Genomic DNA, 68,025 nt, shown 5'->3' with positions numbered 1-68,025 from the left:
AAAGTCCCTCACAGAGTATTTAAGCCATCCTCAGAGACCAAGGTCACAGCCAGAGACAAAAATCACAGTGGGGCAGTGCTTACCTTGGCTGTCACATTATGGGGTCCAAGTGAGGCAATCCCTCAGCCATCAGCTGCCAGGTGTGACCCCACCCATGGTGGAACAGAGCACCTCAAGCTCTGGGCTGTGCACAGGGCTGAGCAGGCTGGATGTGGCTCAAAGAAACATCACCTTGTCTGGGAAGGCTATCTACCATCTCCTGGGAAGGAAAAGATAAGGGAGGAGAAGCAGTGTGGGGTTATTTAGCACCACACTCACCCCTGCAACCTCCTGACTCATGTGGATTTCATTTTGGTGCACAGGTGGGCCATGGTCTGGAGCAAAGCCTTGGCATGGGCTGAACATGATGAGCAGAAAAGCTCACAGGTTTCAAAGATGCCCTTGGCTACTGCTCAGTATGTGTGAAATGTTCTGGTTGTGCAGCGCATGGAGAGGAAAAGAGGAGGGCTGGGGGAGAAATGGGATCAGCTGGAGTGGTGTTTGCAATGACCTGCACAGGACCATCAGTGGGAGCTGCAGCTCACAGTGTCACTGCCTTCACCCACATTGTTGGCTCCAGAGCATCCCCCAGGCAGGAGGGAGGTGACCCCCTCACTTCTGATGGGTGTCTGAACATCATTCCTCTGGAACAGGCTGAACAGGAGGAAATTAGGGGTTTCACAAGGATGGGAACAGCCCAGCTCCCTGCCTTCCCACCAGAGGATTGTGAGAATGGTTTGGCTGTAGAGGTGGCTCTGAGTGCAGGCAGGGCCTTGGAGCAGGAGCATCTCACCCACCTTTGGTCCTTTGGGTTGTCCTCCTCCCTGCAGGACCTGATCAGCTTGCAGGTTGTGCAGCTCCTGGCTCCTTCCCTGCTGTGGGTACCTAACAGAGAAGCTTCAAGGAGTCCTTTCTCTCCTTTTTATTTATCCACTGAGCATACTTCGCAAGGGCTAATTTATATTTGAGCAGCAGTGTGTATGAAGATCCACACAAGGCAGCTCAGCCACCAGAAAAGTTAATGTGTGCTTTGCATTTGCTGTCTCTAATTACAGAAGGGAAGCAGTGGAGGTAGATCCATGGCTCTGCACGAGCCCCTTTGCCTATTTGAGAGCTAATTAAATATGTCTCCTGTATATAAAATATATCATCTCCAGATAACAGCATACTGTTAAATTCTTCATCTTATTAAAAGCTTGCATTAATGCTTTTCCAACATAAATTTTAACTGTGGACAGGTACTATTTGAGGAGCCTGACAATAGGACTGACCTAGATTAGGCTGACAGTGCCAAAAGATATATCACCTCTAGCTGTCTGGGGGAGAAGAAGGATGAGGAATACATTCCCCATTATTGCCTAATGCTGATGTGCCAGCATTATCTCCAGAAACTCAGTGCTGCTTCTCCTTCTGCTCCCTTGGTGGGGTAGGTGGCTATACCATGCTGAGGAACAATATTCTCTGCCTGCTGTCTCTTATTTCCCATCTTATAACTCAGCTGAAGGGAAATTTAATGGGGCATTGGGTAATGATTTTAAAGGCACTGATAAGTCCCTCTATAGTTTACAGAATTACAGGAGGAGTCAGATAATTCCAGGTGGTTGGGTTTGTGCAGTGAGTTCTGGCAGGCATTTGGGTCAGGGCTGTCTGTGGAGGGGCAGAAAGAAGCCTTTCTATACCAACACTCAAGCCTTCACCAAAAAATTCTTCTCTAAGGTTGCTTGGACTCTAGTCAAGGGCAGTGATGGCAAGTTTAGAGACCTCAGGGTGTTTCACCACATAGGGAACATTTTTTTTCTTTTAGCATATGTGCACAGAGCTGAGCAGAGATCTTTTCAAGGCATCCTTGTAAAAAAAGGAGACAGCAAGTGGGCTTATAAAAAACCCTTTACTGTCACACAACTTCTAATGCAGAAAACAAGACTGCTGAAGAGCAGCAATATTTCTCACATGCATTACTGAATATTCAAGAGATATGAAAATAGCTTTAAGAGTCTAAGAAAATAGAAATTCCAAATATTAATAGGAACTCTGCCATTGATTTTAGCACAGAGCTTGCACTGACACTGTGAGATTGCTCTGTGTTAGACACTTGATTGACATAGTGATGGCTCATTCAAAGTGTATGCAAAGTCAGTGCAACTGTATTAGGCTTTTCTCTTGACTTTGGATTTTTTAACTTTTACCACTGACATCCCAAGGGCCATTGTATTGACAGAATAATACTTCTTTTGCAAAGCTGCTGTATGAGACACTTTCCATTTTGGGAAGGGGGAAGGGAGGATTTTCACTGCTGTCCTCCTGTATGAAGAGCTCAAGATACAGTGAATGAGGTGCAGCTGCAGAATCTTCAGCCAATTTAATTCTTTTTGGACTTATGCATACAAAAATTCAGTGAAACCCACTGTCAGCTCTCTCTACAAGCCAGCACCTCTGAACATGGGAGTTTATACATCCTGTGCTATGGACAATAAGGACAAGAATCAGTTTGGAGCTACATCTCTGGGCTGTTTCCCAGAGCTGGCTCAAACCTCCTCAGCAGGAGAGAAGGAAACCAGCATTGTCCCTTTGCAAAAGAGGACAAAACTGCTTTCCAGGACTAGAAAGCCATTTGGCATGCCCCTTCCCCATGTACCCAGCCTGTTACCTGCTGAGAGGGACCTGTCCCATCCCCAGGTAGTGAACACAGGGTCCCTTAGTCATTGACCATGATACCAGTGCAGGCAAAAGCTACCTACCCAGAGGGGAAAAAAAAAATCCCATTTCCATCTGCTTGTGCTGTACAAATGAGTGAAATCTAAAAGAAAGGAAGAAAAAATGATGGAGGAAAGGCCTCTCTGGGGGAAAAGTTATTCCTTGAGCACAAGAATAATAAAGTAAAATTTATTGTATCTATAGACTCTGTCTGATAAAAAGAAAATTCAGTGCAAAGGGAAACTGAGGACTGGAAACTCAAGAAGTGGTGGGTCTTGGGATCACTTTCTCAGCAGTAGTAAATGGCTATAAATGCACTGGATTTGATACCAAACAAGAATATTTCAGGGATCTATCAAAAATTTCCTACAGAAACAGATGTTTCCACCTACTCAGAGATATGGACAAAAGTCTCAGTTACCCGAAATCCCTCTCATGCTCTTCTAAATATACACCCATCATATGCCCCTTAAAGTGTGAGAATGATGCAAGACCGACTTCACGTGTATGAAAATTTTATCCTGGATTTTTACAGGGAAAAGCATAATTTATCATTACACTTTTTCCTAACAGTTACAGTGGCTGTGGAAATTCACCTCCTCATTTTGGAAGGTGCATACAAAAAATCTGTCTAACTCAAGGCAGAAAAATGAAAAGTAACAATGAACCATTATAATCTGCTTGATCAGCTGGAGCACAGAAATAAAAAATGCCACCTCTTAAAAGAGTAGTTGGAATTATCTTGATTTTTACATAGAAATAAGTGACAACAACCTCCAGATAGCACCACTTCCCACCCGCATATTTAACTTGAAAGTCAAGGTTGAGTGAAAAAATATTGCTGCCTTGAAAGATAAATATATTACTTATATTAGCTATATCAGGAATATGTGCTAGAGTATAAATATTTAAATTCAGATTTGGAAACCATATATTTTGAAGAAACCTAGGCCAATAAATATTGGATTACAAATTCATATCCACAATTTTCTTAAAAAAAAAACCTTATGATTTCTGTTTCAGTAAAATGGGGTGATAATAATTTATCTGTGTTGTACAAATGCTTTATTTGCACTCTGTTCTCCAAGCTAACATTTCCTAATGCCTTTTAACTACCAGAAAAAGTGAAAACATTGCCCTAAAATATTTCCATTCAAATTTCCTAGATTAAATCATATGCTTTTAAAGCTCACTCTGTGATCAGGACTGTTCCTGCAGCACTCCAACCCAGCTAGTTGAGCAGCATGAAAAGCAATAGAGTTGTTTTAATAGTGCAGTGCTAGTTTGGAATAGATAAGACAGGAAGGTTTCACAGTCAGCAGCTTACAAAGCCCATTGCCAACAGAAAAATCCTCTTGGAAGTAGGATCTCTGCAAATTTTTAAAAATAAAGAGGTGGGAGGAAGAGACCATTGTACATAATTAGAGCAGAAAGGGCTTGAAATGTCTTAAAATATAAGACATGTGCCAGCCTGCAAAGAACACGAGCAAGGAGGAGGCATTTCCTTTGGCCTGCTCTTTCATTCTGACCTACTGTAAAGATTACTGCATTTAGCTCCAGGGCAGCTCTTATGGGTCATTTTTACCTACAAAATTATGCCTCCATAGCCTGGGGTCTCATATGATCTGATGGTTCCTGCATTAATTACTGAAGAGCAGGTTCTTCCCTACTCGCTCCGATAAGCGGCTGTCGGTCTCTGATGGTGCAGGCTTTGCATCAGAGGATTTGGAGCTGTGTCATGGCAGGAGCTGGGAAATGATAAACCAAGAGAAAGAAAGAAAAGACTGAAAATTAACTTTTCTAAGAGCACTAGAAGTTTAAAATACTCAAAGGATGTTTTTATAAAGTTTAGGAAGAATATAGACTGCAGTCACATGGATTGCACGGAATGAAATCCTGGAGTGGTGCTAACAGTAAAAGAGTGAAGGAAGAAAATTATCTGATTGCCCCATCCTGCAAGTCAACAACTGCAATTGTTCATGTTGGGTGAGATCCCAGGGGCTAAAACATCATGTCATTGAGCTTAGACTCCTATTCCCTGGTGCTGGACCCCCATTTCAGCTCAGGGGGGAGGACAGCACCTCCAGGCAGGCATCTGAGGAGTGCTGAAATCCTCCCCAGCACAGCTGATGGTACAAAAAACAGCACATCACTCTGGATTTCAGAAGGAGATTGCTGGGTTTAGTTGCTCTTTTTGGGTGGCTGCCCAAGAGAATTGATTGCCAGAGAGCAAAAGCTTGGGCTGACTGTGAATCAGGAGCTAATAAAACGTCCCAAGGGACAGGTGAAGGCATGCCAATTGTTTTTGAAAGTGTAGGCTTTTAAACATGACATGACTACCAAAAAAAAACCCAAAAGACCAACCCAAGAAAAAAGAGAAAAAAGAAACTAGAGTTTATTATAACTAGAACATTAAAGCATCTGATTTCAAGAGGAAAAAAGAAAACAAGGGGTTTTTTTCTGAAAAATCTGACTAGAAAACCATCCAGGATTTGAGCATCCACAATGCTGACTCAAATAGATGACTTTTTTTTCCTCTGAGAAAACATCATTATCTTTTACATTCCCCTCCTTTTCTTTGTAGAACTGATTGCTGTGACAATGCAGTGTAACTCTTGCCCATTACTGGACCCGTGACTGTACCAAAGCAAATGCTGTGTACAGTTAGTGCCTTGATCCAAAGGGAAACATTGATGACAAAGGAGTTTAAAGAAGCTTTGGGATAAATTCTGTTCCACTAAGTTACATTACCATTCTTTCCACCAAGTTTACCTCAGCACTGATCACTCACACCATTCATAATGAGTGTGGCCATCATGTAAAATGGATTTTGACAATTCATCTCTCTCTCTGGGACACAGCAGGCTGTGTTTCCAAATCCTCCCTTTTTTGGGAAGTTTTAACACTTATTCATTAATACTTGACTTAAAGGGCAATTTGCTGCCCACTACTCTGTAGCCAGCATTTTAATAAATAATGCATACTGTGTAATGGGGACAATAAAGGCCAAGGTAAAAAATGTAAAACATTTTAATGGGATATCTTGACGAAATCTTCCCATCACCTTCTCTGAACACTTTACTAATGATCTTCTAGCTTGGGGAGATTTTTTTTCATTAGGAAGAAGTTCATCATGTACTAAGAATACGCTGTTAATTGTTGAAGTGGCAAAGTTTAGATGTGTTATTCCAGCTTTTCTCACTGAGTAAATGTGTTTGTGTCACACCCCAAAGGTTCAGGTGGGTGTAGAAGTTACATGCCTGGAATCCTCTGCAGCTCTGCCCTGTCTGGGACAACTTCAGCCTCTCAGCACCGGGGTGGATTCCAGTTTTCTGCAGTGGAATATGGAATAATGAAGTGAAATAATAGCATTAACCAATACCTAATTAACACACAATCTATTTAATTTCTAGCTCCACCATTAGGTTACTATTAAAGTATATTTAGTTGGCCCGTGCAAAATCACATTATGGCAGCTTCTCAGAGTCAGGCTATTCACAGGCCATTTGCAATGTTCATTTCTCTTCTCTTTAATGTCATAGATTTAACTTCATGAAGGTCTAGTGCAGGTTAGTTCAGAAGATGGACGATTACAGCCTAATAGGTTTTTTTCTTGGCCCTTCCAGAGGATGGATTAGAAATTTGCACAGATTCAGAGCAGACGTGTCTGTCTCCTCCTGGCCTTCCAAGCTGAGGTGGAGCTGCATTTTTAGGTAAGAGGAACTGGGATTTTGGACAGAGCTGTGTGTTTCTCTGCTGGGCACCAAAGCATTTCATATTTTTGCATACTCAGGCAGGTAAAAACGGCTAGTGCCTGAAAGAAGACTCTATATCCAATGAAGGACACAATACGTAAGATTGTAAGATTCACAATTAAACTATTCCATCTGCCCCAAGCCTGGCTTGGTCACAGGTATTATAGTCAGCATTTGAGACCTTGGGGAGTCACAGCCCCCTGTTCTTGCCTGCCAAGACACCCTGCAGTGATGGACCATATCCTCAGTTGGTAACTTTAGTAAATCATTCAAAATACTGCCAAGCCCACAACATAAAGGACAGCTGTGATTTAGTAAGGCTGCAGAGCAGAGCTGTCTGTGTTACCTCAACCTAGAAAAGGATGAGTTTTCAACAGACCTCCTCAGGATATTTTAATTTGTGTAAGTGCATTCAAAGCATGAAAGCAGACGGACAATATGTGAATTATGAACTAATTGGGGGAAGATGGAAATGAGAAGGTAAATTTCATTTACATTATCTCCCTTTTTATGCTTGCTAAGGTCTAAGGTAAAGGCTCGGTCTCTTTCTGGTCCATAAAATATGGATTGCTATTTTCAAACTACATCAACACTGCTAATAGCCATTCCCATTAGTCAGCCGTATAATAGCATTATGATGCTATGAAATATTGACATGATAAAACAGTGTAGCCAGAGGTTACTGACAGTGCACACTCTGGTATTGACAAATAAATGCTGATTTTTAATGCACTCCTTTTGCCACCTTTCTACCTGGCTGACAGTGTATAAAAAACATTTTTCCAGATCCTTCACTCACTACTGTTAATAACACCAGCTGATGGCAGAGGACCACTGAAATTAATGAGGCTATTCTCACTGATGTTTTCCAGGGTGGGTAGAAGATTCAGGAATTTGGTTAAATTGGGGCCAGCACAGCAGATTTTATATCTCAGCTAATGTAGTGAGAAAAAAATCCTGTTTGTGGAAGTAAAATGGTTGTGGGAGGTTCAAGGAACCAACAAAGAGTTGAAAACTTGGTGGACAACATCCAGCTTTTGGGAAACGTAAACACAGAGAAACAATGAAGGGAGGACAAAGTGACAGACCTGGTTGCTCCAGCGCCTCTTTCTTGCACCCACATGTCTTCTCTGGGAGGCAGCTGCCCTGTACTCTGTCTTCTTCAGCTACTCCTTGGGTATCTCCTTCAGCTACCTGCAAAGTCATCTTTGTGCAAAACAAATGGATTTAAACACACATCCAGCTACCCAAAGGGAGTCTTCTGTTGAGCATTTTTAAATATCAAAATCAATTCTATCATCCATTCAGTGCCTAATTTTATAGCCTAAACCATATCTGCAGTAGTATTTATTTTGTTGGGTTTAGGCAAATTTCATGTAATATTTGACAATACAGCATAGATGAGAGGGAGAAGCCTAGTTTCCAGGAATAATGATTACTAGTCACATACCAGAATATATTCACAAAACATTGAGCCTGAAATTATATATTTGATTTAAAACATATCCTCTGTACCAGAAGCTCTGTATCATTCATTAGTGTTCTCTCCACCTCTTGTTTTTAATTATACCCACTTTCACTGTGTTGACTCTTCATTTGTAAGCAAAACATGTCCACATAAAATTTCAGATGTGGCCATCTTTCTCGTTCAGTCACTTAAGCATTTTCTCTTCATTTGCAGCTTTGTGTCCCACCAGAATTTGGAATAAAGACTCTTGCTAGGCAGAAGTGCTTCACTCACTGATGTTTGCAGAGCATCTGGATGTACCCAAGATATAAGGTCCAGAGGACCCCTCCTGCATATATTCCTGCTTTCTTTATAGCCAAGAGGAGCCCAGAACAGTTTTTTTGTGTCTCCTGGAGGATGTGTCTGCTGGACTCACTCCCTTCCTCCCAGGGCTCCACCCTTTCATTCCTCCAACCCATCTGGTTTAATGATGACAGATTTCCACTGCACATAAATCACCAGCTCCCCCTTGTTTTCCTTATTCTGTGGTACATACCTCCTTATCTGTTCCTCTAACCAGCTGTCCTTCCTTTGATGGTTTCTTCCAGAGCTGCTGCACAAATCCCCAGACCATATAAATCCCATCCTGTGGAAATGTGGTGGTTTTGCCACCGGGGTGTCCAGCCCACTCCTGAGATGACAGGACTCGAGGAAGGGTCTGTAACAAGCCCTGGCTTTGATGTTGTCTTCCCACACACTCTGTCGCCTCGTGTCTGAGGCTGTTTGTCCCACAGGAGGGTACAGCAAGGGCAGCCTGAGGAGAGCTTGTCTGGTGGGGCTCATTCCAGGAAGATTCGTGTTTCTGGTCTCCATTATCTGCAGGAGTCAAACAGAGGACATGTCAGAGCAAGCTGCTGGGGAGTGCTGAGCTGGGGAGAACACAGCTGCCTCTGAACAAACACAGCTCCTGTGTGCCTTTAACAGCTTACACTTCACAGGCAAGGTCTGGCTAAGACAGGAGATTTCCCCAGCAGAGGCTGCAGCCCCTACCTGCACCACAGGCCACACAGGGGATCAGAGCAGCTCTGGGTGAAGAACAGAGGGAGGCAAGGATGGGGTCACAGCTCCCCTTCTGCCTCCTGGCACTGCTGGGACAGTGACACCTCCTCTTCCTTCCCACCAAAGTGTGACACATCCTCTTGCTTAAGGTACAAAGAGGTACAGAAGCACAAGGATGCTCTGAACTGCTGTACAATAAAAACAAGGATGAACGAGAGAAATAGGAGCAATTAAGAGTTTGCCTCTGTGACTACTGTAGTGCCACAGGGCTGACAGAAATCCTGGAGGAAGCTTACATCCCTGCTAATCCCAACTGCTTTCTCTGGTCTTACTCAGGAGACAGCTTGTGAGAACAGGCACTCAAAACCAGAATTTCCTGCAAGATTTAACATTTCCAGATTTTAGCACAGGTTTGAAACCTTGCTTAAACTAGGACAGGATGCCTGGAATATGCTCTCCTGAGCTGGCACATTCTGTGCTGCTCTGGTTCCTTACCTGAGCACTGCTTAATAGCTGTGAAGTAGCAGAGAGCATCCCAAGTTTTGTGCTACACTGCTGAACTGGTGAGTGAAGCGTGAGCAATTAAAAATGCAGTCAGAAATAAGTTTTCAGTCACAATAGATAAGATAAATGATATGCAAAGCAGCCGCTTGTCCTTAATATTTACCTTGGTTTAGAAGCTGATGGCAACCCTCCAAAGAAATAAGTTTAAACTGAATACTGAACTCAGTTTAATTAGTTTTAAGGTATTGACACCACAGCAAGAACCATCAGACAAAACTTCAGTGCTGGATCAAACATATGGCTTTATCTGTGTCCAATGTGAGGCTTTTGCTGCCTAAATCTGAAAACTTCTTATCACTTAATGGCTTGGCTCAAAAGAAAGCTGATTTGGGATGGTAAGTGGATTGACTGACCAGTTTGTGTTTTAAGACTAATCCACATGTGCTGTACTTCACAGTGCTCCTTGGTGAACTACTCACCTTGTTCTGAAGCTTTCAGTATAAGCTATCTTCTGTGACAAGTGCAGGGAGATGCAGTGAAGAGTTAAAAGTGAATCTCCTGCCTCTTTGAACTGTTTTCTCAGTACTTCATGTACACAGATACACTTTTGATGTGTTAACTAGAAAATCTGACTGAAAAAGAACAAAGCAGCTGTCACTGAAAGGAAGACACTGACGAAGAACCACACAGCCTTTTATTGAAGAACTGTCAAGATTGATCCTACAGCACTCAGTTTGTCTGTAGTATTTATCAAAGACCTAGATCAGATGAAGGAAATTAAAAAAATAATAAAATTCTATCCACTGGACATTTATAAATGGTATCTGAAAATGCATCACATTTAAAACACCTATGAGAATAGTTTTTTTAACAGTTCAGGGACTGGAATGTAAGTACACTGGCATTTTTCACTAGTCTCAGAAAACAATAATTTGCCATTGTTGAACAAACCCCCTTAACTGCTTGCAAAGTTTTAAGCAGCAAACTTGATTAAAAATCATTCTGTGCTAAGAAATAAATTAACTCATAGAAAGTTCAAAATCTCTTGAAAAGAGAAGCAAAGCAAGCAACGCACTCTACTGAGTACTGATATTCACATCACAGTTGCACTGCAAGAGCTGAAAACAAGATCAAGGCACAAGAGTGCAAGAACCTCCCCAAACATCTGGGCAGGGGGCAGATGGCCACATGAGCAGAGGGGTTAAGGTGTTTGCCCAAGGTCACACAGGGAGCCCTTTGGACAGCCAAACCTGCATCCCTGAGGGTTTCAATCCAATATTCCACCACAAGGCCAGCTGCTAATTGAACCCCTTGCTGGCCTAGGGATGAAGCATGCGATGCATTTCTCACAGGACTGTCAATGATTGGCATTGAAAGGATATTGAAAGCCAAAAGCCTCGCTGGATCAATATCACAGTCCTGATCCTGAGCTCCTGGAGAAGCTGGCACTCCATGGTGGGTAGCACAGCAAAACCTGTGGTTACTGCGTGGTGTCTTTTGGCAAATGCTGACAGTTTAATGGTGTCAGCTCTGGAGTTATCTTCAGCACAGAGAAAGACCTCTACTTAACAAAAATACCTTCTTTTCTTTCAAAAAACAGCAGTTGCTACACGAGATGCTCTGAAGTAGTATTCAAATGTTAATTAACACTCAGATTCTACTCATCTACACACACACACACTTCAGGAGAGCAGGACAGATTAGGGTTTCTGTCAGCCATGGACAGAAATTGCACTAAATGAAAGTTGCACTGAGACATGGAAACATACATTAAAAGAAAAAGTGCTTTGTGCCCTTGCCTTCTGTGAATATGTATTCCTGGGAATTCTGGTGCAGAATTCTGCTTTCTGGGCTTTCTCTGGCACTGTTTCTCATGGACTACAAGAGGAGTTGCTGGCCTTTCTTTAGCTAAGACTCACCTGAAGAAGTCAGAACAAATCTGCACTTCATTGAGTCCAGGTCCCTACACCACCCTCACAGATTTTCACTCATGATGGTTAACACCTCCTAGCTGCCAAGGCTGCCAAAATTCCCACCTCTCCTCCAGAACAGTAAACCCACATCCCCAAGCAGGGTAGGGCATATGGCCAAGAGAGGCAGATATAAGGTACATTTGAGAGCTGCCCACAGAGGGGTCAGGCACTCTCCTTGCACTGCCAGGAGGGATGTTTGCTAACAAGGAAGTCAGGCCTTCATCATTAATTCATGTGCCTATGGATGAGCACAACTCTGGCCTGCCTCTCCCATGAGAAAGGGCCCTGGGAGATGTGGCAGTGGGTTAGGCAAAGCAGGGGTTAAGGAGTTGGATTGGGAAGAGACGTGTGTCTCAGTTTGACAGTCATACGCTAACTGGGGATGGGTGAACAGATGCTCTCCGAATGCTAATGTCACTCATGGTGTTCTACTTTGGGCAGACTTTCTCCACCAGCACAAGTCATTTGGGAAGCAGCTGAGCTTGGAGGAGCTGGTGGCCATCCTCCTGGGGCACTGGGGCTCTGCCCAGCCAGAGCTCAGCCCAGCACTTGTGGCCAGACTAAAACATTTTGCTCAAACATTGCTTAAGTGCCTTAAGCCAGCATTGCCCCTTTTTGCCAGCCCTTGGCAAGGCGGGGTAATTTCTCTAAATCACCTGGGAATGCGGCCTAAGCCATTCAGATACTCTTGGAGGAATTAAAAAATACATTGGACTTGCCATGTACCTTGTAAAAGACATTTACAAGTCCTTAGCCAGCGTATCTTCATCGATTTAGACACCAGTTCTGTATTCAGACCAGCTCCTACTCAGACTCCACTTCTGAAGCACCTTTTGAAGCTGAAGTGTCTGTGCTATCAAAGCCAGTGCACGGTCAAGACCTCAAATAAGAGGCTGCTTAGATCCAGGACGTGCCACAGCGACCTGTGACATTGGATAGTGATCATTAACGAGGCTGGCTTAAACTGCACTGGGAGAAAATAGATATTTATATACACTTTGAGCAGAAGACCCCAAAATTTTAAGATCACATTGGAGCTGTCCATAATAAACAAAACAGCAGAGCTCTTCCCTAGCTCTACCCATGTAAGAAGCAGGCAGAGGCTTTCTCACATATGATGCTGTCAGTGCAGTAACACTGATTTACACCACTGAGAATCTGTCCCAGAGATTTGACTTTTTCTGAAAAACACTTCCCGCTGTGGCAGACATAACGCCATATCAAAGGCATGTGCTGTAATACACAATAAAGATATAGCTTTCATAATTTTCAATTACACTTCCTCTGCAATGATGTTAGTGAATCTCACCCAAAAGTAAATTATTCAGTGCAGATGATATAGAAATCGTTTGATGAGTGTCACTTTTCCATTTAAAGTTTTACCAAGATCTTCTTGGATAAAGGGTCTCTTTTTTTTTTTTTTTCACATGACACATTTTATATTTTGTTTCTCTCCCTTACCTTCATTCAGCAGGCTTTTTCAACTTTTTAATATACTTTTCTTACAAAACATTGAGTAGCCATTCAAATAGGTCTATTCAGGAGAAGTACTCTTTCATTCTCCCAGAAATACTAATATATATGTTTTATTTAGTTTTAAGAATACTATTTTTTTCATTTTGAGAACTTTGAAAGCTGGAGCCAAATATGAAAAGGCAACCTTCTTTCAAGGCAGGCTTGGAGGGAGAAGTATTGTGAGCTGCACTGGAAATCCTTTTCTTTCATGTAAATAAATAGTTCATTTACAAGAGCTTTTTAAATGGAAAAAACATATCCAACACACCAATACATTTAAACTCAATCATATGGTAAAATATAGCAAACTGAAAAGCTGAATTCCATAATGTTTTTATCTTTCCTTTCATGAAGTTACAGATACACGGAAATCTAATTCCAAAAAAATTCAATGTCCCTTCAACTTCACAGGGTTTTTTCCTAGTTGCAGTGCTTCAGAGATGTACAATTAATCATTGTACATTAATTTTTCAATCATTCCATTTTTCAATGTGGTCTTTCTCTTCTACAAAGCTATTGAGAATCCTGCCTATGTGACATGGCCAGTAAAGGATATCCAAGTAAACTTTTTATATGATACTTTTATGTCTAGATGACTAAAACATTCCATATTGCCTCAGTTATCTGGGTCAAGAAACAGGTACCGGTCCTGTAAGGATTCTGTCAATTATTCCTGTTTGGAAATGGGTGGCTAACTCTTTATTCCAGCCATAACTGTTTTTTCAAGAGTGGAAGCAAGGGAAGGAGCTGGAGGAAGAAAAGGAGGCTTGTACATAATTACAGTGTTTAACCAACAGACAAGGAAGCCTCTGTTCCATTGTAGTAAGTCAGGAAAAAAAGCCCCATCTCTATTTACTGGTGGAATGGTGGAATGGTGGAATTCCACTGATGAACACAAGGTCAAGAGAGACCAGGAAGAGCCTTGAATAGGAAGAGCAGCAGCTTGTGTCTAGCACTAAAAGGGGTAACAACAAAAGAAATAAAAAGGTGATGGAAGTCTGGACAAGAGAGATTTAGCTTGTGCTGGCATACAGGAAAGGCTGCATCAGCCACGAGGCGAGGAGAGATGACTTTCTTCACTGTTTTGCTCCTTCTGCCTTGAGCACTGTGCCTGCCTGCATTTCCCTGACTCTAAAAAGGGCCTGGATCTATCTGCAGCTCATGACAGGTGACACATACCCATGAAAACCTCCAGGCTGCAGCATCTGTCACTGAACACATCCAAAGCTTAGCAAAGTGTACCTGTTCATCCTGGCATTTATCCTGTACTTGCCTTATTTTTGCTCTGCTCAGGCAGTGCAGTGCCAGTCTGGTTCCAGCTTCTTGTAAATAGCCCACAAGCAAAGGTCAAAAGCAGACTTTCATCTTGTGACTTATGGTGTTTTTCTTGATGCTCTAGAAAAGCTTCCTGAAGATTAAGACTTCTCACTGATACACAGATACACACAAAATTTTATCCTCTACAGTGATAATCTGGCAACAGAGACATGCAACACCTTTTGAAAAAAAATCAGAGTTTTTCAGTAGGAAAATGTACCATTAACTTCTGTAAGTCCTACTGAAGTTTTGCATATGCAAATGATGCAGAACATTTCCATAAGAAACCACAAAATTTGATTAATTTTTCCAGTGTATGGTTCAGAACCTGTGCTATGGGCTAACACACAGCAATTACTCAAAAGTAATTTATAGGTGAGTGACAGAATGATCAATCCTGTGCAAAAATCTTTATGGGAAGAGCTGGAAATGAGTTGAATTGTTTACCTTAAAGGAAAGGATATACAAGAGAAGTAGATAATAGAGATCAGCTAGGACTTTTGGTCTCCCTGAGTCAAAACATAAAAGGAACATAAAAATGGGAAATTAAAAACTGCTGGTTACTTGTATTTTCCCAATTCCTTCAAGTGCAACAGAAAGCTCTTGAAACCTACAACCCTGTGAGATTCAAGAAGGGACCGGACATCTGGACAAACTTCACTATCCAGAGAAGGTTTAGCTCTGCTTAGCAGCCCTCTGGTAAACTCAACACATGATCATTTTAGCCATTCTCAGATTTAAAATGGCAGATCAGTGTGAAAATTGTAAATGGCAGACCAGTCTCCCTGTTGCTGGGCTTTACAATACAAATGTGAGAGTTCCCAGACTCCTGGGGCCCATGGACCACCACAAAACCACTGATTGCCACCCCAGCAGTGGAGAACTGATAGACTTGCTAGTCTTGCCATCCAACACAGACCCATCCATCAGCTACAGATCACATCCCCTTGCCATACAACCAGATTGACAGCCCATGCTGGGAAACCTGGTACAAACTTTGACTACTGTTGGCGTGCTCCTTGTGCAGACTTTGATTCAAATGTGCACAGTACTCAGGGAAATAAGGCCACAGCCCAAAAGACAACGGGACACCCCTTTCTGCAAGCCGGCTTATCTCCCTAAGCCAGTGATCTATCAGGAACATGATTCCTCTCTACCACAACCCCTCATCTCTGAAAGAGGATTTGTAATTCCCATTCTTGATTTCCTTTCAACCTGTTTCTCTAAAACAATCTTCCCCTCAGGCAACGTGAGTCTCCAGCCTTTGTTTGGCTGAAGATGTAAATATTTGGGCACTCACTGATTTGATATATATACATATTTGTTGGAACATTTACCACCTGCTATTCAAAGTTAAATCCATAGATTACAGAAAACAAGTTCTTTATCACTTTTTGTCTAATGTAAAATTAAAGACAGCTGAAAGCCTACAAGCTTTCTCTTGCTTGTGAATCACTTGTAGCATAATTACCCCTCCAAGGCTTGAATAGCAGTGAAGAGCCAGATCTCAGCAAAGGCCCATCATCCCAGCAAGAGCTTCAGGAGTTTCCCTTCTCCTGAGGACATTAAATCAGAGGTCATTAAAGCAGAGGTCACAGACTAATGGAAACTCCTCGGCTGTACTCTGTGTGAGCTCTCATCTGCCAGTGCTAAAAGCTCCCTTGTGTCCTGACGCAGGGAGACCCAGGATCTCCATGGAGCATCATGTCCCTCCTTCTGAGACCAGTGCTGATACCACTGTAGTGTTGCTTTGCACAGGGTTTTCTCAGCCCCTTTCCCAAAGCTGAAAGGAGTTTATAGAGGTCCATTAGATCTTTACACAGCTAAACCCTGCCCATGTGTGAGGTCAGGTCTACCAAACCTGCATTGCTTTCCCAGGATTATTTTTTCTTCCATGAGGCACTGAAGCAGTTCTAGGAACAAGGTCCACCCCTTGCTATGGGCAGGTTTCTCCTCTCTCCAGGCTTTTTGGAAACTTCTTCTAACTCAAAATTATCTGCAGACATTGCTGTGAGGTTCGGCCAGTGCCCAAAATCAAACTAACAAAACAACACCAACCAAAAATCCAAGGAGGTGTGTTTTCCAGGAAAATTTTGCTGTGTTCTTGTGCTTATTGTTTAAGTAGGTTTTCAGATGGTCATCTGGGGTGATATGAGCAGAGGAGAGCAAAATCCATGGGAGCAGGATGTGTGTGGAGAGTAGGGTAAACTGGTACAAACTGCATCAATGCCATGACCTCCAGTATCAAACTGGGCTTGATGGTCAGTGCTACACACAGGCTTCTTTAGGCTTATTTCACTCTGGAAGGTTTTGACATATGCTTGAATAAAAAAAAAATATACCCCTAAAAGACATCAGACTTACTTCAGACATTTCAAAATTTCCCAGTCCCTTGTGACTCCTCCCAGCAAACAGGTACAAGCTCTGTTTCAATGCCTACATCCATCCAGACTCCAAGCACAAAACCAAACTGGTCACCTGGTAACTGCTGGCTTGCACTTTAATTTTAAGTGTGCCAATATTTTGGAATACCCAGCTCTGTGTATGGGACTGACACCACACACACCTTACAGGGCACACAACAGCACAAGCAATATCCTTCAACCTGGAAGGCTTAGAAATCTGAGAAGCAGAAGAGCTGATGGCTGGTCATTAAAATGACTGTTATAGGAGAGGAAGGGAATGTCTCTGCTCCCTAATGAAAAGGATAGACAGATATTGAAGTGGAGTAAGTTGGACTTTAATTACTGGTTTTGATGTCTGATCTATAACTCCCTAAAAGTTTTGTACGGGAGTAATAGGGAAGCATCAGAAAATTCCACTGGGATAGAGATGAGGTCCAGTTTGCAAAAATATCCTCTTCATAAAGAAGCTCAATGCCCTCTTTTACTTGGCAAACCATCATGAATTTATGATGCATTGCATTTGGAAGGCAACACGGCGCACAGCTGAGGCAAAGTAACTGAAACGCCGGGAGAGTAAAAGCAAAATGTTCTGAGAGTGAGGGTGCATATGGGGATGTATTTGAAAAAAATTATATCTATATAAATATACACACACATTTGCTAGAGAAAATGTATATGTATTTATAAAAAAATCTAAACTTCTCACCAGTCAAAAGTTAGAAATGATGCAAAACGCATCTGCTTTGATAAGTCTGTTATAAATCTCTTAGCTTGAAGCTTTTAACTGACCCTTTCCAGTTCATGAATATTTTAAGGGAACCCAGTTTAATTTAAAACAACCCTGGATCAATATATGCATTTTTTCTGGCACTGTCCAAATTCCAGATCCTTGTATTATCAAAAATTGTATCATACATCTCAAGTTTGGCTCCAAATATAGGGTTCATTCAAGGCTGGATCTCAAATAAGGGGTAAACCTAATTGGACTGAAACCTAAAAATGTCTGTATGGAACCTGGGCAAGGAAGACAATTTGGTGAACTATATTTAGAGCAATCCTGTGACATAAAGTCTCCCCTATTGCCCTACACTGACGTTCAGAGAAGCACAAAAATGTCCTGGGGAATGGGTGGTTTCCATTGCCACTTTGAGATGGCATTCAGCATTTCTGTATGCAGAGGAAGGCCACACTCCCCAGCTTCAGAAACTTCCCTGCTTGTTCCCCAGAGCACTAATGGGGAGGGGAAATATCTGCCCCACCAAGGACTGGCATTTCCAACCGCATCGGGACCCCCTCCCCTATGAAAACCTTTTCAACAGCCCAAAACTGCAACTGCCCTGAACACCCTTTGGAAGAAGCCCAACATCAAGAACTGCAAGAAGGAGGCTGAGAGCAACAAGGCTGACTAATAATTCTTTGAAGATTTTTAGGCTCTTGGAGCATGGGCATGACTTTGCAAAGCTTGCAAAAAGCAGCTATTTATAAGAAGAACCCCAAACGTACTGGCCACTTTAAATATTAATGGCATTAGCAACTCTTCACTGTCCCACAGATCAGAATTCTACGCCTCTGATCTTCACATAAGTAAGAGGCATTTCTTAATAACTACAGTGAAAATTAAATCCTGCCTTCCTCTGAAAGTCAATGAGAGTTTTGCTCTGAGTCATGATTTATTGTGTACTTATGTTTTTCCTTCCTAGCACTGTTCATTTTTTTAAAAAAAGTTCTCTTGAAAGACACTAGCATATATCCTACTGCAATAAATATGTTTTTCATTTTAAAACCTCTCTTTCCATACATCTCCGTCCACTACAAAATTCATTTGGTGCTGCTAATACAACACAGGTCCTGTATTAATCCAAGCAGGATACTTCTGTCACCATTAGCTTTTGTAGCAGTGATGGCTGCCTGGCAGTCACCCTCTCACCTGGTGACAGCTCCTGCAGTGGGACACCCTTCTGGGCACAGAGCCCTTCAGAGGCTTCCCAAAATCACAGGCACAGATTTACAGGTGTCTCCGGGAAGGGCTATAGTGTTTTTTTCTTCTCAGGCATCATTTTGATGCCTGAAAAACATCAATTTCCATAGGAAGGGGAGCCTGAATCAGTTTCCAGATGCCTTGGTAAAAAGAAAAGCTATTGGTCATTTTAAATGCAATGAGTAACAGATATTAAGTCAAGACTGCACCACAGCACCAACATCTCCACCTTATCACACATGCTACCCGTGATAAAAAGGCAGAAACATGCACTGATTTTGCATTTGAGGGGCATCTGTGGGGGTTTATTCTGTGCACAGATTGTGTAACCAACCTCTAAGGAAATACCTACATAAACATCCAGCCTGTGACTTCATTAAGCTGCTCCCTGACTCCATGGGAAGTCCGGAATAATCTCTATAGAAAGAACATGATCAATATGCTATCGAGAAGATAAGTCAGTGTCAACGCTAATGTTTAAATATTCATCTACTTGTACCAACATCTTGTCTGTTACTGAAACAACAGGAATATTCAAAGATTAACTCTACATAAAAGATTCGGTAATTTTTTCTCCAATTCCTTGTTTTTCTCTCGTCAGTTCCACGAACAGTTGTTAAGTAGAACAGGTTGGCATTTTTTCATCAAAACGTTACTTATTTGAAAAATGGGTCTTGGAACAAACCAAGACTTTTGCAGGAAATTTTCATTTGGGGAAATTTTTCAGCTTGTTGTCAAGAAAAGTGAAAACTGAAAAGAATTCCTTTTCCAGGATACACAATAGTTCTGAATATATAATCAAAAGAGCTAAAAGAACCAGACGGTATTTGTTTTAATCCAAAGAATTTGAAGGGAGAGAATATAAAAGGACTCATATTAACTGCAAGCACATTTATGAGGAGCTTCAGAAGAGAGAAGATTTGCTTCTTCATTCAGGACTACTTAGACTAACTCCAGAAAGTACCGGAGGAGAGAAGGAGGGAGGATGACTCCCGAGCATCTGCGACCCACTCAAGCCATTTCTAGCACTGAGAAGAGACTTTCCAACATTTCTGCAGTGAAAGATCTGTTTAAAATTAGAAATTTAAAAAAAAAATCTATGTAGACGATTCAGGAGCATGTGAAATGCTTGGACAGAAAGATGCTGAAGTTCATTGAAGCCTGTGTTCTGCACGGTGCTGCTTGGAGGATCTAAATATAACCAAAGTTTCTGCCACCAGAGGCAACAGTCCCCTGCAAAGGAGGAGAAAAGTGGTCTCCCAGATGATCATCACACTGCCCTGAGAATTCCTGCTGAAAGGCATTGATGTGGTTTCATGCAAGATGATGAGTATATCTACCTGAGGTCTGGAAAAAGTAATGTATAGTGGTGAACCAAGCCCCACATCTAATTCCTGTTACAGCGTGGGCACTTTGCAGTGTGCCAAAAGTAAACCAACACTTCCAACATCTTATTCACAGGTAAGCATTAAAGTAGAGCCTCTTACCATTTCTTAGGTGGGATTTGAACATCAGAATTGGATGAGTGAAATGGCAATAAGCGGAGTAACAGAGACAAACCACACTGTCATCAAAGGAAGGCTTGTTATGAAACAGTGTAGTTTTGCCATTTTGCTATTTACCAAAAGTCTTGTTTCAATCAGGGCTGTAATTAAAGCCCTTTATCATTCTGAACAGTTCCAAGTGAATGGCTTCTCTCATGCATTAACATATCATTTATGCAACAACTGTACATGTAAGGTAGTGTCAGAAGTCTGTCTGGACATAAGAAGTAGCCTATGGAAACATAAATCTATTTCTCAGTATTTTAATAAAAATCTGAAAATGCCAATTTATACATCTAAGAAGCTGTTACAAACTGTTGAGGGAAAAAAATATGTATCTTGTGAATTAATGAGGCTTCCTAAAGACACAAAGTGTGTCTGTACACAGCCTGCTACGCCAGAGAGAGGGGAGCAAACGGAGCATGGCAGAGAGCACTTGCAGCTGCAGTGTGGGGTTGTGTCCCAAAGGACATCTCCCAGGGGAGGGAATATCAACCCCACACCCAGAATATATTCAGCAGCACCTTCATGTTTTCAAATAGGAAGGAACTGAGGTGGGAGTTATTTGCACTCACTCATCAACAAGACCCTTCCTGCTTTTGCTACCACAGAAGGAGTCCTGGTACCAGATACAACATGGATTATGATAGAGTGATTTAGGGGGAAAGTAAATGAAGATTAACTCCAGGCCTTAGAATTGAGAGGCATTTCTGGGCAGTCTGCACTCTGCTTGGCCCCTCTGCAGTGTTCTTTTCCCTGGTATGATGGGGCAGCAGCAACAGCAGCACTGACAGCAGAGCAGGAGAAGGAGGTCAGGTAGGACAGGTGGGGAAAGGAGAGCTCTAAAAAACAAGGAAAGAGGTGTGAATGGACAAAAGACACCAGGTAGATGAGAATCTAGCAGCAAACACTCACTGTTATTCAGGAATTTTGAAGAATTCCAATCTATTGTGATGAGAAGGCATATGCTGTAGGACTGCATTAGGGTTCTCCAGGGAAGAGCGTTCCCTTCCCTGCTTTAAAGAATTGAAACAGTGTGGAAATTGGTATATAATCAGATTTATAATTACAGTGTAAAACACTTATGATATTAGGCAAGGCTGGGAAAGTTATCTAATGTTCAGTCCCCAGCTTCTTGCGTTTCCCCTCCCAACAACTGTTTAACTCTCTTGAAGTTCGTAACTTCCTTGTAACTGGGTACTACTGCTCCATTTTGTTCCTCTGAAAAGTTGCTGGAAAGGCAGCAAGAGCCTCCCAGAGCTTCCTGCTCCCTAAAGCAGTGAGAAGGGCAATCCCTTTCTAACTTGCTAGTCAAAGGTATGGGCATTTGCCAAAAAACCTTTTGCCCTAATAAAGGCACTCCTGATTTCCTTAAGAAAATGTTCCAAAACAGGTTTTGCTGAACTTCCAGTAAAACACTGGCATGTTTCTGAGGAAGAACCAGCAGACTCACAGTTCTGCGGTGGATTTCACAGAGAAGTGCTGGCAAGGGGACGGACTCCACAAGATGGGCGTGTCAGAGCCTGGGCCTCCCAATAGCAGAAAACCATGAGGACTTCCGTCCTCACAGCGCCTGGAAGGTCCAGTGTCCTTCACACACAGCAGCAAGCCCTGAGAGCCACATCTCATACTGAAATGTCCCCTCTCCTGCTTCACACTGGAAATTTGAATGGTTCCCATCACATGTGCTCCAGTCCTGGAGCAGAAATTTGAAATGCACCTGGATGAAACACTTTACTGACCTGCTGCCCTTGGCCTTCCACACCCACATCCTTGAGACATCCTTCTCCCAGATGTCGTCCAGCGCCAGAAACATGATGTTGCACTCTGGGGCTGCAGCAGGGGGTACGATCAGCAGGTAGTGCAGGTCACCGTCCTTGGGTCACCAGACATCACCCACAGCACCTCTGGCTTCAGAGGTACAACCTTAAAACATTTCTTTCCATGTGAGCAATGATGGATGGACGAGCTAAAGGTACAAAATCCCCCTTTTTCTCACAGAGACCACAGTAACATTCAGCCCCACTTCCACATCAAGCTCGGGTCTGCATTTTAACATATACATTAAGGAGACTGTATTAAAAAAAAAATCTAATATTATGCTTTTGAATACGGAATTTACCTAAGTAAATAATTATTTTCAAACCCAAGATTTAAGCAGCTTTAGTATTCCACATTATGCTAATGTTTGACAATTACTAAGTGTGGGTATCAGCCAGCATTTTTTTTTAAGTTTAATTTAAAGCAATTTGACATGGAAAGGTTATTACTTTAGTTGCCAATAAAAGCTGTACTTTTAACATAAGTGTACACCAAGCCCTAGGGTATGTGACTATTATCTTTTCTGCAATTATGTGGTGTTCTACATAAATGTTTAAAAAAAAAAAAACTTAGAAATATCAAAAGTACTAACTTAGCTGCAGTATGAAAGTTGAATAGCAGAGCTGGGAAGCCCGGCTCCCGCAGACACAACACAGGTTGAGGTTTCCTCCTAGAGGTACGGCCGGGAACGGCGCTTTCGCCTGCACAGCATCGCATCCCCCGCGCTGCATCCCCCGCACTTCATCCCCCCCTGCACCACATCCCCCCCTGCACCACATCCCCCCCCGGCTCCACATCCCCCGGCTCTGCATGCCCCCACACCGCATCCCCTGCACCCTGCTGATGGCTTTTCTCACATTCTTCATAGAACCACAGAATCACCACTACAAGCTCTTCAGCCAACAGAACTGTTTCAATATCACTTGAGCTGGCCTTGGTTTGCACCCAAGAGTTGTCTTCAGTATTTTACAAGTGGAAAAAAAAATTATTTGGAAGATGACCTTTGCTTACTTCTGTCTATCATGGAAAACAAAGACCCAGTTGTATCAACACTTAAACACACATTTAACTTAAAGTATATGAGCAGTCCCTTCTGTGGAAGGGACCACAGTGTGTCTCCTGGGCCCACCTCCATGATCAAGCAGGGTTATTCTAGAATACATAACATGGTGTTGAAGCCAGATAGTTCTGGAATATCCCCAGCGAAGGAGACTCCACACCCTCTCTGGGCAATCTGTTCCCATAGTCTGTCACTGCACAGCAAAGTTCTTCCTTGTGTTCAGTGGAACTGCCTGGGAATCATTTTGTGCCCATTGCCTCTTGTCCTTTGACTTGGCATCACCGCCATCCTCTCAATACCTTCCTTTTGGATACTTCTAGACATTGACATAAACCTCTTGAACTTTGTTTTTCCCTTTAAAGTGGAAATTGGTGCTTCCACTTGGCCATAGGGCTGCATCTTAGGAAGAGACCCCATGGTTGTAGCAATGAGCCTCCCCCACAGCACAAGGCAGAGCATGGGGAGCCCCATGCCCAAGGAGCATCCCACGGCTCCCAACCCAAACACCAAGTGGTGCATTTGGGGTTTAGAACTAGATCTTTAAGATCCCTTCCAACCCAAACCATTTGATGACTCAACAGGCCTGTGGAGGAGAGAGATGAAAGTGTTTGCTTAGGAAGAGACAGACCAGCTCATACATACAGGGAGAAAGACTCTTCCCTTCTGACACATGGTCTCCTCCAGGATGTTTCCTTGGCCAAAGCGAGGGTGCCATGAAAAACAAAAGTACTGTGAGGGTATTTGCCAATTAGCCTGGGTTTTGGCACCAAGTACTGCATCCCCTTGGGCTGCTTAGTCCTGTGTCATGGAGGGAGAGACAGCCCCTTCCACCAGCCTCTCTGGGCCAACATGGGGCAGGGCCAGGGCTCACATGGGCACACAGCAATTCCCCCAGACAGGAACCAAGCCCCACACCAGCCTGTGCAGGTAAGCTCATTCCTCTGCTCTGCCCACTCAGCCCTTCAAAGGCAGAGCCTGGGGGCAAAAAAGAGCAGGCGAGACAAGCTCTAGTCCGAACACTGGAGGCTGCTTAGTTAAGATATAATTTTGATTTTTTTTTTTAAGTCTAGGTGATTTTTTTATGTCTGGGTTTTGTTTTTAACTTGAAACTTGTGAAAATCACAGCATGACCTTTGCTGGCTGAAAGTCTTCCCGAAACCAGGCCAGTGAAGTTCAGCTTCCTGAAGTGCCCTGACAGTGCCTTTTGATGCTGAACTTCAACAATCTCCAGGCAAGGAATGGAAGTTCAGCCTTAGAGTCCATTCAGTCTTTTGTCTTTCTGCTGAGAAAGTGAAAACACTGCTCATAGTTCCAGTGCCAACTGTAGTTCATGTTTCAAATTAACTAAAGTTCATTATTTTACACTTTAGGTAGAAGTTGCAACAAACTGTTCACCAGCAGTCCAAGCAATAGTATACAAGCCCCTCTAGGATCCCTTGGAAGAGCTCCTGATGAGTTCACCAATGTTTGCACATTAACCTCTGGGTAAAAAGCCAGCCAGAGGGATGTGAGAACTCCACCAAGCCCTCCAGAGCATGACACAAAATGATGCAAGTGTGGGAGCTAGGAGAGAAAAGGTTTTGTGAGCCCAGAAAAATAATAAAACATTTAAATCCTTAATTGTTTTTCTTGAAGATTTATCCAAAATCAAGCTCTACTTAAGCCTGTGAGTTTGCAGAGCATTGTCAATAAATTAGATCATGCACACAAGGCAAGGATTTCATCCAAAAAGCTCTAGCCCTGAGTAGCTTAACAGCAGCACTCCCCAGAAAAACGACTCAAGATGAAACATGAGATATGTATTAATTATCAATGGTCTAATAGAAAATTTAATGAAGACAAGTATCTTCTTGCACTTTATCCACGATAACGATGATAGTACGTCAGCAAGGCGCATACCTTACAACGTAGCCGTGAATGTCAAGTCTGAAGCCATTACAGCAATTCCCCACAATAATGGCCAGCCAATGCATGGGCTTGTAGCACTTAATCAAAGTAATGACATCCATCCACAATTATTTATGTTATGGTAACAAAGAGCTGCCAAATGCAAAACAAATGACATGAGGATTTGCAAGTGAATTTCTTCCCGTAAATTCTCCTTAGGTTATGCTTTAGGGCCCTCAGGATGGAAGTCTGTCTTTATCCAGAGCAATATCAGAACCGTGGGGTTACTGTGCCACATTTTACTGCCTATAAGCAATGAACCCAATGCTATCACTAAAACAAGCTCTTCAGCCAACAGAACTGTATCAATATCACTTGAGCTGGCCTTGGTTTGCACCCAAGAGTTGTCTTCAGTATTTTACAAGTGGAAAAAGAAATTATTTGGAAGATGACCTTTGCTTACTTCTGTTTATCATGGAAAACAAAGACCCAGTTGTATCAACACTTAAACACACATTTAACTTAAAGTATATGAGCAGTCCCTACTTACCTCAATAGGTTTGGATTAGAGCCATTATAATTACCAACCATGAATCTCTATTAAGTGCAGCACTGTTCTTTCAGGGGCATTTATGTGGGTGTTTGTATAAAAACACTGTCAAAAACTAAAGAACACCAGTAAATATTAAATGGCAACACTCAGGTTCAAATGTAATGAACTAATTTATTTTTTTTAACACTACATCCAACTGTTTTTCACCACTCACAGATGTCACTGGAACAACTTGAATACAAAAAAATTGCCTAAGAACAATAAACTGCACAGACCAGCTAATATGGATTGCTTTTAAAATGCCCCCTGTTAAACTTAAATAATAGCCAAATCTCACTGCAGTAAATGTACTTTTATATCATTAAATACTAATTTAACAGAAATGTGACTGCGCAGTGAAAAACACGAAAATGCTGGAAAACTGAAAGATTGCCTTTTTTTTTTTTTGCTTTACTCTTCCTGTGCATTATACAAGTCTCCAAATTAACACCTGAAAGAAGGAAACAATAATTTCATATTAGCTGGCTATGTAGTCACACAAGGCAAAGCTGGGGCTAAGCTTAACTTTAATACTCACTTTCCAAGGCCCATGAGAAGGGAGACTGCAGGACACCTCTCACCACAGGCTCTGGCCACCCTCAATGACCAGGTTGTGGCCTGTCATGTAGTCAGAGGCTTCAGAGGCCAGGTAGACCACGGCAGCCTGCAGGTCCGTGGGCTGGGCCAGCCTCCCAGCTGGAATGTCAGCCAGCCAGCGCCGCACCAGCGGCCGCAGCTCCTGCGAGTGGATCAGCGGCGTGTCAACGATGCCCCTGCAGCGAGCACACCGACCAAGGGTTTAGCAACAAGTCCTGCCCAGAAAGAAAGGCAGCACCTAGAGGTGTTGGAGATGTTAATGCAGAAGGAAAGCAGAGTAACAGCACAAAGGAGATGAGCACATCCAGCCTGCTCTGCCCTTGCTGAAAGTCATGGTGCAAACTTCCATAGCGCTCCTTTCCTATCATCGCCTTCCGCTGCTGATGGGCAGATCAGGGGTTTCCTTTCAAGTACACATACACTCACATGATCTTCTCAGCTAATAGCACAACCCCCTCACTTTTAGGTTATCCATAATCACCAGTTTAAATTTCTTTTCCAGGAAAAAAGTACAGCATTGGAAGTGAAAGTGCCTCGAATTGGGTCTGTCACAGGTCTTGGGAATTGTTGTCCTTCCCCCAATTTCTCATCACTCTACAACTAATGTCATACAGCATGCTTGTGTACAGCCTAGAAACTGAAAACAGACCAACTCCCCATATGTCAAACAACGAGGGGAACAAAAGCCAGCACCCTTCCGGGCACCAGAGCCTTTCCACACAAAAAAAGGAGAGGCAGAGATAAGCACAACACATCCAGTGTGATCTCCCTTAAACCAATGCCTGAGAAATCACACTGATTTACTTGTCATGCCTCTTTTACATTAATGACTGACTCCACTATTTACTAAAACTCTGCTAAGTTTGGTTTTTTTTCAGGTGCCCTAAAATGCTGCAGGAAGCACAATGCAGGGCAAAGATTTGCCTGGCTTTTATGACTTTAACTGCAACTGATTTGTCATACTCCTCCTTAACAACATATTTGTATTTTGCAAAATGTATAATTTTTTCAGCCCCTGAACAAATATATTTACATAGCTGTGTCTAACGAGAAATTACATTTAACTTCTCAGAAATGACAATAACTAAAACCTGAACTGCCAATTCCACTTCATTAGTGTGGTAGAAATGCATTCCAAATGTTAATAAAAATTCCAACATGCTGATAAATTAGCGCTTCTAAGGAGCATGTGACACCTTGGTTAACATATTCAACCTCAATTATATTTCTCTTCAGCACCCTGTTATCTGGAACCTTTGCTGGCAATCAGAGGTGCTGTTTTTCAGCGGCCAATTTTCTAGATAATGTAGCTTATCAACACTGTGGGTAAACTTGCCAATGAAATCAGGCTGCACTGAACCACACACACGCTAATTGCATCTCTTTTTTATGCATATTTACAGACTGTCACTTCAAAGAAATCAGTGGCCCATTGAGGCAGCCAGTTAGCTGGAAGAATTGCCTCTTGCAAATGAAAATTAGCAAACAAGCTAGTGATAAATATGAAATGAACAAAGTATAAAAATACCCGTTTTGTTCTGAAACTTCATCGGCATCCCAATTTAGACTTCCAAGGAAATAATTTTTTGAGACAGACTGGATTCTGGGTATGAGATTTACCTTTTGTTTTAAATGAAGGCTGAAATCCGCTATTTACTCTGTTATGAAGTGGAACTAATTCAGATTTTCCCCCAAACATTTCTGTTCGCGCTAATCAGGCAGGATTTAAATATCAGCTTTATATTTTATTGTAATTGTCAATAAAGAGCAGAGCAGTTCAGAAACACTGAGCGATGCAGTTCACTTAAGTTCTGGCAATGTAACAAAATCAAGCACATTCCAGTATAGGACTGCAAATGCTTTACTTATTTCCTTCAAGCAGAGCCCCATAGTCTCCTTTGCTTTTCTAAACTCCTCAAGAACTGGTTTTCTTCAGAGAGAAACGTGCTTTGAGCAGCAGACATTAAGTATATTGAACTCCTTTCCCTTACGTGCCTCTCACTGAGCTTACAAAACCATCACCATCGTCATCATCATTCTGGCTTTACACTAGAAGAGACCAGAATAAGATCCATATGATTTTCTTATTTTTTTTCATTTACAGATACATTTTAACCTCAAGGGAATGCAGATTAGGGAATAAAACACACAGTCCTCCAGCACAACAGATTTTGCTAAAAAGAGGACGTTTTTCAATCTGTTAAGAAAAATGATCTTTGGTCTGATCACTGCAGTCTGTGAATCACCGTGCTGTGCCTCTTGCTGGACCTTTCTTTAGGTTCACTCCACATAGCAAAAATTTAGATGTGAAACCAAACTTCACTACAAATTTTTGTTATAGAAATGAGAAAAAAATACAGCGCAAAACTTAAAAGTTGCAAACACACATACTGATGGCACTATAAATATTAGGCATGTCATTGATACTACACATCTTCTGGGGAAGCTTGGTGCCAAGTTGGGCAATTTAACGTTGTCGAACCCTTTTAGGCAGATTTTAGTTGGCTCCTAACCAGTTCCAGCAAAGACAACTGCCAATGCATTAATTCCCTACCTCATCTCGTATGCAGTGCTGAGCCTATCAGTACTTTTCTGTTGCATGTCAATGTAATATCAAACTGCTGGTTCCTTAATGTTAGATATGAGCATCAATATTTCATTATTGATACACAGGACAATTTTGGACATGAGGGAGGAAAAAAAAGACTGCTAAAAAAAAAAGGAGAAAAAAACAATTGCCTGAAACATTTCCACTTCGAGAGACACATTAGGAAAAATATCACTTACCAGATACTTAACTGGAATTGTTACGTGCACTCAATCCCCAAATGAGAGCAAAAAAAGATTCCATCTGTGTGTAACTTGATTTCTTTCAGATGAGTTATTAATTTGAATGAGTTAAGTACACTCCACTTAATCAGGAAGTGTTTAATCACAAGATCCACTTAATTGGGACATCTCCCAAGGAATTAAGATTTAAGTCCAAAGATACTTACCAGCAACGACTGCTGCTTAATGGGGATAGTAATGCTGCTTAATTGGGATGCCTTCAGGTGATGCTGGGGTGCTCCCTCACCTGCTAGCTCTGCCTCTCCTTCCCCTTTATGGGGTGTTCCCCAAACCTGCAGTGATCCTGCCCTGCCTGCTTTCTGGGGCTACAAGCCTGGTGCAGCCCTGTGTGGCTGCTTTCAGAGGAGCGGGGCAGGATGCAGGGCACACAAAGGCTCTTTGCCCAGCAGCCCAAACCCAAATCCCTGCAGCCCATCAGGAGGAAACATGGTTCATCCCCCAGGGCTGCTGCCCTGGCTGTGAGTTGACCTTAATATCAACTTCCACCTGCCCTTCCCAAAGGTCATGACATAATGGCATTTCATGTCTTGCTAATCAAGAAGGCAGTAATTAGCCAAAAAAATGGACATTGATTCAGTGTAATGGCTGCAAAAATGACGTGTTCAATGCTGCACATGCCAAAAACCAGACACCTTCCAGAATTTCCTCTTCCATCACACCCAACACACTTCCATGTCCTGGAACCAGCAAAGAGACTAAACCCTGTGGGCAGCTGGGCATCAGTCAGTGCTCTGTAAAGTTCCCTGATTACACCCAGGTACCCTCTGCAGCTCAACCCCCACATCCATTTCAGGAAGACTCCAAGACCACCTTCATTTTTTGGTATCAGCTGTGTAGACGCCTATGAGGTGATGGCACTGGATGGTGGTGCAAGCACTGAGCACAGGTTCCACGATAGCAACAGCATAAGTCAGCCAAAGCATCCAGGGAATCTCAGCCACCTTCTCTGGGCATCAGGTTTGCCTGGCCAGCAAGAGAAGCCTGCATGTTCAATTTTATAAATGTAATAAATCATCCTAAGGACTCGGTCATAACATTTTATGCATTGCTAACTTTTATGCATTGCTCTGCATAAGTTTTATGCACTCATTAAGAAATTAAGTTGATAAAAAGTGACCAGATAGGAAGAGGGGGAAAAGGCCAAAAGGTTTGCATGGTGAAATAATGTTTAAGGTCAGACTGGAGCATTTGGAGCTTCAGACAGAGTCACACTGGGAGTGCCTTAAAGCCTTAATGCAACCGTGACTGGGAGGGGCAAAGTACTTAAGGACACAGATATTTTACTTATCCAGAGCTGATTTTGGGCACCATAATGCCTTATATCTAGATCTGTTCTCCTCAGACTCCTTAAAATCCCATCTTGTTATAAGATGACACTGAGGCTCCTGCTGGTGCTGTATGCTCAGATCAAGTAGGTTGAAGGTATCTCTGGTCCTCAGTGAGTCACATCAAGAGACAGTGACACTAGAGGGGTCCACACTAGAGGGGGTGGGTCCAAATGTGCACTGAAATGAAGGTTCACATCTCACACAGGCAGGACTATAAATGTGAATAGTTATTCACTCAGAAGCAGATGTGGTTTTTGCTCATGTGTTGAAGCATCTGAGCTCTATGAGCTACTGCAGGCTCCTTCCTCATGCCCAGAGGTCCCTAGGCAATCCCATCATGAGGGGCTCAGCCAGAGCTTGGAGGCTCTGTGAGGGAAGTTCTGCTGGTCTCCAAAGCAGCTCAGTCCAGGTTCCCACCTGCATTAGGGGAACTGCTCTGTCCACAACAGGGGACCTCAAAGACAGCAAAATATTTGTTCTCCACATGTCCTTCCTGGCTATTCCTCCAAAAAGGCAATACATCACCCTCTTTTTGTTGTAGGATTTTGAGCTCAGAGTTAAAGACAGGTAGAGATGATCAAAATGCAACCCTGTGTTGCCTTGAAAAGTAGAAAGAAAGGCTGTCTATTTTTTCTCCATGAGCTGACAACTGTCTCCAGAAACATAACTTCTCTAGAAGTGAGTGCTTGCTTCCAAGCTGTACAAAGCAATGAGTTTTGATCATTTGGTGACTATATTTTAAATTTATGTAAGCTCCTAAGAAATGGGTAATTCCTCCTGTAAGAGCCTTCTCATCCGTAATTGCTGTGAATGTGGCACAACTATCCCACCTCTGCTGGTGCAGATTACCCGTATGTTTTCAGACACAATTCCTGCCAGGTCCTGCTGAGCTTCCCTAATTCCCTTCATCTCCCCAGCTCCCAAAAGCCAGTGTAAATTCACTAGTGCTAGTTGTAGGAACACCACTACAGTGCTGCTAGCATGGGCATGGGGAAAATCCCATTAGGAAGTAAGATGCTGTTGAAAGAATCTGTGGATCACGGAGAGTGACGGCTGGAGTCTCTGGTATAATTAGTAATAAATAATCATAAGGAAGACAGCTAGCACAAGCAAGGGGAGAGCAGACCAGCGGTAAAAACAGAAGCACTTGCCATTAAGCTCTGTGATTTTTTTTCTCCCCCTCCACTTTGTGGATTAAAATATGTAATTTGTTTTCCCTAATTTGATCTACATTATTATCTTCATTATTACAATTTAACTCCTGGGTTAAAATCCTGCCCTTCTTAGTTACTCTGATTGACTTCAATGGTCTACAGAATTTGACCGCTTCCAATTAACGCTATCCACTTGGGTTTCTGCTCAGCACTATCGTGCACTGCTAATTGTTTAATAAAATGACTGGTTGGGCATGAGTGTGAGAAACAGGGAGAGACAAAGTGGATCTGGTAGGAAAACTTTTCTTTGTGAATAAATACCCTAAAACATAGCTTGAAATCTCCAAAAGTAAGGAAAATGCAATTTGTAATAAATATATATACATATATATTTACAAAACTACACCAGGCCTCCTGTGTCTGTTGGAGCTGACCAGTAGCTCAATAACAGCAATAAAATGTAGCTTTTAAAGTGCCTATGTATTTGTCTCAAGTAAAAAGGGAAAAGAAGTAGTGTCTGTTAAGTGTCAAAAACCCTTTCTTTAACCACAGAAGGCTTGGACAGACTAAGGAAATATTTCATCTGGAAGGGAAATGCTAAAAACTACCCTTCACATTATTGGAAAACCTATTACCAAATGCTAAAACCTCTCCTTAAATCCCTGAGTATACAAAGCAACAGAGCAGGCTCGGTTCTAAGTATTTAAACCTTTGTTAAGGAAAAGACAACATAAAAAGGGATGCAATCCACCTGCTAATTAGAAACTTTATTTGCTGAGATAGTGTTCATTTGAGCTTTGTAGAACATTTCATTCCCTTTGTAATTTCAAAATGAGACTACATTTTACTTACGGGGAAATGCAGTTGACTTTTACTCCTCTGTCAATCCACTCGGTTCCCAATGTCTGTGTTAATTTTACGACCCCGGCTTTGGAGGTGTTGTACGCCAACTGCTTCTGTGGGTGAGGGACTGCAAGGGATTCAGAAGAAGAAAATTATTTATTCTTCCCAAATTAAAATAGCTCAGGCACTACACAGACAATTCCCTGCATTGATATGAGCTATTTACCCTTTTGCCAGGTACCAGGCAGGGAGCAGCAAGAATTCAGCCACCTACAACACAAACCCCTAAATATGTATCTTGCTGTCTAATAATTTCGTCTCAGCAGATGGGCTGCTGGAAAACAATGGTGAAAATAAAAATAAAGACATATAAAAGATCCCATATTTGGGCAAAGACAAAACTGATGTATTAAACATATATATGCAATACTTAACTGCTCTGAAGAAAGATAAATAATCATACACATGCACATTCATATATTGTACACATATGTATGTTTATATACTGTGCACTGTAATACTAATAAAATACATTATCATATAATTTTAAAATATTATATAATCAATAATATAATGTCTGACATATATATTCTGTGTTATGTAATATATTAATATTATTTATAATAATATGTGGTAGATAATATGTGATTGCTGAATGTAACAGTAAATTGTTTGATATGACATTATATGATAGAATATGATATAAGTGCATAATAGATTTTATATAATACATTATATATAGCTTCTTGGAACAAATTATTCTCCCTAATTTTTAAATTATCCATAGTCTGAGGCAAACACATCTTATGATTTAACCAATGTTTGTGTGGATGTGAACACAGGTGCATCCCAAAAATTCAGAACACCCACCACTTTCAAAATCTGAAGCTTTTGAAAATGTTTCAGAGATGTCACATGTCAGTCAAAGACAGAAAATGATCAGCTTGCTAATTACAATGTTCAAGCTTGTTAGTGCCGTGTTCTCGGTGGCTCTGCCCCTCTCCAGCTCAGTGAAAGCTACTTAAGGACAAATCCCCAGTGGGTGTAAAGTGCCTTAAACCCACGGGAGTCAATCCAAGTCAGTCCAGGTGCTGGGATTCACACCCACAAAGTATCTCTCCTTGGACTTTTCTGGCTGCCATTAGGACTTCATTAAAGAAATCCAGCGCAAAGCATCCATCCATAATTAGCTCTGTATCAGCACAGAGCTTCACTGAGCTGCTGACTCTGATGGAGGGAGAGAGGGGGAAATCAGGGCAAATATCAGTAGTCACAAAGACAGGCAATTCCAGCCTGTGGGGTTGGATAACGCTGAACCCTGGAAGGAAAGGAATCACTGGGTTTGTGCAAGGTTCCGCAGCCAAACCCCAACTCCCAGCATTTGATGAAAGCAGATAAGCCGCACTGGCAGCTGGCATCAAACTAGTCTCAATAAATTAAGCTGATCCATCAGTTCTATATCACTCCCACCCATAGCATCCCAACACGCCCACTACTGATTTTATTGACTGAAACTCTTGGGTTTGAATATGTCAATGTAAAGGGTGGAAAGAAGGTGATAACTGAGTTACCCAAACTCTGAAAAAGACAAAAAGCCCTGCTGCAAATCAGTGAGTATGTGAACAAGGACCTTTGCCTTGAACAGAGGTGTTTGTGAATAGATTTAAAGCACACACATGATGGCAGCAACAATTAGAGGGTTTTTTTCCTGCATATACTGCAGGTTTGCTCAGAATTCAGAGGCCTTTTCCTTGCTAAAAAGAGCATTTCCTACCATGGCCCTCCTCTGCCAGCATTTATTCTGTGCTCTTTTTCATTCAATAAGAAATAATTTACATTTTGACCAGCAAAACTGCCTTGCCCTCAGTGTGTGGCTGTTGCCCCCTGACGCAGCGTGCCGTGGGGGCTCTCAAAGAGATGTGGAACGTAATTTCTTGATTAATTGCCATGCATCAGCTCCAAGTTACATACAACTTTGGTAGTTAACCTCGTAACCTCCCAAAAGCAGTTCTTTGCTAAACTTTCCAAACATGTCTGTCTGTGATAAATCATTTTGGTGGTCACTTGCTAAGAGGAGAGGAGTTCTGGCACTGGCTCTGCACCTACAGTGCATGTGGGTGAGAACAAGTCGCTGCAAGCCATGAGAATCAGCTTCTGACTTGTGTGATGAGACACAGCTATCAAAAGTCTTTCCATGGACTTTAGTCTTTATAAGAATATCTGAAGAAGATAATTAGGAGCATGAAATTTTCCCCTGTTGAAGCACTCAGCCCCTCACAATTGGAAGAACTCAAGGAGAAGCCAACAGGCGCTGTGAATCTCTGGCGTTGGATGGGATTTCTGCAGCTAAGCACCCCATGCCACCTCCTCTTCCCTCACCTAAGGTGGTCTCTTTACAGAGAAAAGAGCAAATCGGTAACCCTCCAAACTCATACCAAATGGGGCTTGTGAATAAAGCCATGCCTCCAGCAGTGTCACCAAAAAATCTGCATTGCTAAGGCTTCTGAGAAGGACACTCACTCCTATTCAAAACAGATGATAGGAGAAAGCAGATAAAAATTCTGCCAACATTAGCTGTATTATGTTTTAAACACCTTTGTTCTGACTTTGGCTGGATTTTTTTCCCAGTAGATTCTCTCTCCCATCCTTGAGGGAGAGAGGGAAGGGCTATGGGGTTATAGCACAACAACCTGACACTGCTGCTGCCCCCTTTTTGGTGCATCAGGCTCCCAGCCTGACCTTGAAGCAGCCACACAGTATTAATGAGAGGTGCACACAGAGCAGAGCAGACCACTTCCCACTGAAGATATTCACTGTAAAAATTACAACTCCGAGTTACACCTGTGTGAGCAGCCGAGCCACCGCTGCTGGAGCGAACGCCTGGAATAATTCCATTGGAACACCAGAATCAAAATGCACATATGCAAAATGTATGCAGCATATCTTCGATTAATTAAAGCTGATTCTGAGCAGTGTATCTGGAAAAATCACAAACAAAAACCTCCCTATCCTGCTAAGTGTCTCCTCATTTTCCTGTATCTCTGAGGAAGGACTCAACCTACAACAACAACAAAAAAAATATCCCCTAACTATTTCTAGAAACATTTCATACTATGCCAGTTGGCCAACGTACTTAAATAACCAACCAACCAACATATTTATTTAACATTCAGCAGATGGACATGATATGAACATCGTGGTTTTCAGTCGTAGTTTCATAACTACTAGATTTTCTCAATGCCAAGACTCAAACAGGTTCAGAAGGTAAACATATCTCTCCATCTCTTAACTTCTGGCCTAGCATGCATTAACTTTCACTGACATTTAAATGCATCTTGGGATGACCCTTCCAGGTTGCTCTCAGGGCTGCTTTCCAATGCTCCTTTCTGTTCCAGGACAGGTACTGCCCTTAGATGTGATTCCCTGGGCTTGGCTCACCAGCCAAGGAGGTGCAGCTCCAAACTGGGGCTGGGATGGATGCTGGGTTGGAATGGCATCACCACCCAGCTCAGCAGAGCTGTGCCAAGCCCTGACTGAAAAGTTGGAAAAAGCCCCTCCTTAAGCAGAGCAGACCACTGCTGGGCTGCAGCGAGGCTGGGAGCTGTGTGCCAAAACAGCAGATCCCCAGTTTGTGCCAATTCCCAGAGCTTCCTAACTTTCTCCAGGATGGACTACATCCCAGGAAATTTTGCTTTGTGACAATGATGTGGATGGTGACAGCCCAAGCACAGACCAGAGCCCGACTGCTCAGAGCAGAGCAGGAAAGCCTGAGGTATTTGGAATTTAAAGCAACACAATCTTTTCAGAATTACTTTTCTTGGGGAGTTTTTGTAACTTTACAAAGTTGGGATGAAGGGGTGGTGCCTGTGTTTAAGCATAAGTAAAACAGCTGGTAAAGACACTTGAAAAAATATTAACAACAACATTATAAATGGATTTTTGAAGAACCATTTAAAGTTACTGTGCAATAAACTGAGTAGAATGACATTGAATGTCAAACTGGGCACAGTAAAAATAAACATTATTCTGAAGGAAAATAAAAAGACTGCATATTTATGTAACATTCAGCAGATGGACATTATATTAATACAGGGGTTTTCAGTTGTACTTTTATAGCTACTAGATTTTCTTGCCTAACTTGGCAACCCAAGGCACCATTTGATTTTTGGATTTGGACAATACTGCAACAGATGTCCAGACCAATAAAATAAATTCCTAAAGGGCTATGCTTAATTTGTGTAATTGATCAATTTTTGTTACATGGGCTTCAGCTCAGCAGCCTTCCAGATTAGCTCAGCAGTAGGGATTTCATTCCATATGTTACAATGGTTTATTGGTCCTTTTGATGACACTGCTGATTCAGCAGCATTGGTGCAGGCACCTGTTGGCAATGAGAATGTTATAAAACCCATGGGTACCAGGGCAAATATTGGCACAAAATCCTTTGGGTGGCTTGTAAGCATCTTGTGGGCTCAGCTTCCCACATGCCAAAGAGTTTGCCTGGAACAGCCTGGAGAGAACAGCGCCTCCCCTGTGGTATCTGCTCCAGAGTCAGAGAAGGTGACTCCACCTTTTCTATAAAAAGTAATAAGTGCTCTAAAACATTGAGGACAGATAAATGTTGAAAAATGATATCAATAAAAATTTTGTAGTACATTTCCTCTAATATGAAATGTCAGTGATTTACTCCTTCCCAATACAGGTTTAATTGATTCAAATAGCATCGGTAGTAATTAAAATATGGATTCTGAAGCACAACTGTTAGCTCTCATCACTCACCTATTAAACTTGCCATAGATGCTGTGTTAATTATCTTCCCATATCCTTGATTCAGCATAATGCGGCCTGCAGCCTGTGACAGAAATTAAAGGAAAGACCAGTGACCCTTTCTGTGATTGTGCTAATAATGACATGATAATAAATTAGTCTTTTCAGAAGAGTTGATGTGCTAACACATTTTTTTTAAGTACCTGATATAAAAACTTGGTATAAAAATGGCTGATGCAGGGAAAAATCCCATTGCCATTTCACACCTCTCCACTGTTGGCAATATTTTTTTCCAAAAAATCACAAATGTTGGGAATTCCCCCCTCCAAGCTTTCTGGTTTTCAAATAACCACCCTTCAAAAAAATTTTGGCCATTCTTTAATGCCTGGGCTTGGATAGACAATAAGTACCAGCTGCTTTTGACTGTATTGACCAAAATCTGTAATTAATATAAAGCAAATCTCTCCTAAACTCCACCAAAACTAGGACCAATTCTATTGTGATAATTATTAATAAAGTGCTATTATATTTTGAGATAAAGGAAACAGAATATTAATACCCATTTGCAAAACAAACCAGTGCAGTATTTCACACTTACTTGGCAGCACAAAAATAATCCTCGTAAATTAACATTAAAAGTTTTGTCCCACTCCTCCAGGGAAGTCTCTTCACTTGCAGAGTTCAGATTGATGCCTGCATTGTTGCATGCAACGTGGACTGTGCCCCAGCGAGCCACAATTGCATCCACCATCCTTTGCACATCCTCAGGCTTGCTTACATCTGCTGCCAGGGCAAGGCTTTTAATGCCTGCAAAAAAAAAAAAAATAAAAGTGATGGAGTCAGCATAGGAGCTCACAGGGGAAAAAAAATTCTATTTTATGATTGTTTTTTAATTCATATATAGAGATATTTTATATATGGCTGTATTTTATACATATATATGTATATATATATTCCACCTTAATTAATTGCCCCACAAATAGTAGCAAAACGTGGGTTTGTTACTGCAATACCATTATAAAGTTGCTGACTGCTGCGAGGTTTGCTGGCTGGAGAGCAGCCTGGAGCCCAGGTGTGGGAGCCACGGCTGCCGCTCGGGCAGGACGAAGCGTGGAACACTGCACCATCTTCTGTCCAAACCCTCAAGTGCAGCTTCCCCTTCTCCCAGCCGCTCTACAGAACCTTTTCTTCTGCCAGGTCCCCCCCAGGATGCTACAGAAAACAAATTAATTTGTCCCAAACTGCTCTCTGGGTGAACTACAGCATGCAGAGATGGGAGCCTCAGACAAAACCAAAGTTTTAGGTGGGAGCTAAGTGGGAATACCTGCAGGTGCACAGGTATGGCAGTCATAGTGACTTATTTACTGCAAATCACACTGCCAGAATAATGCAACCATCTGGAAGTGATTTGGCAAATTTGAAATATTAAGAAGTTTTGCATTTTTTCCTAAAATAATCCAGCCATTGACTTCTGCACCAGGGCTGATCTGTAAATAACTTCATTTAATTCATTATAAAAATCAGCTTTAAATAACTTTATTGTTAAACAGCATAAGAAGCCTGCTGAGGCACCTGATTCCACTGGGATTATACCCATCCTCAAAGCCAAAAAAGGCTACCCCAGTAAGGGCTGTGGTGAAATGGGTCTTAATTAAGGAAGGAGGGAGGCACCCACTGGGGTTGGGTGCCTCAGCAGCCTGGGTAGGAAGTTGCAGCTATTAAAGCAAGATCTTTTTCTTCTATATAAATGACAAATTTGTTCCACACTGTTACCTCTTTTAGATCATTCTGATGAAACATTTAAAAGAAGGGATAAGCCTATTTCAGAAGGACACTCTCCCAAAATGAAGCTGAGATGGAGGCTTCCAGGAAAGCAAGGCAAAGCAGGAATTGCCCAGTGGCGTGTGTGAAAAAGCGGCAGGAAAGAGGCTTTTGCATGGAAAAGCTCTTCCTCCTCTCCAGTGCCTCCAGGAGCCTGTCAGAGTGCACAGCCCGAGGTGATGCCACTCTGGGGTGCCAGGGCACGGGAGCTCCTGTCCCTTTCACTGATGATACCGTTCTCTTGATTTCCATGGCAGAGAAAAAACACAGACAACTAAAAAATGGATGCATGCTCTGCCACAAAACAAGACCTCTTATTTTATGGCAGGTTTTATGCTAAACATGCTGAAAGAATAAGAATAGCCAGACAGCCCCTGTTGCTCCTCCTAATTGTTATCAAGACATGTAACGCAGAGGGAGTTGCTGCAATCTTCCTTTTTAAATTTACAGATAAAATGGGTGCAAGTGTGTTACTAATGGTAACAGAAAGACTCTTCACCTGCCCTCCAACTCTCACCCCATTTAGAGCTTCATCTTATAGGTCAGTTTATAAAAATGAGACAAAAGGTGCCATATGTGAGTGTGTAGTGAAGAAGCAGTGAAACCACACTCACTTCAAACCAGAGTCCCACACTCCACCTTAATCAATTCATCTGATATTCCTGCACTCTGTGAGGGGGGAGGAAACCACTTTCTGTCTCTCCACTGTCCCCTCAAACCACCTGTTAAAAATAATAAATAAAACAAACTATGTGAGAATAGCTTCAAATCTACAGATGCAATCAGAGGCAAGACACCCAGCACAGGATGATGCACAGGTGGGGCCAGTGCATCTTCACAGTGCTCAGCTCACTTTTGTGGGGCTCATGGAGGCAGGTTTGTGATGAGGGGGGAAGGAGAGGAGCCCAGGGGCTCTGTGCTGCAGACAATCACTGTGCTGGATATGCCTGAGGTGTCCTTCTGCAGGGACACACACACGTCCTCCTGCCACGGGCTTCATCTCTGGTCTCTCGCTATAAATGGAAGTAACATGTTGCATATAGACAAGAAGATCGGGAGTGACATTGCACAAGGCATTTGCATAGTTTACAGTGAAAATGCACATTTTAAAAATCCCATCAGACTAATTCTTCCCTTAGGGTACAGGCAGTGATTCCCCCTGAAGACAGAGGTGTGTGTAGTGGAAGGTAACCCCTAGGATTTTTTGGTTACGTTTCATCATTTTTGGTTCTTCAGTCAGGATCCATTAGTAACTGTTGAAAAAGGTATTCACACAGGATCTAAAAACAAAGAGCCCTGCAGCCAAGGGACGTACACCCGAGCTGTCTAACAAAGCTAAAACTGAGATCACAGGCGTTCTGACGTTTAAAACTCATCATGAAATGATGGCACCATCCCAAAAGGCAGGAAAGGGCTCCTTGATACAAGAAGCAGAGCAGCTCTAAGCAAGCTAAGCAAAATGTTTTGAAAAAGTATCAGTATGGGAATGACTTGTGGCACTGAGCTTCCAACTTTGAGTTAGAGATCTACAGCCATAGAGGAGGAAAAAAATCACAGCCCCTTTGTCCTTATTACAGCAGGAAAAATACGTATTAATGTTATGATTGCTTCAATTTACTCATGTGAATATTTTGAGAGTAAAGCTAGCTGAACCTTTTTGTCAAAATTTATTTCCAACAGAGCATGATACTTCTTTGAAGCCAAAATGTTTCATGGAAACATTGATTTCAACAAAAAGTTTTCAAGGGAAAGCTTCTGAGGTCCAGGCTAGAATCTCTAGTTACCTCTGGAGAGAAAGAGATTGAAAACCTGACCTTTTCAGATCCTTTCCAAAAACGGGCATTTGGATATAATTCCCTTTCACAAAAGCTTTACAAAGTTTGGGGGTTGTTCCAACAGGGAACGACAATAAATTCAAAACCTCAAAACCCATCATGAGATGGAAGAGATGTGCCCTGACCAGCTGCACCGGTCAAATTGATAGACAATATTTGACCTCAAAGGATAAAGATGTGTAAAGAGTGAGAAGTGAGATTTTCTTTACCTTAGACTGCAATAATATTTGCTATGCCTCATGACCTCTCCGACTACATTTTGGAACAACCCCCCACCTCCTCCAGGCTGGCAGCCCACTGCTGAAGGAGCAGAGATGTAGGGCAGCCATTGAAGGGTAGATGATCAAACTCCCACTGAAAACACCCTGGAGATGAATTAAGTTCATTTTCCAATAGGCTGTTGGCATCCAAAGTCTCATGGCTCTATCAAGTAGCCCATTTCTATCTGAATAGCTCTGCTTGATATGCAGGATCTCACAGGGAAACAATGTCCAAGAGGAGAGTTAAGGTGCAGGGCACAGCCACTTTGTGCCAAAACCATATGGCTCTGGTGCATAAGAGAGTGAAAAGCTTCAGGGAAGGAGGGACTGGATGACTAAAGAATTTGTAATAGGAGCTGGACACTTTCTTCTAGGTCATTATTTGGGAACAGAGCTTTAACCATTGCACTGCCACTCCGTGTAAGGTGTCTCCTGCTTAGCAGAGCTGGGGTTGTGCAGACAGGGATGTTTTGTTTTAAATGCTCTCTGGGGAGGTTCAGGAGAGTGCCCAAACCAGAATGACACCAATCCTTGTCTGTTCCTGAGACTGAGTGATATAAATACATCTGCAGGGTCTGGTTTTGCTGGAGAATAGAGTTTCTAATGGCCCAATCCTTTGCAGAAGTCAGAGTGGAAACAAATACTGGTGACTTTATCCAGGTGGGAATGTGAAAATTTCCTGCATAATTGTCCATCTTTAGAGACAATGAAGTACTGAACTTTGAAGAAAGCTCAGGCGCAATCTCACAGAAGAAATTATAAAATGAGTAATACTTCCTTTCTTTTATCATTAAAATTATATTTCCAGTTTTCTTTTGCCCCTTTACAATGGCAGTTTAGCACAGGTCTAGGGGGAAATTTGATTTTATGTTACATTTTCTGTTTTTACTGCTAAAACAGAAGTGGCTTGTAGAGGATTTTACCTCTTATTTGGGATTTTACTTATTATATCTATTAGTATTTTGTTCCCATATCTGACCTTGCACACATGTTTGAAGGAGGGCTTGAAAAATTACTTGTCTTCAATTTAAAGAGCACAGTGAGAGATTCAGACTGACAATACAACTACCCTGTTTGATGGTTTTGGCTCATGGTAGGAAGACGGCCTGGAAGAGAGGGTAGGTGAATTTGTGGCTGTATCTTTCATTCACTCATAGTGAAGCCTGCATGATTTGCTTTGAGCAGCACCATCTCTGTTCAGTGCTGGTCATACAGATCTCACTTGTACGAGGTGACTCTTCTCTGTTCCTGTCAGCCATGGCTCACCACTTTGGACACTATTAGACAGGAATTTTGTTTGGATCACTTTGCCTCTCTAGAAGAGTTTATATTGATAAATAACTCTCGCAGATGGTGTGGTATCAGTGACTGCTGGTACAACACTAACATGGCATGAAAATCCTCTACTCAAATCACTTCTCCACCAGGGCTGGATGGGAGGGGATTGCCCTACAGGGCTGTGTCAGGTTTGAAGGAGGAAAGCCACTCATTACAGTGCCCACCACACTCAGTGCTTACCTTTAAGGCTGAGCTCACATGCCACCGCTTCTGCCTTGGCAAGGACCAGATCCACCACAGCCACTTTAGCCCCAGCTTCCCCCAGGGCGTGGGCAAAAGCCCTGCCAATTCCCTGCCCTCCTCCTGTGACGTAGGCGACCCTGCCGTCCAAGCGCAGCCGCTCCAGGATGTGGCGCCGGTTGCAGCCCCAGAAAACTTCATCCTTCACCACTTGTGTCTGCAACAAGAGCACAAACACCTGCACAGTGAGGGGCAGAGCTCACTGACAGCTGTAAAGGACTCTGCTGGTGAGAACGAGGTGGGAGCATGAGCAGGGATCCATGTCTTCTTGGCCCATTAATTAAGACAAAAAGCATCACTAATTCAAGCCAAAAAGCCCCCTTATCCATACAGATATTAAGCTCAAACAGAGCACTAAGGTGCCAGACAATGGAGCAGAAGGGCTGTGCTTTAGGGAGATGCTACAACCATTCCATTTTCAGGAGCGTAGCGTATGGTATTTCCTAGCCTGGCTTGGGTACAAAGTCTTAGAAGTTGACTGATTAAGTCTTCCAGTTATTTGATCCCCAGGGCCCAATCTTGCCCTGAGGCTCAGCTAAGAGGCTGAAAACAAGGTTCCAAAGGCAGGATTTAGGTCAAGTATAGTGCAATCAAAATATCTTCACAAGGCTGGTGCACAAATAAAAATATCAGCCAATAACTTAAACCAAGCTGTCATCTGATCAGCTGCCATACATCATTTCCCCCCGACTGGAATCAAAATGCAAAATACAAGATGTTTAAAATATTGTGTTTGAAATGCCAGGAATTACCAGTGGGTGTAGCTTTGGGAGTGCTCAGAAACTGCAAAACAACTAGGATGTTTGGGTCTGGGTTTACTGAGGTAGGCCATGATGATTCCAGATGGGAGTTTCATTATAGCCGAATGATGCCCACTACATAAAACAGAGACATAAAAGCACCATTTTTTCCTTAGGACAAACAAAATGTAAGGCCATGAAAACATCCGGCTCAGAGAGCACAGGAGGGCATCCTGTGCTGCCTTTGAGCAAAAAAATGAACTATTTCAGAATTGTATTGGTTCATTACTGGTCCTCAGCTCCATCTTCCCACACTCCTCTGCATGGGAAGGATGGGAGAGCACCAGGCACTGAAACCTGGTGGGCAGTACACCAGTCACTCCAGAGATTCATCACAGGACCAGCTGATCTGAAAGACTTTGCAAGGAATCAGCATTTATCAGCTTTAGTGCAACCCTGGGCTGGAGATGCTAAAGGGTGTCCAGCTCTAAGCTGCTACACCCATGATCACAGTACCACATGTTTGGGTTCTTGCCACCAAACCCCTGAAAATTCTTTTGTCCTTGTCCTTGGCAGAGTCAAAATTTTCCCAGAAATGCTCACAGAGAGGAAATACCCACCTTGGACTCAATCACTGCATCTGGAGGCACAGGGCTCCTTCGGATGAGGCTCAGTCCACTCTGCACAGGCAAAATCACCTGTGCAAATATAACACAATTCTCATCTGCTTGGTACCTGGCTTTCTGTCACCAAAATTCCACTGATATGAAGGATAATCTTCAGGCCACAGTAGTTTTCCCCCTACTCCTGTTGTTTAGCTGAAGCTCCCTCCAACACAAACATTTCAGGCACTTCTATTTGCTCCCATTCCTCTTCCAAACTCATTGCTTACACAAATGCTAGGGAAAAAAATGCAGTCTTGTCTCTCCAGTTTCTAAAATCACAACATATTGTTTGTGCATCCTATTACTTCTTCTTTTTATTCTCTTTCCTGACTCCTGTTGTGCTGGTGATGCCCTACAGCCCCCATAGCCTCTAAAGCAGAGTGGTGATTCTTTAGTTGTGCTGTAGAGCTGATTATTTACTCTTAAGTGCTCTCCTTTTATCTTGCCTTTAACACACTATAAGATGTAGACAGAGCAGGGGCCACTCCTGAATATAGAAACTCATACCTAGAGCTCAAGTGAGGTGAATTATAATAAAATCTGAGTTCATTTTAGGTCCTTTGGATAATGGCACCAACAAAAGAAGCATTTTAAAGAGTACTTTGCAAAATCCATAGATACAGCACCGCGGGCACCTTAACCAATGGCATTGCACTAACCTGCTCAACACGAGGATCTGAATTAATCACTGCATTTAATTTTCTGACAGCTAGTACATTTTCATCTGATACATTCTCCAGGTAGACTTGTCCTTTCATGAGTGTATTCTCTACACAGATCACTGCATCCATGCTCAGCAAGTGGTTATCCATGACAAAGCTGTAGTGTTGAACAGCATTCCTTTGATCAGCATCAATAAAGACTATATCAAAGTGCTCGTCCTCAGCATGTAATGCCTGGGAAAAAAATGATATTGGAGAAAACACTAATTATTTACCTGAAAGTTTAATATGTTGCTATTAATTTGTTGTTTATATAAACCCCAAACCAGACAGAAACTTGTTCTTTTAAGGTAACACTGCTAGAAATGCTTCTGGAGATCTTGGGAGTTTTCCATGCTTTGCAAACAATTCTTCAGCAATGAATCTCTGAACTTCTCAAGGAAAATCAGGATATAAAAGAGGATGGCTCATCCCAGCTTATGGTGTTGAGAGTCACAGCAGAAACACCTGCATACCTTGAGTCAAAGTAAATTGATCCATCAGGGTAAGACTGACATCAAACCCTGACACTGAGGTGCTGCAAGAAGTTCTCTCTTCTCAAAAGAGCAACTATCAACAAATTGAAGAGTGGCAATTATATCAGTCTAGGGAAAAAAGAGGCATAAGGCAGATTTGGGAATTGCAAACTAGTGTGTCCCACTTCAGTAGCAGGAAAAAGGTTGAAATCCTAATTAATATAGAATTATAAAGCACATGAAAGAACAGGTCATGATAGAGATAAAGCAGCACAGCCCCTGTGAAGGAAAATGATGTTTCTTTAATCTAAAAAAATGCTTTGGATGGCTCAGCAACAGAGAGGATAAAAGAGAACTGGCTGCTATCATCTAATTGGATTTTCAGAAATGTGGCACACCTTCCCTCCAAGCAGGCTGCTGATGATAATGTATAAAAGTGTTGATGGATGACCAGATGGGAGCCTTTACAGCCTTCTCCTGTGGCAGTTAATGCACTCGCTGCCCAAGAGGCTGCTATGGAATATTTCAGATTCCATCTGGGACTATTTAACTGCATCTGTGTGCGTTGCAATGAAACAACAGCTCATCCACCTATCTCGGCGAGCAGAAATGCTTTCAAGTCTTTGCATTTCAAGGGAAAAGAGAAACAGTTCTGTTTTCCAGAACTCACTGTCTCTACCACGACTTTTAACGGTGTTTCTTGCATCCAGATTTCCCTTTTGTGTTTAGAGACGTCGTGCACAACGAGTGATGAGCCATCCCTTGGGATGTACCAGCAAAAGCATCAACAAAGGCAACAGAATGTGAAAAACTGGTTTGGTTTTGGGAGTAAGTAAGGTTAATGGCTCCCAAAGAGATATTTCAGGAGCTTTTCTGAGGCAGGAGTGTGTGGATAAGACAAGGAAATAGAGGAAAGTCATTGTGAGCTTGTTAGTGGTAGGGGAATTAAGCTTGGATAATCATTTAACTGGATGCTTGATAGCGCAGAAACTCTGCTGAAAGCATTCACGAGCCCACATTTAGGACACATTACACCATAATGAAAGAAGACCTTAAGGCCAAATATATGCTGGTTTGTTATAAATGTAGTAGAAACTGGGACATCTGGATTCCTGGGATTCATCTATTCATTTCATGACCAACAAGAAAATCTTGCCCTGGCTCCCTCTTGAGCCACATTGGTGGAAAGCAGCAGGAACATTTTTGCTACTGTGGAAGAGTATCTTATGTCAGGTTGCACCTCAGTCAGTCTGTCCAATGTAGGTACTTCAGGAAGGGGCAGAGGATGAAAGCTGGGTGCAGGAGGCCATCACAAAGAGAGGTTAGAGGTCTCATTCCTCAGGGAGAAGAGCCAAAGCCAAATTCAAGTAATTATCATGACTTATCACCACTTTCTGACTTGTAACCTTCCTGGGTGGAGGAGGTGGGGGGCAGACATTCAGAAACAGATGTGGCCATTGCTGAACATATGTTACTCCTGCTCTGTGGGATGGCTCCCTAATGAAAAAGAATCTCACTTTTATGCACTGACTTCATTAGGTCCATATGGAGTTGTGCAGCTCTCTGGATATTAGCTGGACTTCTCATTTCAGCCCTCTTTCTGTACTGCCTACCTGCTGACAGCTCATCTCTTTCTTATCTGTCTTCTGATACAGATAAACCACCTTTCAACATCACAGCATCCATCCCAGGAGGGTGCTTGTGTTGGATGTGTAACCACTGCCCACCAGGCTTGTCCTTGGGTGTGCCAGGCCATGGCTTCTAAGGCATTTCTCTTCTGCCACTTCACTGAGTCCTGAATGGCCAACCAGAAAGGTCACTTGGGCATTCAGATACCTGACACATGGAAGGAATAACCTGAGTTTGTCCTGGGACCTGCCATCATTTGAGCTTCTTGTTTCCACAGCTTCATAACTGCTGCTGGGTTTTCCATATTTAGCTAGAAACAGCTCCAGGGCTACAAGAGGAATCCATGAAATTCCTTAAACCTGTCTTACCATTAGAGCAGCCTCTAAACAGCAGGATAACAGCCACAGGGAAAGGAAAGTGTTTCCTGGAGCCCCTTGGCTAGCAACACACAGGTCACCCAGGCCGGTGGTCACCATGGCCAGGGCACCACCCTGGAGAGAGTTTCCTCACTGCCAGCACCCACTGCTGAACAAAACCAGCCAGAAAATAAAAAATCTGCCCTAACTGCAGAGCCAAGCACTGGAAAGATGGGTACAGTGGTGGAGAGGATAACTCCATGCTGTCCAGTATGGATGAGGGGGTTTAAAAGGAGGGATTGACCACCCTGGCCCTCCCCAGCACAGACTGGGCCAGGCCCTGCCTGGGACCTCACAGCACTCTGGAGATGCCATTGTCCTTTGCTTGGAGAGGCAGAGCCCAAATGCCTCCAACTGTGAGGAAAGCTGAGATCCAGAAGGAAATAATCTGCCTGCAAAATATCCTGCTGAAACTAATTTCCTGAGTGTTTACAGTGCAATCCCTGCTCCTTGCTACAGAGTCATCATAGATGGGAACAGATGGCAATAAGAGTTTTAATTCAAAGCAAACTTGGCTAAAATTAATGCTTTTGCTTACAGTGAATCATTAACTTCCTTTCAGATTGAAAAAAAAAAAAGTGTAACACTGCATTCCATTGAGGAGATGTACCAAAAGTGACCATGAGAAAGGGCACAGCAGCACTGCTGATGGATACAGCAAAAGATCAGGGAGAGGACATCCCGAATAAAAACATGAATGAATCTTCTGCAAAAACTCAGAGCAAACCTGATTGGAGTCCTGATCAGAGACAACACTCTCATAAGGCACATACAAACTCAATCAGAAAAAAAAATGACTGCCCAGTTCCTTTGATATGGATCACAGTCAGCATATTTGTAATAAAGATGTACTCAAAACTTATTACCTTTCCTGTGCCATGTTCTTGACCTAAATGTAATAGCAATCCATCCTTGGGGTGCACAGAATACATGAAAAAGTACAGTTTCCTTTTAAAACACCATTAGAATATTTTACTGTGTGTGGACATACACTCTTGTTACTCCTAAATGCTATTCTATTGAGTACAGTTTATATTCACCAGCAAAGCGAAATCTCTAGGGAAGCCAGAGAGGGAATGCAATTTCTAGTAATAACAGCTCACAACAGTGAATACTATCCACTTATCCCCACAATTTCCAGCTATTTTGGACTCCTTTCTGAATTAACCTTTCATATCAAAAGGAGCAATTCTAGAGCACACTAGAGACTCCGACACAATTTCATGCATAATTTATTCACTCAGTTCAACATTAAACGCAGAGTCCTTGACTTTGTCAAGGTGGATTCTGTTGGCAGACTTCACAAGCAGCAAAACAGGAGAAATGAGATCTGCAGCTCAACCTCTTCACCTATTCTGTCTGCTAACAGGAGGGAAAAAAGAAGAAAGCAAACCCTGACACGCTTCCACAATGCCCTGCAATCAGCAGAATTGGCTGCAAACACCGTGTTATTTTTGTGTTGCATTTTCAATTTTAAAATGGAAGGATCAAAATAATGGATGGGAATAATTTCCCGATAGCTTGCATTCCCTCCAGACTTAATCCTGCATCCATTGTTCATCAAAAGTCCACTGGGATTTGAAGGAAGCTCTTTGTGCAGAATCAGGCTCTTGCTGGCAGCAGATCCATGGCCAGGCACATTACCCAGGCATGGCTCAGCAGGGTTCAGACTTACGGGAAGATTTGTTGGGAAATGTTTTTAAACACTGGCCCAGGACATGTTGAACAGGTAGCTAATTCTCACCAAAGACACCTGTACCTGAAGAAAGGCTTCCCCTCAGTCCACATTTCAAAATATCATGTACAGTTCCTGAGGCCCTTGGGCACAGAGGGCTCTGTTACGGTCCATGTGAGCTCTGGGCTCTGCTGGGGATCTCACCCAGCTTGGCAGTGTCCATGCCTTATGAGTGGGGAAGGTGGAATTTTATCACCATGCCCTCATGTACCAAGTGAACCCTACCATGTATTTGAGCTCTCTGGCTCCTGTCTGATACTGAGCATCCCTTGACAGGTCAAAACCCCAGATGTTTTGTGCTGGCTGTGATCTGGGACAAGAGGGAGAGAAACAGGCCATCCCCACCAGTGCTGTGCGATAACACAAGGGACCACCAAGAGGCTTCAGAGAGTCTAGCCAAGGTGCTGCCATGGACTGTTGTGCTGCCTTTGCTATGTTCTCTGCCTGCTCCCAGCCGTGCTGAGCCATGGATTTAGGTGAAAGAGCCAAAGCTATAGGGGTGACATAATGGCCCCACTGTCTGAGGTGCACTGGCACAGATTTGCTGCATCCTTATGGCAACTGCTGCAAGATCTGGCAGCTTCCTTGTAAAGGGCAGAAGCAGTTGTGGGGCAGCCCTGGACACATCCTGCAGCACCTGGATGATACCTGAGGCTGGGATGCAGCTCCTGGGTAGCCTACCTTTACACCAGAAGGGAGACATCATACTCCTTCTGACAGTTTGGTCATGCTGAATCACAGCTTCATGCAGCAGAGAAGGAGTTCCCTGACAGGTAGTTAATCTATAGACCAGATGATATTTTCCTGCTTTGAATGGGCCAGGGCAGTGAGGCAAATCCTGCTTCCAGGAGTTGTATTACTGCGAAAATTTGAGGAGCAGCAGATAAGCAGAAATGTTGCCTTGCTGTACTCAGCTTAGAAGTAAGATTCAGCCATCATCACCAAACAAGAAAGCTGCATCAGGCACCTCCAAAGAGCAATTGGTGGGTGACCAGCTCTGCCCTTTGGTTTCTACAAAGGGACTAGAATGACACCTAGGGCTGCAAACTCTGTAGGCAGCAAGGACAATTCTTGCCAGAATCGGGCTCTTCTAAACCTCACTGTGCTCCTCAACAAATGTTGGCCAGCTCTGCTCTACACCAGCCTCCCTGCAGACCATGAGGGACTGAAATGTTCTCAACCTCCTCTGTGAAGCTGAGCTGCGAGAGCCCTGCTGTGCCACACATCCCCTATCTCCTGCCTTGTCCTCCTGCCTTCCAGCTGCCCATGAGGCAGCATAGGAAGCTTGCTCAGTCTCCAACCTACGCTGGTCATCTGGGAGAGGAAAGGCAGCATGCTGTCCACAGGCTGAGCCTCTGCCACATACCCAGGCGTCCCATGCAGCTGCCACACTCCAGCTGGGCAAACCTCAAAAAGCCCAAAATGCAAATGCACCAGAGAGACCACCAAATTCATTGCTTCAGCATTTACAGACATTGTGAATTAAGCCTGTAGGACAATCCTGACTGTCCTGATGACAAAACGCCTTCCACACTGAATAGCAAAAGTTCAGAGCCCAGTGCAGAAATCCTGCACAGAAAGGTGTCCCCATGCTGGGAGCTCTCCTGCCAAACACGAGCATCTCTGTTCCCAACAGCTCCAAGAGGTTTTTGAAGTTCTGAGCACCTGCAGAACTGGGGTCAGGATGTGCCTTCATGTTGCAATTGGAGGATATAAAATCAATTGCAACATTCTGTTTTAAGGATTTAATTTTCATGTCTTTGCTCCCTTCTTTAATCTCTACACAGCATGTACTCTGCCTGCCTCTAGATATTTTAATTCAGTCACAGTAAGTCAGTTGCACAGAATGGGCACTAGAGAGCAACAGCAATTCAATTAATTTCACACTCACTGCGGGGAGCTGGGATTTTAAATGCTGCACATTGCAGGTGATCTGTAACATTTCGTTTTTTCGTATACTTGCAAAGCTCTTTGTTTCTTTCTTATCAAACTTGGAGGTCATGAAAACCAGAGGTCAGAAAGCTCCTGGCCATTTCATTTTAGAAATAAATATGGTGCCTGCTAATGCAAATAAAGTTACAATCAAGCTCACACTGACACATCCTGATTGAAAATGAAATCAGATCAAATTGATTTGTATTAATAATAGAAAGGCTTTTTAATGAACCTGGTATGGGCACCACCTGTCTCATGCTGGACCCCCAGCAGCATCCTGGAGATCCACAAACTGGAATTAAATGTGAGCTGCTAGCAATCATAAGATTTCTCTGTCTTGGAACAAAGTTACCAGTCAGAATGAAACAAGTACAGTAGGTATTTGTCTGAGGCTAATCACATTGCTCTGGAAGTGAGAAAGTGGGGTCTAATTCATCTAAGAGTTTGCTGTGGGGAAAAATAGTAAGAGGTTTTAGCAGAATTGGAAACTTCTCCAGGAGTTTCCCAGCTCTTGTGAACATTGGGAGCAAGCTGTCCTTCTCAAAAGTTGGCTCAGCAGGGTACAGATCCATTCTTCCTGTTTGTTATATTTGGAACTGGGGACCCGAAACAAAGCCAGCCCTTGTTGAGTTGAACTGCCATTGAAGCCTACAGTCTTACACTGAGAGCCCGTGATCCCTCTGATCAAAAAGCTGCAGGATTTTAGTTAAAAGGGAGGAAAAACTGTCATGTGTGACAGAGCTGCCCCATCGTACATTGAAAATAAGAAATAAGTGCAAGAGTGTGTTCATACATTTGCAAGCAAACCAGAGCCACCACCCAGCATCGTGTGGGCAGGAAAAGAGACCTGCCTGAAATTCTTTAATGTGCTCTTCACAAGAACTCCCAAACTCCCTTTCCAGCTGATTTTACCTCCAAGGTGTCTGCCACTGGTCCCACTCGCAGACTTATCTTTTTGCCATCTGAGGAATAATCAAATGCCTCCTGGCTGTTCACTCCAAGATAGGGCTCTTCTGCACAGGCAAAGATTTTGCCATTGTCTGGCAATTCCTCTGCAATAGCAAGGATACTGTAACCTTTAAGCTTGCCAATTAATAAAATCTTCCTGGCTCTGATCATATGGACAAACATCCTAAAAATTTGGCCTGTGGAAAGACAAGAAAGAAAATTTGAAAATAAAACCACGAGAAAGACTATACTTTGTTCACAATGAAAATTAGATGTGCCTTTTAAGTGATCATTAAAAAACCCTAATCTTAAAACACTCTCAAATAAGGGTTTAACCACAGAATCTGACAAAATTTCATCTAAAAATGCAGCTAAAAGACAACAGAATAAAAGGACTGATTTTAAATGTAGAACCTTTATCATCAATGCTGCTATTGTTCAAGTGCTTGTTAAATAGTGCTTGAAATACTGCATATTTTAACATTCCCCCCATATGAAAATGGCTTTGAGATGGCTCCATATTCTTTCTGGAATCCAGCATAAAAAAAAAATCACTACATTACCTTGCATTTGCTCTTAGAGTCATTATCCCCAGACAGCACCATCATTTAAGAAATTTATCATCAGTGGTGTCCTTCGAACAATGTATTAGTGTAATAGATTATAAGAGTACTTCAGTGGGATGATATATTACTCCAAAGATGAGAACATCTGGGAAGAATGAATCTGGGAATAGATTTAGTGTAATAGGCTTTATAAGAGGATACAAGCCTGGGTATTTCTACTTGTAAAGGTGCAGTGCTTGGCCGCAGCCACCTCCACCACAAAATGCATATAAAGCCCTATCAGACATCCTAAACCCAAACCAGGAGCATTTTTCCATCCCTTTCCCTTCCAGGAAGGATGATGATCTCTTTGCTGTTGACTGAGGGTTGGGGCTGGCACTGGGAATTAAAGCACTTGTCTGGGCACATGTGAGTGAATACAAGGCCATGGAAGGCAGGTTACAGGAAAACTTGTGCCAGAGGAAGAACAAAGCCCACAGGAAGCCCATATCTATCTTTATAAATAGTTTCCCACATTTTCTGAGCATTTCCATGGCATTCATCCTCCCCTTACTCAAGACAGTAGAGCATGATAACTTCAACTTCAGTGACAGCTTTACACCAATCTGGTGCATTTTTACCCTCTTGGCTGAACAACTTGCCATTCAAAGAGCCAGAGGCACGTGTTTCCTGCAGTCTGACACTGCTTTCAACTCCTTCAGCATCCCCTGGGATGTGCTCAGGTGAAGTTTTTCTGGAAAAAAAAATACATTTCGGTATTATGATAACAACCAAAATCTGAGCATCAGCATAAAGAGCAACAACCAAGAGGGAACTCCTGGAAAAGCTCTATCTGTGCATGACCATAAAAAATTAGCCCAGAAGCATCACAAGTATCCTAAATTCCAGTTCTAAGAGAACGTAGTTTGGCAATAAGCGCATCTGAGTGCTGGCAGCCACCCCAGCCATAGAGGCTTGGGAAGGAGGGAACATGGGACTAAAGGAAAGAATTCCCCACTGTTCAACCCCAAACCTTTCCCATTTTCTGGTCCCAGACAGGTCTCTATCTATCTGCTGCTTTGTAGTGAATTACTACAGTTACCCTGGCCAGGTTTTGTTCAGTTCTACAATTATTAGTTTTATTCCAGCCAAAAATAAGGTTTCTTTGCAGAATAGAGGGAAAGGTATAAAATCTGAATTTTTCTTACAAGGCAGGAGAAAAAATGTTTTTCCTCACAAAGTGCTCAGAAAAGCAGGGTGCCTGCAGATGCTATTTCACAGAAGTCAGGCATGTGACAATGTCTCTGGATGAAGTGAGATGTTACCTATTACATAGGGAAGGCAATAGAGGACTGGAAGTCCATAGCCTCCAGACAGGTTAGATTACCCTATGTGAAGAAAGTAACCACCAGAAATGGATGGTGATCATTCTTTGGGCCAGAATTTAGAGCCATTTCAGTGGGTTTTTTCCTCCAGTTCCCCCCCTCCACTCCTCAGTAAAATGAAAAAGAATTCATAACCCGTGTCAGCCACAGTCAGATAATCCAAGACTTAAAGAGTAGAACATTTCATATAACCTTTTTTCTGCCCCTCACAAATGCTTTAACAACTTTAATAAGATAATGTATAGCTATTATCCTACAGCAAGTGTAAGTCAAACAACTATCAGCTATTATTTCAGCAACAGAGAGAACGCTCAGCGTTCCCATAATCCACAGCCTGGAACAGTTTACACATTGTCAATTTTAGACAGAACTGGCTTTTTCCACATATCAAAATGTACACTGATAAATGGGAATTGTTTAGCAGACCCCACATGGCTGGGTAATATACTGTAGCTCAAAAAAGAATAATGAGGGTATCAGTTGGACTTCTGAATTAATGATACCTTAAATTAGTTTAATTAATTAGTTTAGTTACTAGAGTAATTTAGTTAGCAGATTAATTAATGTTTGTTGAGTGCTTGGAGATAAAAGCCACACATAAAGGCTGTTATTAGAGGGTGGATCCAGAGGTGTAGGTTTTCTTCACTCCTAATTTATCTCAGCTGGATCCAGGGGCTCACTCTTCGAGCCTTCCAGCAAGAACAGTCTGGAGGTTGGTGTTCCCCAGGAAATGCTCCAACTCAGACACTGCCACAGTCAACAATCACTTGGGAGAATATCTCCAAAAATTTACACTTAAAGCTTTTTGTTCTCACCTCCTTTCCTGCAGGCTGTGGGCTCACAGACACACACACACACACATCCATGCACACTTTGCTACATGTTTGAGTGCACTTAAGTCTCATTCCACTTCCTGCTGCTGTCCCCCATATTTCTGGCATGTTCTGGACAGAAAATCTAACAAGATATTCATCCCATCACAGACAAAAGCAGCAGGTTACAAAGGACAATCTGTACCTCTTGGAAGCTGCCATTGCATCCAGGTAAGGGTCTAGTCCAAGAGCAACATCAAGAGCTTTTTGTAAGTAATTCCTGAGCTGTTCAGGTACATGAGGGTCATTGAGGGCTATTTCTCTGGCTTTGAGAAGGTTCTCAGCAATGAGCCCAGCCGGAGTTTCTGAAATGGAAATTAAAGGGAAGAATAATGATTTTGTAACTGCTCAATCAGTGGAAGTGAAGTTTAAAGTACATAAACACAGGTGTGTTTTTTAATACAAAATAGAGGGTTTTGAAGGGCTGTGAAAACAATCATGAAAACCTTTTCAAACTGAAAACATCCTATACTTCTGATAGATCTTTGCTGCATGCATTCTCCCTTTTCCCCTCAAGAATAAGAATGTTTTAAACATACAAGTTTTGCTTTTAAAGCTCCAAGACAAACATCAAACACCAAACAACAGCATACAAACCCTGCTCCTCCAGGTCAGATTTTCCTTGGAGGAAACAGAATGCTTCCAAAACTGCTCTTGCCAAACCAGGCAGGAGATGCAGGTAGTGGGTAAAGCTTTGTAAAAAGGAGGATCTGTGTGTCCACGGGATGCACAAGTGTCCCCAAGCTGTGTCTGGGCCTGGGAGGCTGCTATGCACCACACAACGTGTCAGCATCTCAAAGGCTGTGGAAACATCTGCAAGATCCAGATCACCTGGCTCTGGGAGCCAAAGCAATGCTGCCCATGGCACTGAACCTGCCCTGAGATCCCAGAAAACCCTTATGGCAGCAATCCACCATGGAGCACAGCAAGCTGTGGCCCCAGAGGGTGAGGCAAGGTTCAGAGGAACTCTTCCACTCCTCAAGTGTGAGAGCACGTGCTGGGTTATGAAAGCACCTGTGAGAGACAGGCCAAGAGGCTGGGGTGGAGCAGATTGCTCCTGGCAGGGTTTTATTTGCCTTTAACAGAAAAGCTGCAGAGAACTACATAAAGTGAAAAAAGACATCTCTTTTACTTCTGTGGCTTTTCCAGTACCTGAAGGGAGCCTACAAAAGGATGAAGAGAGACCATTTACAAGGCATGTAGTGACAGGACAAGGGGGAATGGCTTCAGACAGAAAGAGGATAGGTTTAGATTAGCTGTTAGGAAGAAATTCTACTCTGAGAGGGTGGTGAGACCCTGGCACAGGGTGCCCAGAGAAGCTGTGGCTGCCCCTGGATCCCTGGAAGTGTCCAAGGCCAGGCTGGACAGGGCTTGGAGCAGCCTGGGACAGTGAAAGGTGTCCCTGCCCATGGCAGGGGGATGGAATGAGATGGGCTTTAACATCTTGTCAAACCAGCCCATTCAGTGATTCTGTGATACAATGCCATGATTTACATCTCATCCCAATCTCTAACCATCAGGGGAAGATTTTCTCTCTTCCAGCAGTTTTATAACTAATTGCAACTGCAGGAATAACCATCCCTTTCCCAAACTGTGCTGGTTTGCTGACCTCAGCCCAGCTACATTTCCACTGAAGAGGACACATACTCTTCCTGCAGCACTTTCACCACTACATGAGGGAGCATCCCTGGGCTCCCACTGCTCAGCTGGAGGGAGAGTGCTGGAGGTTGGGATCTGCTCATCCTCCCTGCCAAGCACTCGGAGGCTTTCTGCTAATTTAGGGGTAAAAACATGTTTATAATCCATGTCAGCTTTTAGTAATCTTCATGTTCTGCTTCTGGATAAGTAACAGACAGGGATTGCCTGTCACACAAAGGGGAGGAAACAAGACTTACCCTCAGCTTGTTTGTAAGCTGTGTTATAACACCAAACGTGAGAGCCAAGAGGTGCTGCAGGGAGAGGGCACAGGCAGGGCATGCCAGGAGCAACCCCCCATCCAAGCTTACACAACCTCTGCAGGGAGTGCTGCATTTTTTGCAGCTTGGTGATGCTTTGGGCCAACAGCAGAGGTCAGAATTGCCCTCATTTATGCAAGCACCAGACAAGTCAGAGCAGAGCTCAGGGCTGGCTGCCCAGCCCAAGGCTCTGAGCACTAAGGTGAGCTAAACTTTATGTAACTACTTTTTTTAAAGGTTATTCCAGGAAAAAGTGCTTCATTTCAGTGCACAGTTTTACACAATCCCAGAAAAACCGCTGAAGTATACTGAGAACTAAATTAGATTTCCTGATAGTGTGCCTATGGGTCTGTGTATGCACAGACATCTCTTTCCATTTCCCATCTAGCTGTGCATTATCATCAATGGGAGAAAAGAAAAACAGCTCACTCAGAGGAAGAAAATGCTGAAAATAGCCCTACCATGAAAGAGCAGGAAAGGGCTGCTTTAAGTCTCCAGCAACTTCATAAAGAAAGAGAATGTGGCAATTCTTAAAATGGACCATTCTTGCCAGCAGAATGGTTCCCAGCATCTTCCTGGGCAGGTGCTGAGAGCACAGCCACCCTGCTTTACAATTAAGCTGAACAATAAATTGCAGCTTCTACTCTGTCTGAAATCAGGAACTTTTGATTCACACCAAAGTCAGGAGTCAGGATTGCAAGGTTGTATGTGTGGGACATCATCAGTGTCCCCTGAGCAGACAGGCAGTGCAGTGCCATGGAGGGACCTGCTGCTCCAGAATCTCAATTAAACTCTGCAGTTTGTGCTCAGATGGCACTTTTTAGGTGGGGAAAAGAGGAGAACACTTTACTTTTTGCAGGGGCCATCCCAAAGGAGGCACAGAGATAAAAGACAGTCTGGATTTGGCAAAAACAAAGCAAAGACATGAGACCAAAAAGACCAAATCTTTGGTTCCCATTTTAGGGCTATCCACATTCCACCTTCCAGGCTCTATATCTATTTTGCTGCCTTCCAAAAGAGTCTCCCCCTTCCCAGCCAGGGCAGAGCACTGAACCTGATCCACCTGAACATTTTGCTGCCAGACTGTTTGGTACTCCTATGCCAAGCACTTTGGCAGGAGCTGCTCAGTGCTAAGCACTTGGAAATCCAGTCTGCTAAAACCATCCCAAACAGCTCCAGCCATCCTGTTCACCAAGGCGCCTCAGGCATCGACAACAGCTTATCCCAGCCCTCACCTCTTTGCCTTAGTGTGCAAACACGTGTCCCAGCACAGGGCTTGTCATGGCCCATGTGGGGACAGGGGTGGGTGGGCAGCGTGGCCAAAACCAGGGTGGCCATCAGACATTGCAGGGGGCATGTCCCAGCAGAGCTCAGCCTTAACCTCAGCATTCACAGTGCCAGAGCCTGCAGAAAGCCAGCAGTGATGCCCTGGGGACAGGTAGCAGCTTAGGAATGGAGTGGGAGCATGAGGAAGCAGCCAGAGAGAGGATGCTGCTGCTCATGGCAGGAACCAGGGATCTAAACCCTGACTGAACTTCAGGGGAAAGCAAGGTAAAAATATACACTAGCTGATGCATTTTCTACAGACTCTACTGCTGGAAAATAAGTTGAAAAGCTGAATGTCCTCAGTGCTCCATTAGGGAGAGAAATTATTTCTGAAAAAAGCATGGCAATCCATCAGAAATTAGTCACAGCCAAAGCTCTCTTGACATTGCAAGCATCCACCACCCCACCATTCCTTTCTCCTGTGATTGTCCCACTCCCTCCACTCCAGGTTCCTACAAACCCATCTCCTGTGCTGAGCCTCTCTCCTCTCCCTGACAAGCCCACCCTCTGCTCCTTGCTGCCAAGTCACAGAGCCTGCATGGGGAAGGGGAAGGTGGGCACCCAGGACTAGGGCATCACACAGTGTTCCCTCCTGTCACACCGCTCTCCTGGAGCTCCCCACCCCACACAGGGAGTTTACCTGAAGGGCCGTGCATGTTCTTTCTTGTCCCCTGGCCTCAGAGGATGCTGTGGTGGGTTTGCTGCCTCTGCAGAGCAGGAGATCAGTGCTTGGGTGCCCACTGAGGGGACAAAGTCTCCTCCTTCAATCACCAAGGCAGAGCCCCAGCCCTGGGGAGAGGCTGTGTGGGAAGGATGGCTCCAGGCTGGGGCTGCACCCTCCTGTCCCACCCAGAGCACAGGCAGCAGGTGAGATCCAACAGCATCTGACATGAGAAAGGCACAACAAAAGAGCCGACTTTCAGTGCCTTTGCTTTATGTAAGAGTAAGTTCACATCCTGACCTTGGGAAGTTGCTGGCTCTCAAGAAAGTAATTGGCAGTTTCATAACCTTCTAGTTACATATCACAGACATGCCCCAGCTGAACCACCAGGTATGTGGCCAAAATTGTCCCAGGACTCTGAACCCCAGATTATCTACAAGGGGTCCTTAGCCACAAGGTCACCACTGCCCTGTACAGCCACACATTGGAGTAATCAATGTAAATTTGTCAACTTCTTAGATGTAACAGAAGATATTTCAGTGTCCCCAGAATAGAATAGGGAAGTATAAATAGAAAATAAGTAAATGCACACGATGAAAGAGTAAAAGAAAAGCAAATAAAAGAAGAGTTAATGCTGACTATATTGTTATTAGTTAAAACAAATAAACAAGATGAAAAAGACAGACCTCCTGGCATACCTAAGATTGTTCTATTTTATGATTTAGTAAACAACAAACTGCATTAGAATTGCAGTTCCTGCAGAAAGTAATAAAAATTGTATTTAGATTGGGAGTTAAAATTTCGGACGAGTATTTGGTAAACAGGCTACAAGCTTTAGTGTGCTATCTAAAGGGCACTAGATTTAAGGTGACTTTGGGAAAGTTGTTTCACTTCTGAGACTCTATTTTCTTCTTCTACAAAATGGGGTTAACAGCCTGTCCTCTTTAAAAAAGCACTTTGCCGCCTGGAGATGAAGCCAGCAGTAAGGACTGGAGTCAGGAGTTAGGCACTTCTTGGAGCAGGGCTACATGGCTTTGGAGATTCTCCTTGCAACTTTTTCTCAATATTAATTTTGAGATAGATGAAGGTTCCAAAGTGAGTTTGGCTGCAATTAAGCCCTCAAAGCAATGACACAGTGTTGTCCAATGGGTTCTTTAAGACTCATTTTTTCCTGCCTCTGCTTTTACATCTGATTTTGGTTTTCTTGATCTTTTTTTCTGAACAAGGACAGCTTTCAGAAACACGGCTGAGAAGGTGGCAAAAACAGGTTTGTGCCTTCAGGCACTGCTGGTGAAATCAAAGGAAGATCTTCCTGTGCTCAGCACACAGAGCTGTATGCCAAGGGAATACTTTGTGTGGCAACCTGAGCCTGGGGCCCTCCAAAAGCCCCAGCTGGAAGATCACATGGAAAAGTGAATTGTGCATCCCCCAGTCACGTGGGGATCAAAACCCAGCTCATGCCCCAAACAGCCCTTCAGGAGATAAATGCTCTCTGATAATTTTTTTAAACCCACAATAAAAGCAAAAATATCTATTATATATAAAGTTTTTTTCCTCAATTCAAGAAAATCCCAGGAATGTGAACTCAAAAGAGGTTTAACCAGCTGGTATTGATCCCCATGCTTCTGCTCCTGTCTCATCCCATAAGAGCAGTGTGGAGCTGCAGCCAGATCAGAGGCTCTGCTCAGGAAAGGAGGTTCCTGAATGATGTGAAGAATCACACAAACTGCCTTTCATAACTTTAAATTTGCTGTAGGGCGTCATGTTGGAAGTTAATATATGCACTTCTATTGTACATCTTAAGCATTATAAAACCAGCTGATTACACAACCCCATCCTGGTAGTCACACGTGTCTTCAAACATCCCTGCCACCCCTCACATGCATCCCAGATTAGGTAATCTCAGTTTTGTAATTAGTCTCTCACATGGAGACGAGACCTCCCCTCCTGATGCCTGGTCAACCTGGAGCCTTTAAAAAGCACCCCAAAGGCACCCAGTGATGGGAGATCTCTGGGTAGGGAGATTTCACCTTCTGGAAGCATGCTGGTGACAGAGGAGGCACGTGCTGCAGCAGTCCCAGGAGCCACCATGCCCCAGGAGCCCCGGCAGACGGATTTCCAGCTGGTAAGAGTCAAGAGCACGTGGAGCCGCATCAAGAAAGGAGAAACCCTCTCCAACAACAACAAGGACGAGGTCACTCTCTCTGAGGCAACAATGTGAGTATAGGAAGGAGCCTGTGTTTTTCTGGCCAGCCAAACTGGGCAGTCTTCTTGGTGGGATGGAAAAACCATCTTGGGTGCCATGGCAGCTTCAACACGCAATGACAGAATAGTTCAGGCTGGAAGGCATCTTTGGAGGTCATCTAATCCAAACCCCTGAGATGGGCAGGGACACCTTCTACTAGAGGAGGGTGCTCCAAGCCCCATCCAACCTGACATAGTGTACAAACCTGGGAATGTGTCTTAGGAACATGGGCAGTATGGCAGCACGGGCGGTTGCAGTGCTCCTTGACACAGCTCAGAGTTACAGAGGGAATTTTATCAACAGCCTCCATTTTTGTAGACAGGAATTTTCTTTAAACTTCTGAAAAGCTTATGCAGGGACATCTGTGTGCTGCATTTGGGCTCATTTTCTCCATTTCTGTGAAAATTCAATCTGTGTGTGCGCAAAATCTCACGCCGAGGCATGGGAGACAGATGGGTTTATAGAGGTGGTTGCAGACAAATGAAATGGGTAGGTGGGAAAAATAAACTGTCACTGACAGGAGCAAAACCCTTAACACATCCCTCAAACTCCAGAAGTCACCTAATGCTGCTTCAGATAGAGCAAAGACAAAACTTTCCCCCAGGGATACACACAGCTCTTTGCTGATAGTGTGTCTCCCCAGTTAATTATCTTTTAATTACAGCATACTCCTTCTCACAAGCACATGGAGCTCCATTCATGATGCAGATCTTTTTTAACACAGTTCTCTTCTGCATGTCAGAAGTTTTCCAGCCTTTGCCATGCTCAGATTTTAATGGCACAAGTCTAACCCTTTTCTCAGCCAGGTCAGAGGGACCTTCACCAGCACCGGCAGTGACCACAAGCATCACCCAGGCAGAGCTGCAGCAGGTAGAGCAGGACTTTGGCAGATCCAAAAACAGCCTGCTAGACCTCAGTCAATAGAAGGATGAACCTAGGGCCCAAGAACACACAGAAAAATCCTCAGCTGATATATGCTCCCACAAGGGCGTGTTCAGTCCCAAATTCCCTGATTTTCATAGAGCAGAGGGGTTGTAATGGGTACTGGTTGTACATCCAGCACCCAAAGCTGATTCCACCAAATAATATTCCAAACTATCCTGTCTCTTAGAAGGGTCACACACCAGAGATGAATGCACATGGAGTTAAGTACAGCTATAAGATGGTGCATTGAAATGTACACAATGCGTTTTCTGATACCATATTTGAAAAGCCCAGAAGAAATTTTCTGGAAGGTATAAATCCTCACTGGTTTTCTTTAACAGCTTTGGAGTTTAAGGGCTTAGAGACTTTAAGAGTTTAAAACTTAGAGACAATTTGGTAAAGAAAGCAGAGAAGCATCTATTTTGACCTCTAAGTGAATGTTCAGGCATGTGAAAAGAAATTGGGCATGTAGGGAAATCTGATTATCCAACGAATATCACAGAAACTCATTTTTTACCAAAACGCAGCTCAAAAAACAGTCTTATATAAAATACATCTGCCTTTTTTTTTCTTTTTTAGTCCCAACTTGTTTTTTCCCTGGTTTGCCCATCCCACAGAAGGAAGGGGTTGTAGGGCTGTGTTTTTCATTAGTTTAGATAGATAACTAATTTTGGCTTTTATTTACCCTTGAAAACTCCAATGTGGAATTGTTTCCCAACCCCCAGATCATTTTCTTTCCCTCTCCAGGAGCACTTCTTATTTCTATCACACCTATTTTGAGGTAGAAATCTGCTAGCTCAACTAAGGCATTGTAGAAACACTGGTCTGAATGGAGATGTGTGGCTGTGTATAGATAGACAGGAATAAATTAACTCCTACCACCTAGATACACCATCAGAGGATGCTTCTTCCATGAATGTGGAAAATTTTGGCAACCTCATTGTCTTCCCCACTCCCTTTCTGAAAACTGAAATGATTGGGCTGGCTCATTCTTTATGGGTTTTCAACTTCTAGCACGAAAAGCATGCCCCAGGCCTTCTGGGCTGTATCTTTTTAATGTTATGTAGGAATTCAGGCATTTAACTCTTCACTTAGACCTCAGAAAACCTCTCCATGAATAAAATTGCTGAGCCTTGAGACCCATGGGGGTGTCCCACCCTCTCAGCCCCATGTTTCTGCAGTGCATGGGCAGGAGACTCCACATTCTCTATCTCCCAGCAATATCCTTAAACTAGCTCAGACATGCAAAGATCAAGCTAGGAATATATAGGGATTTCAAACCATGTTTTCTGATCCTTGCCAGAGGTGAGTGCATCTCCGAAGGTGGGATTTCCTGGATCATTGAAGCTCCCATCTATTTTTGCTACAAAGTGGTAGAAACCTACAACATCCTGGAGCCCTCTAACACCACTCTGCTCTGGGGTCACATCACTGACCCCCAGCAAACAGAGCTGGCCACGGCCAGCAAGAGAAAACTGCGGCGCTTCATCGTCATAGACGAAGTCGTCGACAAACTTTACGGCTCCAAAGTCAGAGAATACTTCGAAGAGAACAACGTCCAGCACAAAATCCTTGCCCTGCCCACCACTGAGGAAACAAAATCCATGGACTTGGTGTTGAACATCTTGCACGAGGTCCAGAGCTTCAGCCTGGACCGGCGCACGGAGCCCATCATCGCCATTGGAAGGGGCGTGTGCCTGGACATCGTGGGGCTCGCCAGCGTCACTCTACAGGAGACGCACCCCCTACATTCGGGTCCCCACCACCCTCCTCTCCTACGTGGATGCCAGCGTGGGGGCCAAGAACGGGGTGAACTTTCTGCAGTGTAAGAACAAGCTTGGGGGCTACACCCCCCCCGTGGCGAGTTTCCTGGACAGGTCCTTCCTCCAGAGCATCCCTCGGCGACACATCTCCAACGGCCTCGGGGAAATTTTAAAGGTATGGACTTATGCAGCTGCAGTTTTCAAAACTGAAAAGCTGTACAATGGTTTGGGTTGGAAGGGACCTTTGGAGGTCACCAAATTCAATCCCCCTGTGATGAGCAGGGATATCTTTCACTCGGTCAGGTTGCTCAAAGCCCCATCCAACATGTTCTTGAGTATTTCCAGGAATGGGGCATCTATTGGAAAAATCATTCCAGGGTTTCATTACTCCCCATTGTAAAAAATTTCTTCCTCACCTCACAACTATCCTGAACCTATCTTCTTTCTGTTTAAACTAGTATCCCTGTTTTAGCACAACAAACCCTACTAGGAAGTCTGTCCTCATCTTTCTTGCTCCTTCTAAGTATTGGAAAGTGAAATGTCAGCAGCATCCATGGCATTGTATAAACAACTTAGAGTAATCAATGCGGGCCATCAAGGGTGCATGAGGACTTTTAACTCTTGTTGGGTCTATATATAGTTTTTTTACAGCTGCTAGATTTGTTAGAACATGCCTTACACTCAGTGTCCAGTGCTAACCCTGTGGAGGAAATTCCAAAACTCACAGCCAGAAACAGCAAAAACTCACAGGAGACACAGCAAAACCAGGGAAGAAAAGCCTCATCTTTCCATTGAGGCTGATCCATACCACTCTGTAATGAACTCTTGGCACAGAATCTGAGGCTCATTATGCTGGGGATTAATAATCTGCAAGATCATTTGCACCTACCTCAGTGGGTATGTCAAGTGTGGTCAATCAATCTCCTGCGAGGCAAATTCTACTTCTAAAATTACCTGGAAAGTGCTCAGTAAATGGCTTTATGTCTGGAGAACTTTGGAAACTTTTGATAAAGCAGAGTTCAAGCTATTAAAATGTATTAGAGATGAGTTCATCAACAGTAATTTTCAGTGCTTGCACAGTGAGAAATCCCCAGGATATCTGGAGGTTTCTGGCAGGCACTGTGAAACCCTCAGGTCACCATTCCCCACTGCAGGGGTGGGGCTAATGCATGAGTCAAAGGGGGAAAAAATATGTACTTCTAACAAGGACATCGCTTCTAAACCCTCATATTCTCTATACTGCAGTGTTTTCCCTCCTTCCATTGCCCTAAGAGCAACTCCAAGGTGGTGGTTCCCACTGCCCAGTCCCTGTCCTGGGGATGGCCACCATCCAGTCCCAAGTTCCCTTCCAGGCACAGAAATAACCAAAGCTCATTACAAACCACCTGCTGGGCTATGGGAGCATGTAGCAAACCCCCAGCACAGGCAGAGCTGCCCAGCAGCAGGGGAACTAGTGTATAACATGTTATTGCAGTCCAATCTACTAAAACACTCAAGTTTCCAACAGCACATACAAGTATCATACAATTATCCTTAATTATCTCTTTTTTGTCCCAGATGGCCCTCATGAAACACAAAGGGCTGTTTGACCTGCTCAAGAACCATGGAAAATACCTACTGGACACCAAGTTCCAGTCCTGCAACAGCTTTGCCCACCATGGGGATGCTGCACTGCAGACTACCAGGATTGCCATTGAAACCATGCTGGAAGAGCTGGCTCCCAACCTCTGGGAGGATGACCTGGACAGACTGGTTGATTTTGGCCACCTCATTAGCCCAGAGCTGGAAATGGTGAGTGAAAACTTTATATTGCAATAGCCCCTTCAAAGATAAAATAAAAAAATTCAATAGGCTTCATGAAAACCTTGTGAAAAGGAGTTGAAACTCCAGATTTGCACATGCTAGGTCACCCAAGTCACCAGCCTGGTGTCAAAGGGACTCCTTCTCCTGCCCCATTTCTCCCACACCTCCACCCATTTCCAATTCAGACCTTGATCCAGTTGTTGCTTCTTACTGGGCACTCACTGAAGCTCAAAGAAAACCAGATTGCAGTGAAGCCACTGGAAATCACCAACATGAGCTGTAACAGCACAAAGCCATGGAGGCCATAGCCCGTATGGCTTGGCAGAAATTGCCATTGAGGAATGAGGGGGGACACCTACATCTTATCCAATATCCAGAGCCCATCCCTCCATCTCATGGTGCTCTATCAGTGATTTAGATGGGAGGAGAATTAGATCGTAGATCCCTATGGGAAATTTTAGCTGCGATTAATCATGTGCAAAACGGATCATCCTAGCAACCCATAAATCACAAGACGCCAACATCCAGCAACCACAGTGAGTCAAATGTCGATTTGCAGGGACATTTTTAGCAATAAACCCCACTTGTTTCCTATTTGCCACCCCAAACCCGTTGTGCCACCCACCTTTGCTGTTCTGCAGAGGGTTCTGCCGTCGCTGATGCACGGGGAAGCCGTGAACGTGGACATGGCCTTCATGACGTACGTGGCCCACGCGCGCGGGCTGCTGGCCGCCGAGGACAAGGAGCAGATCCTGGAGTGCATGCGGGGCCTGGAGCTGCCGGTCTGGCACAGCGGCTGCAGCTGGGCCCTCATCCAGAGAGCCCTGCGGGAGCGCCTCAAGCACAGCGGGGGACAGCTGAGGATGCCCCTGCCCACAGGCCTCGGCGTGGCAGGTACGGCCTCAAGGACCCCAGGGAGCCCCCAAGGGAACACAACCAATTCATTTTGCCAAGGGAAATGCAGTGCTCTGCCCACAGGCCTCTGAGGGACCCCAGGGAGCCCCACAAGGGGACAGTTGGCACCCCAAGGGGACACTTAACCAATTCATTTTGCTAAGGGAAATGCAGTACTCTGGCCACTGGTCTCGGCGTGGCAGGTACGGCCTGGGGGACCCCAGGGACCCCCCGAGGGAACACAACCAATTCATTTTGCCAAGGGATATGCTGTGCTGTGCTCTGCCCACAGGCCTCTGAGGGACCCCAGGGAGCCCCCGAGGGGATAGTTGGTACCCTGAGGGGACACTTAACCAATTCATTTTGCTAAGGGAAATGCAGTGCTCTGGCCACTGGTCTCGGCATGACAAGTACGGCCTGAGGCATTGCGGGGAGCACCTCGAGGGGACACTTGGCAGGCAGTGGCAGCCTGGGAAATGTGCTCTGTGGTTTGCAGTCGTGCATTTCTTGCACTCTTTTTTGCATCTCTGTAAACCCATCGAGAGACAGGATCCTTCCTCTGTACAAGCCCCAGAACTCCGTTAAGGACTGAGGTCTAATTAATTGCATTATGATTAACCAATTCATTTTGCAAAGGGAAATGCAGTGCTCTGGCAGAAAAACCAGCAAGGGGAAAAGAGAAAAACAATTCTTCTGTTATACTTGAAAATATTTGTTAAATATCCTTGGCAAAAGAAATTTAATTTTTTACTGTGCCTAGAAATAATATTTGCAAATTAAATAATATCTGTTCAATATCAGGGATGAAATACTCATAAGATTTTAAAATAAAAGCTAACCAACCCTTAACACAGAAGCAATGCCTGGTACCAGGTTGTGATCTCTGGCACCTCTTTCCTTTTCACACCATTTCCATGAAGCTCAGTCTCTACACTCAAGACAAAAGGCTCTCACAAACTGGAGTGACTGCCACAGTCAGTGTGTGCAGGCAGGAAAAGCTCCTCTGGATGTCCTATTAACCACAACTCTTATTTTCCAGACATATTCAATGACACCAGTGAAGAGACCCTGGAAAGAGCATATGAGCTGTGGGTCAAGGACTGCAAGGTGGAGCTGGAGGAAGAGCTGCAAGCCCAAGGTGACAGTCCTGCCCCAAGCCTGAGCTGTGTGCCACTGTAAGGCAGTGGGTAGAACTGGATTTTGAACAAGATAAATCCAGAAGCACCTGTGACACTGCATACATTCCAGAGCTGCATGGAACAAGCAGAATATTGGCATCTGTTGTGATTTGCCTTTTTCAATTGCTTTGTTTGAAAGGGAATTTATTATTGCTGAAGGAATGATCGCTTACAAGTAAAACCACGAGTGCCAGTAGTGTAGTTCATTGCAAATGGTCTTCTTTCAGGGAAAGTGACCAGGATTATTCATTCATTTAGTTAATCCAAGCTGGTAACAGCCATAGCCCTTGCCACTGGTGTCCCACCATTGCTTGTGCTTGGACCCCTGACACAAGCAAGTATAGTTGGCACCATGCAAAATTCCTATGCTATATAAAATATTTCAAGTAGGTTATCACCTTCACTGGTCATTCTTTTCTTCTTGGTGTTCTTCTTGTTTTCTCTCATTCAAAAGGGCAAAACAAAGAAGCTCATCTGCCAGCCTTTGCACCCAGTCTAAGCGAATGACACACTCTGATTAGAGGCACCATCACAAGTCACAGATCAGTAAATATTGCTGCTGTGGAGCACTTGAGGATTGTCTCCTGGTAGTATGGCAGCCCTTTG

At 43.4% G+C, this 68,025-nt stretch overlaps 2 protein-coding genes across 2 annotated transcripts; one reads left to right on the top strand and one right to left on the bottom strand.

Annotated features, from left to right (window-relative positions):
• Positions 1-26,010: 26,010 nt before the first annotated feature.
• Positions 26,011-60,376, bottom strand: LOC115908430. Its single transcript, XM_030956982.1, has 12 exons — positions 60,340-60,376; positions 54,816-54,975; positions 53,055-53,167; positions 51,833-52,065; positions 44,688-44,924; positions 43,984-44,061; positions 42,564-42,780; positions 37,728-37,936; positions 37,142-37,214; positions 32,372-32,489; positions 26,129-26,363; positions 26,011-26,041 (listed from the first exon to the last, which is right to left on the bottom strand). Exons 1-11 carry the CDS (start codon positions 60,374-60,376, stop codon positions 26,168-26,170), a joined length of 1,671 nt encoding a protein of 556 aa, XP_030812842.1. The 3' UTR covers positions 26,011-26,041; positions 26,129-26,167.
• A 325-nt stretch (positions 60,377-60,701) lies between these two features.
• LOC115908429 (2-epi-5-epi-valiolone synthase-like) lies at positions 60,702-67,420 on the top strand. The gene is given in 6 exon segments (XM_030956980.1): positions 60,702-60,821; positions 63,017-63,499; positions 63,501-63,719; positions 65,102-65,335; positions 65,989-66,241; positions 67,281-67,420. Coding segments are annotated over 6 exon segments (1,449 nt in total).
• Positions 67,421-68,025: the final 605 nt, after the last annotated feature.

Source organism: Camarhynchus parvulus, chromosome 12, assembly GCF_901933205.1.
Source record: "Camarhynchus parvulus chromosome 12, STF_HiC, whole genome shotgun sequence".
NCBI lineage: Eukaryota > Metazoa > Chordata > Aves > Passeriformes > Thraupidae > Camarhynchus > Camarhynchus parvulus.
Note: the sequence above shows the minus strand (reverse complement) of the source record. Positions and strands in the feature narration are given on the sequence as shown.

What these genes read in the sequence shown, in the direction of transcription:
- LOC115908430 (XM_030956982.1), bottom strand. Translation starts at nt 60,376, where the DNA reads ATGACGCCCTACAGCAAATTTAAAGTTATGAAAGGCA. An exon ending in ATTTAAAGTTATGAAAGGCA is followed by an intron (nt 54,976 to 60,339) that starts GTTTGTGTGATT and finishes TTTCCATTTCAG; the next exon opens with AAACTCCGGCTGGGCTCATT. An exon ending in ATGCAGTGATTGAGTCCAAG is followed by an intron (nt 42,781 to 43,983) that starts GTGGGTATTTCC and finishes CTCTTGTTGCAG; the next exon opens with ACACAAGTGGTGAAGGATGA.